This window comes from Nelumbo nucifera, chromosome 6 (genome assembly GCF_055504915.1).
Source record: "Nelumbo nucifera cultivar China Antique chromosome 6, China Antique-T2T, whole genome shotgun sequence".
NCBI lineage: Eukaryota > Viridiplantae > Streptophyta > Magnoliopsida > Proteales > Nelumbonaceae > Nelumbo > Nelumbo nucifera.
In genome coordinates this window covers 21960299-22027771 of record NC_142654.1, presented here as the reverse complement: position 1 = coordinate 22027771, position 67473 = coordinate 21960299, and the positions used below count along the sequence as shown (strand labels likewise).

The window sequence follows — 67473 nt, the reverse complement described above, 5'->3', positions numbered from 1 at the left end:
CGATGGGTTTTGATCAATAGAGGCTTTGTTTTTGTGGAAACTTACTCTCACAAGTAAATATGGCGCATGTGTTCGGTTTTTAAAGGGAGGACATAGTGAGAATTAACTCTCCAAAGAATCTCATTTTCAGAATCTCAAAAATTTTCAGTCAGTGGAATCGCACTCTGGGATGAGTTTTCTCATTCCGTTTCCAATTATAAATGTATGCTTTGGGTGAGCCAAATACGATTCTCATTCTTAAAATCAAAAGAATCATCATCAATGATGCCAAACGGGACCTTAGATTAAGGGCATGGTTGAAATTCCAAACTGATGAAAAGGGTCAGATTGAAAGCTTGTGAGTTGTGAATGGTAGAGATTTCATCTTGCACATGTCATTTCAACTATACTTTCATTTACTAAAACTCTTCCTTCCTTCTCTCTTCCACTCCAAAAGTATTTTTATTTTCTCTCTCCAAAAGCTTCTCTTATTTTGTATTTTGTGTTTTATTATTCATATGCTTGTGTAGTGTGAATATGCATGTTCAAAGTACCAATACGCTGGATATGCAAAAATCACATATCTAGAGTTTTTTGGCTATCCAGTACTTAATTTTTTTCAATTTGATAAAATTATAAAAAGGCATATTAGGATGTGTTTGTGTTCTAGCGTGTGTTTAGCCTCCCACTAAGGTATTAAATAAAATTTGCATACTTTATTTTGGTAATCAATGTCAATATATACCGTAGACTAGTCTCATGTCCAATATCACTTATACTTTGTTTTATCAATGTTTTTGGTATTACAAATTATACATTACAGGAGATTAAGTGGTGGGAATAGAGCAAGGTGTATCTGAGCTCTAAAGTCTACTTGACTTTTCCACAAAGAGACTGGAATATGCGGGTTTGATCCCAGGTCTCCAATTTCAAAGAGACACCTACTAACCATCTCAACCACCAGAGTTATTGGCATTTGAGTTCCAACTTTTCTTTAAAATCATGTTATTTAAGGTTTTTATTTTGAATTTTGAGAGGGGGATGTTTTCATTGACCAAGAATCCCATGTTCTTTTTTCAGATTAATGTGAGGACCAGGGAAAGTTTATTTTCCTGGGCATCATGAGTAAATGATACCCATCTCTTAGGTGGATAAATAACTTTTCCACGAGGGAAAAAGTTTACAACATTTGAATGAGACAAAAATTCCCTTTTAATAATGGATTTTTATGGCTAAAATGGTTATTTCCTTTTTTACTTGAAAAATAAAAGAACATGGATAAATACACTTACTTGGATAAGTGTTTCCCAACAAAAACTTACCTAGGTAATTGCATTTATTTGGATAAATAACTTATTGAAGAGCGAACAAGGCCTTAATTTCTTCTTAGATAATTAACCCATATCCTCCTCTAATAATAAAATAAATAAATATCTAATTTAATTTCTTTTAACTCATATAAAATACCCAAAACCCCAACTTAAATTCTTTTAGTAAGACTTAAAAAGTCAATAGCAGATCCTGAAAAAAAAGGGTGAAATATATATATTTTCTTCTTTTTAAGCTATAAGCTAGGCAAATTCTAGTTCATAACAAAGTGTCAGATACAAATCATACAATAAAATGGGATAGAAGAAAAGATGGAGCAAAATGCCAAAAGTTATCTAAAGCCCTTTGGATGCCATGACAAGCTAAAACATGAACAACATTATTTTTAGCTATCTAAGAATTAGAGGCTGAAATAGAAGACAATTAGACAACAGCATGGTTTTGAAAACCAGACCGGGTCAGGACTGTTTAACCCAAAATCAGTGATCAAAGCAGTTTCATTTATGGACCAGTTTTTAAAACCATGGGTAAGAGAAAAGTCAAGCCTTTTACCTCTATCAGAAGACAAGAGTGGAAGATCTGGTACAACCAAGGTTTTTAAAACCAGACTGGACAGAAAACCATTCTAGGGAAATCAGATCGAACAGGGAAACATTCTAGGGACTAGTTCCTAGGTCAAACGGTCCAACTATTTAGTCTGAACAGCTGGCCCATTCTGACAAAAAAAATAAAAAAATAAAAAAAAAAAACAAAAAATGGCCAAAAACCCTTGTTCAGGTTGATGGTTCGACCACCTGGTTCAGTGAAATCAACGGTTTTTTGGCAAAAAAATGTAATTTTGGGATGAAACGGTCCGGCTTTTCCGATCCTGTCCAGTTTTGAAAATACTGGGTACAACCACCTATGACTGTCCCACAAGCATCACGTAGAAGAAGGCCAACTGACGCTTCGCCATTGGCTTATTGCTGCATGCAACATCCACACATTGATCTAGGATGGGGTCCATCTCATGGCACCAAAGTTTTTTTTTTCTTGATTTCAGTTAACCAATAAGGGGATTAACCAATAAAAACCAGTGTTTTTTGAACCATCATTGGATTGGGTGATCGCTCTAGAAGTTTGGGTGCTCGGTTAATAGGGATGTTGATCAAATCAATGGTCCAACCGTCCAGTTGAACCGCCAAATAAGCCATCTGGCCAGCTTCTGGGTCGACAAACAATCAATTTGTAGAACATTGGAGAAGAAGCTACTTTGAGCATCTCAAAAGCTACTTTACTAAGGTCATGAAATTTAAAATGACAATATCAAATCCTAAGCTCAGCTGCTTACTTGTTGAACAATTGCTACTTTACTTTTGGCTTGTTTCAATGGTTCAATCTATTGATCTTTCTGATCAGCACCCCTGGATTTTAGCTTTCTTGGGGAGACTATGAGGCCTGTACCCACCTAAAATTTCTTGAAATGAAATCCTTTTAACAATAAAAAATCATAACCTAAGCACACATAAAGCTAAGGCTTTCTTTTTCTTGTTTTTTAGAAATTCTAGGAATTGACGAGTTTATGCAACACTTACTATTGGGTTCCATGAAAAGACATTGCCCTGCAGCTGTGTCCTAGTGTGTTATTTCACAGGTTCCACACTCTATGGCGAAAAATAAAAGAGATGAATAGATTCTCTTTCATCAACATTTTTAATACGAATGATAGTGTTTGACTCTTAGTTTGTTCAGATCTGAGTCTGAATAGGATAAGATGTGATGGATACATATCTAGTTCATTTGTGCATTCAGGTTGGAGCATGGGTTATTTTTTTTGTTAGTAAACATAGAGAATTATATTAAACCAGAGAAACAAACAGAAGACTACTTAATTACAGAAAAAAGAGTCTAGGAGAGTCTCGCCTAGCTGTGTCAGTGTGTCCTCAATCCAAGGAGGACAATTCCAAACAAACAAACAAAAAAAAAAAACTCTGCCAGACCCTGCCAGACCCTTCTTTTCTATCACTCAAACGATTGCAATCATCCAATCACAAACTTAACCATGGGGAAAAACTATTTAAGTTAAAGAATTTTTCTATCCTAATATTTAGGAAGTTGGCAAACCAAGATGCTTTGGCATGGGGACAGAAAAAACAAAGCATGTAACTCAGATTTGATGCTGAAATTGCAGATCGATATGACACACGGAGGTATCAGATATACCTTTCTTTGCAAGATTTTCCTTGATTGTTAGAGCATTCCAATAGCACTTTCAGAGGAAAGATTTTGCCTTATGTTCTATCTTTAGAACCCAAACCTGTTTCCTGTGCTTCTTCTCTAAGATTTTTCTAGTATAGGTTGGACCACGGGTCTGACCCTAAGAAAATGCATGGATAGCAAGATCCAAAGAGCTCCTTTATATTTATAAATCTCGATGAAAAGGATCAATATGTGACACATCCCTCCATTCAACTTGGAAATTGACTCTAATTCCATTTCTAGTCTTTCTAAGGAATTTCCAAACCTAATTTCCACTCCCAATTCCAATTCCATTGTCATCCAAACGCAGTTAAATTAATTGTTTAGTTCTCAAGCTTTGAGCCAGCATTGTGATGAACAAACCAAGCCTTATGGCAGCTTGTTCCATAAATGCACTCATGCATTTGTACTAAAAGCTCAGTTTGGATGGAGTACAAATACAAATATATAAAGTATAAATACATACAAAATAACAAACGGAGTCAAAGGCTCGGTTTGGAAGGAGTACAAATGCAAATTATTAATGCATATATATTATACATTGGGCCTACAACTTGGGCCCAAGCCCGAAGTATATAGATCATGCTTCTGATGAAGCAGCTGAATAGAGAAAGAGAGAAATTATAAAGAAAAAAAAAATAAAAAATGTATATATTAAATTATTAATGTATATATTATAATAAATATTATATATTTTATATTATATAAATGAGTTGGGCCGGGCTAGGCTTTTTTGACAAATCCCAAGCCCGGCCCGACACACAGTCGGGCTTGGTGTTTTGGGCCTGAGGTCAGACCCACAGACCTAATTACATGTCCAAGCCCAACCGAGGTGCGGGCCGGGCCGTCGGGCTACCTGACCCATGAATAGGTCTAGACCCAAGCAGTCGAATTGTCAACCGTTCAATGGTTTTTGGCAGTTTTTAATTTTAACTATTTTGCTAATTTTTTATTTTTTAATTGGAACTAGTTATCCATTTGAACCAGATGGTGGTGGATGGAGGCTTCACTTCCATCAAGAGATTTGGGTTCCCGGAACCTGATCTTCATTTTCTTGAGAAAGAAGATGATGAACAATGTGTTTGGGCTTTGTTTCATTTTCTTGAGAAATAAGATGACAAATAGTGTCCAAGGGTAATTTTGACATTTTTAAAAATCTTAAATCACACATGAGGTCACGTGATATACTTAACTGGCGGTCCATTAACGGTAGGTACTATTGTTGCATTTTAAAGATCGGGTACTAAATTGGCACTCGGCCTACTCGGCCTAAAGTATAGGGTACCTATCGGGAATTTTCCCTATTTATTAAAAAGACAAAAGATAATTACAATTGATTTAATAATATTCATATTATTAAATAATTATATATTTTTACAAAGTTCATCACGAAATTATGTACAAACAACATAAATTATGATTTTCTAGATTATTCAATGTAAATGTCATTCAAATAATAAATATCTAACATTAAAAATGAAATATTATTTAAATGTTTCAATAACTAAATATCTTAAATAACAAAAATGTTAAAATTAATATTTCAAATCAATTAATAATATATTTTAAATAGTTAATGAATAAATTTAAATTAGAATAAATAAATTAACATTTTAAATATTTAGTTCTAAATATTTTAAATAAAAAAATATTTAACATAACTAGATTTTAAATAGTTAAAATAAAAAACTATGTATTAATAATACTATAATTTTATGGATTATTAAATCCAACAGGTAATTAATATTTTAAAGTTTAGATAATGATATTATTTCAATAAATAGATAATACTGTAAATAAGTAATTTCATTTATACCAATTAATAATTCTAGAAAATAAATTTTAAAAAATTATTATTTATTAATAATAATTTTAGAAATTTAATCTTTATTTATTATATATTTATCTATACTAAAATTAATATTTATTATATTTAAACTACTGTTGTGTAGCTTTTTAAATTTAATTTATTGTGTGTTTTCGCTTTAAATTTTTAACAGTTATTAGAGATTAAAGTATTGTTCACAAATTGATTCATTTCAATTGTAGGTTGTTTGTCTCCCCATTTTGCAACAGTCAAAATCATAAAAGTTGGAATAAGCTGAAATTTTTTCACCATAAAAGTTGCAACAGTCAAATAGCTTGTATACTGCAACTCCCCATAAAATTTTCTAGGTGATATCCACTATAATTTTTCCCCACCTGCCCAAATAACTTGAATTTGTTCCAAATAACCTATAATTATTTTCAATTACTAAATAAGCTTATAATTTGCCAAATAACCTGTTTATATTCATTCATCCAAATTGAAACGAAATACAAAAATCAAAACATCAAGTACAAATAAAATTTAAAAGTCTATTCTCCATTCAAAATATAAATTCCATCCATTCATTCATTTTAAAGAGTTTACGTTTAAAAGATTTCATTTAAGAAAACTTCTTCTACTTCTTCCCAAATCCAACGAAGATGACTTCCCAAAGTAGTTGAACTATTTCTGTGCATAGGGAGTTGCAACAGTCAAAATCATAAAAGTTTAATATTTCTGTAGTCAACCATTCCTGCGACAGCTTTTATGATGAAGCCGATTACAGTGTGAAGAAATTAGGAGGGGTTGGAGCCAGTTTATTTACAGAAAATTTGTCCAATTCTATGGTTTTAAGTACAGCCAGTACTCAGTTCAAGAAATTTTGTTTGAAAAAACAGTCGAATAGGTCTTGTGCGTTCTAAGATAAACTATTTCTCACCTGTGTTCTTCCCACTTGCTTCTTTCTAAGCTTGCAGCATAGATAGTTTTCTTTTCTTTTTCTGATAGATATAGAAAGATTACAGATAGATAACCAGGCGCAGAAGACGTCGATCGACAAGGGATCAGATAAACATTAATTATCTCTATCTAGCTAAGTACGTAATTTGGTAAAGATTGGGTCATATATAATTGGACTCCGATTGGATGAGGTCAAATCCCATCCAATTCGATCGATTACCAAACGAATGCAAGTTTTAACATCCAGATCAGATATAACCGGGTCGGGTATAGTGCATTTTTGGAGAACGCTCACAGCTAGTTAATGACCCACCTGAGTCGCCACCTCATGATTCATGTATTGTAAAATAATAACAAACACAACCAAGTGTCTAACCTTTTAAACGTAGAGATAGATTACAGCTAGTTAAAAATTGCATCTTTATTTACGTCTCTCAAAATCTTTGATCACGTCACCAGTAGTTTAATAGATTTGGACTCCCAGGCTAAGCACTATATATAAGGATGGTTCGGTTCGGGTCTTAAGTTTCAGTCTGTGAATTGAAGCATCGCTGCTTACTCCCTCCTAACAATTCAGTGAGTAAGGATTGATATTTTCGTTTGCTATTTCGAGCAATTTTTTTTTTTTTTTTTGTATGTATTATGTTTCTGTCCTTTATATGTTTAACTCTTTTGATAAATATGTTCATTATCAACCTCGTTTAGTTTTTATTTATTAGATCCAAGGCTGTACGTGGACCAAGAATAGAATATTTTAAGAGATTTGGTCTTCATATTTAAATTTGCGAATAATGAAATATGTTTTGTAAAAATTAATTTTACCATACAGTTTAAACAAGGATCTTTACGTTTGTTGAAGTAAACTTAGATCAAATAATAATTTTGTTTATTTATTTGTTTACTCAGGCTGGTGTTTTGATCGAGCAAATATGGGCAACCAGAAAGTGATAATTCTTCTTGTTATTTGTCTTCTGCTACCCATTTTCATGGGTGTTTTTGCTGTTAATGAGGAGGATCAGAAGGTTCCCACTTCTTCTTTATTTCGTGGTTATGTTTGTCTTACTTTCTTGTGTAAAGTTGTACTCATTTTGTTGGATTTGTATTGAATTTATTGGCCAATAATTTTCATCATACGGAAAATTTCAGGATTTCTACATTGTTTACTTGGGAGATCTTCCGAGTAATAAAAATTCTCTGGCTGATATGCATTTGGAATATCTTGCAAGTGCAATTGAGAGGTTCTCTCTCTCTCTCTCTCTCTCTCTCTCTCTTGCTTATAATTAGTATAACTATATATTCATTTCATACAAAATTACACCTTAATTATTCTGGTGTATATATATGAAACAGTGAAGATGGTGCTAGGAGCTCAATCGTGCATAGCTATACGAAAAGCTTCAATGCATTTGCTGCCAAGCTTTCTGATGCTGAAGCAGAACGGCTGTCAAGTATGTAACAAGGAAAAAGCAACAAGCCAATTAACTTACTTTTACTGTGAATAACGTAACATAAATGAAACTCGATTATTCTGAAATTTGATTCATTTTGATCTGTATAATATAGACATGGATGGTGTGGTCTCAGTATTCAAAAATCGATACCATAAGCTGAAGACAACGAGATCATGGGACTATCTTGGGTTTACTCAAACAGTACCAAGAAGTTTGAGCATGGAGAGTGACTTGGTTGTGGGCATGCTGGATTCAGGTAACTCAATTGATATGTATTCATTAAGTACTGGGTCAGTTATCAGAATCTTAATTGCTATGTATATATATATTCAGCAATTAGAGATCGATGTAGCAGAATAATTAACATATATTAATTATATTAGATGTTATCTTGGTTTGAAATGTAAATATTGATGGATCAATTCATTGTTCAATTTCAGGGATCTATCCGGACTCCCCCAGTTTCAGTGACAAAGGATTTGGTCCTCCACCACAAAAATTCAAGGGTAGCTGTGGCCCCTTTTCAAATTTCTCCTGCAACAAGTAAGTCATATATATATATATATCCAAGCTCCCCTTTTAATTAATAGCTTACTTATTCTCTGCAACTGCAAGTGTGTTTGTTGTAATTAATGATGGATGGATATGATTTATATTAATTGTTGGTCGGTTACGTTGTAAATGAATTAATTTGATGCAGTAAAATAGTTGGAGCAAGGTATTTCAACCTGAGTGGTCCTATCAGCGATTCAGATATCTTATCTCCCATTGACTCGGAAGGCCATGGCACACACACATCCTCAACTGTGGCAGGAAATGTAGTAAAGGGAGCAAGCCTGTATGGGATTGGTAAGGGGACAGCGCGTGGAGCTGTACCATCTGCTAGGATTTCAGTGTACAAAGTGTGCTGGGCGGTTGGCTGTGCGGACATGGATATTCTTGCTGCCTTCGACGCTGCCATCCATGATGGCGTTGATATCATCTCTTTGTCTGTTGGTGGTTTCGCTGGTTCATACATTTCTGATTCTATAGCCATTGGTTCCTTCCATTCCATGAAGAATGGGATCCTCACCTCAGCAGCAGCTGGAAACTCTGGACCTTCAGCTGCTAGTGTAAGTAATTATGCTCCATGGATTCTCACCGTAGCTGCAAGCACTACTGATCGAGGCTTCAGGAACAAACTTGTTCTGGGGAATGGCAAGTCTTTATATGTAAGTCGTTTAATTCCATCCATCTCCCTTTGTTCATTATCAGCTGCAGCATTCATCAGCTATATGTCTTTGTTTACTTAATTTCATTAATAATTGTTTTCTCTCTACAATTAATGCATGTGTCATGTGCTTAGGGAGTTGCAATTGACACACTGTCTCCAAACAAAAGTTTCTATCCTCTTATAAAGGGTGCTGATGCTGTGCTTAATACATCTGAATACGCGGATTATGCAAGGCAAGGCAAGGCAACTAACTCCATCTTAACCCATGCATTAATTATATTACGTACTCCGACTCCTTTCTTTTGTTAATTACATGCAGATCTAAAACTTTCATTAATTACCATTACCTAGCTGCTAGCTTGCTCTGAATTCTGATTGGACAAATCTTAATTTTTTTGGTTTAATTCTTCATATATATATATATATTCCAATCCAACAACTTCAATGGCATTCACAACAATTAATTAATGCTTGTGTCTTGACTACAGTAACTGTTACGATCGGGCAATGGACCCCGAGAAGGTGAAAGGAAAGCTTGTATACTGCGAAGATTTTGTTGGTTCAGCCGATTACAGTGTGCAGAAAATGGGAGGGGTTGGAACCATACTAGAATCAGATAATGCCATTTTTGATGCTGCCTTCATTTTCATGCCACCATCGACCATGGTAAACCATAATCAAGGGAAAATAATAATGGACTACATAAATTCCACAAGGTACGTAAATTCATGAAACCAAGCTCTATATAATACATTGATACTGTGTGTACTACTGTTTTCCCTTTCTTGCTCTGTTCAATTAACAGAACAACAGTGCTGACTTGTGTCATTAATTTCAATCTTCTGTTAATTGGGTGCAATTGTTCTAGTTCCCCCAAAGCCGTGATATTCAAAACCCAGGCCTTCAAAGTTGCTGCTCCATCTGTGGCTTCCTTTTCATCTAGAGGACCTAATCCTGTATCAAACAAAGTTCTAAAGGTAAAAGAAATGGGGCGTACATCAGATCTCCTTTATTGTAGAAAACTCATCATTCACCATCATCATGCAAGAAATTTATTTCTAGCTTTTGCCATTAACAATGACATCATTCTCTTGCTAGATATTGTGTGTGGCAATTAAATGGGTCACTTCACTTATTATTTCTTTGATGAATGATGTATCGATATTCCTTCTGATCTCATATTTTCTCAATTCAAATTAAACAGCCTGATATTGCTGCTCCGGGTACCAACATCTTGGCTGCCTACACCGGAATCGTGTCAATTTCCGGCTGGCCAGACGATGATCGGTTTTCCAATTTCATAACGATGTCTGGTACATCCATGGCCACGCCACATATAAGTGGGGTGGCTGCCTATGTCAAATCAATGCACCCAACTTGGTCACCGGCAGCCATCAAATCAGCCATCATGACAACTGGTAAAACACTCTTACGCCTTCTTTCTCTCTCGCTGATCATCTTCAACGTAACTGTATTCTTCTAATGCAATTAAATATGCATGTTTTGTATTAATCAGCTACGCCAATGAGTTCTACTGTCAACCCAGAGGCCGAATTTGCGTATGGTGCTGGTCAGGTGAACCCACTGAAGGCAGTCTCACCTGGGTTGGTCTATGACATGGATGAAATGCAATACATTGAGTTCTTATGCACAGAAGGTTACAGCGGAACAGCCCTAGGCATGATAATTGGCTCAAACCCTCTCGACTGCTCTTCACCTCCATCATCAGAAGCTGGACAAGATGCCCTCAACTACCCCACCATGCAGCTAACTGTGGATGGAGCCACTGAGCCGGTAACTGGTGTGTTCCGAAGGACTGTCACTAATGTTGGGTTGGCAGACTCCATATACACTGCCACCATAAATGCAGCACCTGGTGTGGAGATCACAGTCGAGCCCATGACTCTATCATTTTCTAGCATCGGTGAGACGCAGAGCTTCATTGTGTCGGTCAAGGCGAAACCCAAGAATGATGAGAGCATTCTTTCAGGGAGTTCGTTAGTGTGGAGTGACTCTGTCCACACTGTTAGAAGCCCAATTGTCATTTACTATCCTTAGCTTTCTCCCTTTGTTTTTAGTTTTGTAAAGGTGAATAGGGGTCTTTTCTTTTTAGTTAGGTGGTTGATGGCTGGGTTCATTGGATTTTTCTTTTTTCATTGAATTTTATACACATATATAAAGGAGATTGAAATTAAAGTATATGTTAAGTTTAAAATAAAAGGATTATTTATCATTTTTTTAATTCTTTTTTGTTATTGTGATTACAAACATGTTTTGATGGAGATTAACAAAATATGTCTAGTACAATGTATAGAGGTGGTTGTTCTCTCTGATAAAAGCTTTTAGATGAGATAGTCCATTATATATGTGAGGCTTGCACTTGAACCCATTTAATCCAATTCATCCATTGTAGAGATACTCTAGACTGGAAATCAGATCAATTGATGTTCCAAACCATTCGTTCTATTTACAATGGCCAAAAAATTGCAAAAGTGGATGGGAACAAATCTATTCACAAAGATCATCATCATCATCAAGAAGAGTAGGTTAATCTTTGTCGTCCAATTTATACTACTTGCGCCATTTGTTCCTCAAGTCCGAAAATCGGAAAGGCTCAACGATTACTGATTCTAAATTTAACAAAAGTTGACCGAACTGGATTTATGATTGATCCTATTGGCTAGAGCCGTAGCCATATAAACTATAGAAGTTCTAAGGGCCTGGATCTGCTCACAGCAAAAATTGTTTGTTTACCAATTTTCTTCTCTCCTGAGCCTTACATGTAGTAGAGATTTCTTTGACTTTTAATTCATTTTATTTTATTTTTTGTTAATGCTGTGTCTTTGGTTTGAAATAAAAGGTGCGGAAAGGAAGGGAAAAGTAAAAAAAACCTTTACAAAAGGCTTCAAACCAAACACAACCTAACTGAAAGGTAAAGCTTTGGGCCTGGTTGAATGAATATATAGGCTGAGCTAAGGAATCTTCTATTTTTGCCCGTCATGGGGCAAATTAGGTTTTCACCAAAAAAACCCACAGATGGGCCTTAGATTACTACGTGGGTCCATGCCAATTATATGTCACCTTCTCTCTTCCATCCCCAAGGGTCCTAAACTCTATACACCATTAACTATTCTCTCCCGATAAAAGTCGTATATAATTCGAAATATATTATGGGTAAATTTTTTAAACTATCCTTATCGTTTAGCTAATTAACTAAGTATATCCTTATTGTTTAAAAATTGATTAATGCTATTTTTACGATTTTTGACAATTGATTAATACTTCCCTTAATGTTCTGTCATAAACTATTCAAATGTACATCATGTGACTGTTATAATTTTAAAAAATACTCAATTTACCCTTGTTATAACTTCGGCACCTGCACCTACATCAATGTTTTGTTTCATGTCCTCCCGTGACTCTCCCTCCCCTTCTTCCTCCTAGGACACCTTCTCCATGCTATCTTTACAACCTACATTAACTTTCCCCGTTTTTTCCTAAACCCTACCTCTAGTCTCTCTCTCGTTCTCTCTCCTATTTTTCTCTTTCTTCTCTTCTTTCACAGTTTTCATCCCCCTATCACTGACTTCAGTCGGCCCTGTTCAGTTTCTTCAAGGTCGCAACACCGAATAGAACTGGTGACAAACCTTGTTCTACTCTCCCATCTTTCTCTCTCTCTTGCGAACCTCTGAGCTATGGGTGGTGGGTGGTTGTAACAGAGTGAGCACACACCTCGAAGCTTTCCATTGTCCCTCTAACTCTAAGCAGTGAAGCCGCCTCATGAGATGCTGACCAGATATCATCAGCATTTGAGCTCATAGGACGAGGAAGCCTACTCGCCAACTCAGGGAAATGAGCCTTGTTGACCGCCCTCTAAGCTTTAACGCTGCAACGCCATAGGTGGTGGCTGCCATCTCTGGCGTTTCGAAGCTGCCCAACCAAATTGTCATGTTCTTCCCCCGTTCACATATCTCCAACACCCTTGGTTCAATTCACCGAAGCCTTGATTAGAATTCAATTCTCCAACACCCTTGGTTGGAGTTCAGTACGTACAGGTCGAGAGAGGGCGGTGGAATAGGGGAGAGCGGAGGTAGGGAGGTTTACTATCGCTGGCGACGATAGGGAGAGATATGGATTGTGCACCAGGTCGAGAGAGAGAGATATGGGAGCTATCGCCGCTGCGTGTAATCCCAACACCGATTGTGCACCAGGTTGGGTAGTTAGGAGTGTGATTCTTTTTCATTTTGCATTTTTTTTTTTTTTGTTTCTGATTAGAATGGGAGCATATAAATAGTGTAAATTCATTTAATTGGGGTGTTGATGTTCTTATTCTCGAGTAATTCCTAATATCTCTCTCATCCTGTCACTGTACAGGTGGTGCTTCCGCTGAACACATGGATTCTCATCTCCAATTTCAAGGTGGCCTACAATCTCCTCTGCCGACCGGACGGTACATTCAACCGCCACCAGACGGAGTTCCTCGATCGGAAAGTCACTGCCAACACAACCCCGTCGATGGAGTGTTCTCTTTCGGTGTCATAGTGGACCGTGCAACTAGCCTCTTCAGCCGGATATACCGGCCAGCCCCGGCCAATGAAGCTCAAACACAGCCAGGTATCATGGAGCTCGAGCGGCCTTGAGTACAGAGGTCGTCCCATCATAATTTTCTTCCACGGAGGTAGCTTCGCACACTCGTCGATCAACAGTGCCATCTACGACACACTTGGCCGCCGGCTTGTGGGATTTTCCGAGAGAGATTTCAGTATAGAGATAAGCCTCGCAATCTGTGAAAAGTGTCAAAAATTTTATTTTGAAAATTTAAAAAAGGAAGATGGGCAAAATAGTCTTTTTATAAGGAAGTAGTTTAAGAAATTTACCCATATATTATATATTAATATATATTCCCACCATTGGGCCTAAACACAAAACCTAGGCCCTAGACCAGAAAAATTAGAGCAGAATAGAGATTAGGGCTGTTCAATGCCCAACCCGACCAAACCGACCAACCCGGACTGACCCAACCTGAGTCGGCCGGGTTTTCATCAGTACCGGTCGGTTTCGGGTTGGGCAAATATATAAACCGATATATCGGGTTAGTTTTCTTGTGTGAAAACCGAAACCAACCCGACCCGAACCGAACTAGTCTTCTATTAGTTCGGTAGTTCCTAGTTTGAGTAGTTTCCTACTTAGCTATAACTAGTCTTTTACTAGAACTAGAAGGCCCATTAGGCAATTACAATTAGCATAGGCAATCTATCCTAGTTTCTAACTTTCTATAATCTTTTACACCAAATAGGCAATCCATTAGGCAATTACAAATTAGAATTCAATTAGGTGTCCTTTTGTACAGGAGCAAAACCGAAATCGACCCAAACCGACCCAACCCGACTCAAACAGACCAGGTCGGTTTGGCCTATTAGTGGGTCGGTTTCGGTTTCCACCTCAGGTAACCCGACCAGGTCGGGTTGGTTGGGAAAACCCCAATAAACCGACCCAACCTGACCCGTGAACACCCCTAATAGAGATGGTGCATCTACATGTATTTTAGCCCTGCATTATGTTTTTTTTTAATTTTTAATTTTTTTAATTTCATGTCATTTTTGAAACTACCAATTAGAAACTCTATTTTCCAAAAGAAAATCTTCTTAAAATCTCTATCTCCTCCTCTCTATCTAATATCCTAAAATTTCTCTTAAACAACCTCTCCCACTATCCCCAACTTTTTCCTAAGTTATTTTTAATTTAGTGGAGAGTTTCTCTCCTAATTATGAGTGTTTATGAGTGGATTCGGTTCGGTCGTAGGCTGTTTGGCCAACCAAATTGACCTGGTCAGGTTGAGGAGTTGGTTAACTAAAACCGACTAACCATTTATGAAAATCGTCCCACTTAGGTTGTATCGATTTAGGTTGAGTTTTCGGTTTGGTCAGTCGGTTCAAAAGATTTAAACTTAAAAATTAAATTTAAATGTTAAAAATTATAGTGCAATTATTAAAAAATTAAATTTATGATATAAAACATTTTAGACTAAGAAATATGGAAAATTTCCCACTTTTCTATATTAAAAATATAAAATATATATATATATATATATCAATGGTCACGTCATTCAATTTTGGTCAGTTTATAAATGGCCAAAGTGAAACTGATCCAACTTGGTCGAGTTAGGACTAAAATACTAGAAAACTGACCAATTCGGGTCGAGCTGATTGGGTTGGTTGGTTTCATCAATTTGATGAATAAATCTAATTGAAATTAATTATTGTTATTTTTGTATTATAAAAAATTTATTAAAAGTAGTATATAAAATATGAATAGTTATTAATTATTTAAAAAATTGAAAATGTAAAATAATTGCGTACTCTTATGTGTTTCTATTAGGGCCATTTACTAGAACACACCTTATAGTTTTACATATTTACTTAAACCTACCTTATAGTTTTCATTTTATTAAAATATCCCATATAATTTACAACTTATTTACTTAATCAACCATTCATTAAGGAGTGTTTGTTTTGCCATTAGGCCCATAATTTTTTATTCCAAAAATACCCTTAACACTTTTTTGTACAAAAAACAAAATTGACAAAATATAGCCAATAAAGTGGTAGTGGGCAAAAATGGTATTTTTATTTTCATTTTCTTTTGATTAAATTTATTTAAATGAACATTAGTGTCAACATTGCTATCTTCCACTGTCATCTAATGGAAGATTGATTAAATCCATTGCAAATTATAAGTGGTGTTTTAGTAAAATATAAATTATATGATAGATTTTAGTAAATCCATAAAACTATATGGGGTGTTTTAGTAAATGACAATTTTTATTATTTATCTTTCACTTAACAAATCCTGTGCATTGTACAGGTCTCCGCTAGTATATATGTTAAAACAAGGAAGCATATAAACTTTCTCCTTTTTTTAAATTTTTTAATTTTTTTAATCCATGTCATTTCTGAAACTACCCATTAGAAACTCTACTTTCCCCAAAAAATCTTCTTAAAATCTCTCTTTTTCTCCCTCTCTCTATCCAATATCCTAAAATTTCTCCTAAACAATCTCTCCCACTATCCCCAACTTTCTCCTAAGTTATCTCTAATTTAGTAGAGAGTTTCTCTCACAAATTATCTGTAATTCTTTTTTTATCTTCTCCCCCACTTTTTATCTACATATGTCTAAAGAAAGTTTGAATTAAAAAATTTAAGAATTATTTAAATATTCTAACAGAATGATATAATATCATTAAAATATTTATTAAAAAGACAAAAACTAATTATAATTGATTTACTAATATTCATATTATTAAATAATTATATATTTTTAGAAAGTTCATCACGAAATTATGTACGAACAACATAAATTATGATTTTCTGGATTATTCAATCTAAATGTTATTCAAATAATAAAAATCTAACATTAAAAATGAAATGTTATTTAAATGTTTCAATAACTAAATATCTTAAATAAAAAAATATTAAAATTAATATTTTAAATCAATTAATAATATATTTTAAATAGTTACTGAATAACTTTCAATTTTAATAAATAGATTAAGATTTTAAATATTTTGTTAAATAACAAAATATTTAACATAACTAGATTTTAAATAGTTAAAATAAAAAAACTATGTATTAATACTACTATAATTTTATGGATTATTAAATTCAACAAGTAATTAATATTTTAAAATTTAAATAATGATATTATTTCAATAAATAAATATAGTGTAAATAACTAATTTCAATTATACCAATTAATAATTTTAGAAAATAAATTTAAAAAAATTACCGTTTATTAATAATAATTTTAAAATTTTAATATTTATTTATTATATATTTATCTATACTAAATTAATATTTGTTGTATTTAAATAATTATTTATTGTTTTTTTGATAAATATATTTCCAATAATTATGTATAAATCTATTTTTGTTTTGTTATTTAATAGAAAATTTTCAATAATTATTGGAGTTTAAACAATTATTATGTAACTTTTTAAATTTAATTTATTGTGTATTTTTGCTATAAATTTTTAATAATTATTAGAGATTAAACTATTGTTCACAGGTTGGTTCATTTCAATTGTAGGTTGTTTGGCCAACTAAATCAACCTAGTCAGGTTGGGGGATTGGTTACTCAAGTTATACTGGTTTGGGTCAACTTTCGGTTTGGTCGGTCGGGTCAAATGATTTAAACTTAAAAATTAAGTTTAAATTTAGAAAAATATAATGGCATTATTAAAAATGGCCAAAGTGAAACTAATCCAACCTAGTCGTGTTGGGAAATTGTTGAGCCATAGGTGACTAGAAATACTAGAAATCGGGTTGGTCAATTTCATTAGTTTGATTTAGAATGGCAATGGGGTGGGGCGGGGACGAGGAGCCTCTTTCCATCCCCGTCCCCGCAAAAATCACTGTCCACGTCCCTGTCCCCATCTCTGCTAACAGGGACAAAGTTATCCCCATCCCTATCTCCCCGGGGATCCCCACTTACTACGATTCTTTATAATGTTATTTTACTTAAAAAGTAAAAAGAAAAAAATTAAAATTTAGAATCCGATTAGAAAAGATTCAAACATATTCATCCATATTTTTAAAAATATTTACATATTGATATATGTGTACATATATACATATATAAACTATGCATAGATACATATGTTAGCGGGGATCGGGGCCCACATGGGGTAGGGAGTGCTCTCCCTGTCCCTACACCATCCCTGCCAACGGGTATGAAAGTTTCCCCATCTTCCTCCTTGCGGGGCGGGGCGGGGCGGGGGGGGGGGGGGGGAATCATTGCCATCCTTTCCCCATTTGGGGTAGATCCCCACAAGGATCAAGGAAATGGGGAAAATAGCCATCCCTAAGTTTGATAAACAACCCTATCTAAAATTAATTAATGTTTTGTAGTGTAAAAAAGTTATTAAAAGTAGTATATAAAATATAATTATTATACAAAATAATTGTTTATAGGGATGTCAATGGGTCAAGTTAAATGGTAAACCCGACGTGACCCGACCCTTTAGGGTCAAGTATATTTGGTTTAGGGTCGGGTTAGAGTTTTGATTCTTTGACCCGAGTTGGGTTGGGTTGGGTTTGGGTTTTGGTTGACCCGCCCCCGTTGGGTCATACCTTGCATATATATCAAGTATTATCGCAATTCTTTTTGACTTCTAACGTTATAGGCTTAAAGTTTATAGTTTATTTATATGTTGATTTGATTTTCTTCTTTTTTAAATGGATAAAATAACACCTTAGGATCTATAAAACAATTTCCTTATTTAAACTAAAGTATTTAGGGTCTTCAAAATGTGTTAAAAAAATACATTTTAAAACTATACAAGTTAAGTTGGGTCGGAACTGGGTTAAACCCTATAGGGTCGGGTCAAGTTTGGGAATCATGTATTTTTAAGTTAGGTCTGGTCAGGTTCAGGTTGGAGTGCTGGAGGGACGGGTTAGGATTGAGGCAAACCCATGCCGTACCCGAGCCTAGATTTCCTACTCACTCTCTACTCGTCGTGAATTGCAGCCACACATCTCTCGATTCATAATAGAAATGTGTTGCTCCAATTCACAATGGGTAGAGAATGGGTAGCAAAAGTGAGTAGGAAATCCCAAGTGTGTCATACCCAACCCGTTGACATCCCTATGTATACTCTTACATGTTTTATATTGTTTATCTTTAACTTAACAAATCACATGCATCGCACGGGTCTCCGCTAGTTTTCCATAAAACTAGACAGCCTAACCAATCTTTCATTACAAATTAAGAACTTTTCCTCAACTTTCTATTTTCTCTTATTTTCTAGATGATAGCAAATAAGAGAGAAATAGAAAGTTGAGGAAAATTTCTTAGTCTATTCATCATTACAAGTTAAGAACTTTCCCTCTTTCTATTCTCTATTTCTATAAAACCAAACATAGCCTAAACAAAATGCTAAGTGAATTGATTATGAAGGGAACTTTGTCAACAAACATAAAAATGATAAAAGTACCAAAAAGTTTTTAACTAGTCACATAACCCACTATTTAATTTAGGGCAAATATCTTAAATTACCCCTATTGTTTAGTTAATTGACAAACTGTACCCTTAATGTTTATATATTGTCTTAAAGTATTATAGTTGACATAGTCCTTAAGTGCTAACCAATAACAAAATGTTTAATTTACCCTCCACTATTTCTCAAATTTTCAAAATAAAACGATAAAAAATTTGAAGAACTGTAATGAAGCCGTTCTTGAGGATATTTTGGATCTCCTAGGATCTTTGTTCGATGTCAAAGCCCAGAGCGATTTCACCTCTACGATGCTCACCAGGATTCAAGAGCGTGGTTTCCCGCCCCATTCATTCTATCCTCTCGCACAAGAATGATTTGCGTAGCTGTGTGCAGCATGCCGTGTTGGTATTGGTGATCGGAGTCGAGCTATTGTGTGGCAAGTGAGGGAGATGATACTTTGAGTTGCATCTTCTCCTGGCCCATTGTTTATCACATCATCAACAATCACTTAAAAAGGTTTTGGTATGTGAGAAGTTGGATGATTTCCATGGCGTGCTTCACAATTCGGACAGCCATAAGTTAGATTGGTGGTTCCTAGGTAGAATGAACATCAAGTCAGTGCTTCTTTGCTCCCCAAAGACACGAACACACTCCTTCAATTCTTCTCTCAGACCGAAACCCGTTCTCCCCATGTCCTAATGTTATTTTGAATGATCCTTATTTCATGGTTTCTGGTTTTTACGGACCATACCTTTGGTTATTGACTATGTTGCTTTGTAGATTTGAATTTTTTACAGACCATATCTTTGGTTATTGGCTAAGTAGTGGCCAAAGAGAATATTAGCAAAATGCTGCCTTGTAAAGCTGGAAAGAGGAGTAATCATGTAAATTAATGGATGAAGAAAGAAGGAATTTTTGGATGCAGATAAATGTAATAAGACCATTATTTGTTGAACTTGTTAAGTTTTGAATTGTAAGTTTGGTTAAGAATTCAAAGGGTCAAGACTTCATCGCTAATTCGGTTGTGGTTTAAAAATTTTGTCAGATTTTTTATAGGTTGAAAATGTTTCGATTCGGAATTGGGGAATACCAAGGTTTTTAAAATTGGACTGGACAAGGAAGTGATCTGGGTTCGGTTTCCAGGTTGAACAGTACGACTGTCTGGTCTGAATGAACAGCCCACTCTAACAGAAAAAGTTAAAAAAAAAAAAATTCCCAGATCGAATAGTTTGATGGTCCAACCATCCAAGTCAACAGTTTACCGACCAAATCAATAGTTTTTGGCCGGAAAAGCGATTTGGGGTTAAACAGAACCAGTCAACTCCCGTTTTTTTCAGTCTAACCATCTGGTCCAGTTTTGTAAACATTGGGGAATACATTGTTTGGGATTTTCAGGAATAACAGGAAATAATTTGTAGAGCACAGAGCAGTTGCAGTGAACTGAAGTTATGGAGTGTGGTACTACTTTTATTGGAATTCAAGAAGATTGAAGGCATCGGGTAGCAAAGAGAAGATGGGCGGTAATATAGGGGTTTGGGTTTGTCAGCAAAGAGCAGACGAGCCATGAGATACAGTAGCGGCATTACCCATTGTTTTCGTTCCCTTTAGGTTGGGTTTGGGGGGCAAGACGAGCCATGAGATATATAGAAGAGATTACCTAGCTTGCAGGAGAGGGATGAAAGGTAATAAATTTTATATGTCACGTATATATGGATACATTAACGGACGCAACAAGAGTAGAATTACTCAATTGTTAGAAACAATAATCTTTTATTAACGACGTGCTCACGTTGTTTCCTCAATTTCTTTGGTGCCGTGGCCAAAGTCATCTCCAATGAATTGATTGATCAAAGCTCTCATGCTGTCATACCTTTCGGCATCATAGATTTATCCCATTGTTAATTATTGCATTGAAGTTCAATGGGCTTTGACTATGATGCCGTATAAACTTATGATGTGGTTATTTATCAAATTCGAGGGGTTGAATGATCAAAAAGCCCATTTTGGTACCCGCCCAAGTTCAATATATGAAATTCTACATTTTTCCTCTAGAGAGGGGACGTTACATCATCACTTGGATGCTTGATGTTGAGCAAATTCTGTGCCAAAGAAATCCATATCAGGGGACTAGCTGTTGATCATCCAATCAATTATTTTAACATCAAGAAAAGCCTTTGATTGGAAACTTGGCAATTATCTTACCTTCCGCCACAAGATTAATTGATGTTAATTAGTAACTCTATGAATCCATCTTTTAATTTAATTTGAGGAAGATAAGCTAAGCTATTATTGTTCAAAGTCTTAAAGCTCCTTTTGTTTGAGCAAAAGGGGTGGAAATTCTTTCCTTGGTCATATAGTTTTGTCACTTTTTATGGCACAAACTCTGGGATAGGCCTCTTTATCCGACGTCTGTTTTCTTCTCTGAGAGAGTACTAATACACCCTTTGGACAAATCAAATGGTGTATCATCAGTATCAACCCCAATCTTTGTGATCACTAGCTAGGGTGGTAGACAGTAGAACCATATACAGATCCCGGATGGGTGGTCGCCGGCCGGTCGGTTCATTATTATGTATTTTAATCTCTGTTTTCATTATTTTTCAAAAACTATGTATTTCGTCATTTGGAAAGATAGGTATGCCAAATCAAATTGATCATGAAATCATAATAATTATAAAATAGTAAACCATAAAGACGAAGAAAGAGATAATAAAAATTAAATGGTAATGGTAATGCATATGTTTATTAGGTATTTTTTACATAAAAAAAAAAGCCAATAAAGGAAGAGGAATGAAAAAGCAAAGTAGAGCTACCGGTGCAACACAACAGCCACCGGGCCCAAGGTAATTATTTGTTAAGATTTCAGGATGCATGATTAAGCAAAAGTATACAAAGTAACACACATCACATCAACAACAAGTGAAACAATCAAGTTATAGAGAAGACCGGAAAATGAATTCTCTAACGACCGTCGTTAAGGCCGGAGACTTCATGGGCTCCATGAGTTCCACTCCATGATAACCTCCCTCCTGAAACCAACTCACCACGGTGACACCCTCTTCTTCTAGCATCTTCACAAACTCCATCTGTTGGCTGATCAGCAGGTCTCCACTGCAACCCGTCACCAAGCATCGCCCAAGCAATCCAATCTGATGGGTAAGGCTGCCGGTCGTCATGGGGTTGGAATAAACATGATCACGATCAGATCCGACCGGCAACGACAATTCCCACATCACATCCGTCACTGACAACGGCAAGAATGGATTATTGGCCAAATTCGATTCTGATTCCGTCCTCTGTGACCCACCAAAGAAAGGCTGATGCAAAATTAGCCCAGTGATCTTGAGGGGCTCAAGATCATGCGCCATCGCTTGCGCACGTAATCCTGCATGGTAGGCAATATTACCTCCTGCGCTGCTGCCCATGAGGAAACACTGCGAACAATCACCCAACTCTCTCAACCACTCCTCTTGCTCACTTTTCTCGTTCAATAACTCTAGCTGGTTCTTGATAAAGTGCAACACTTCAACGGCATCTTCGTAGGCCGCAGGGAGGCGGTGCTCCGGAGCCAAACGGTATTCAACCGAGATAACCAAGGCAGGCAGTTCGGCAGCCAAATTTGAGCAGAAGTCGTGAAATATATTCCAGGCTGCAGCGCCGATGATGAAGCCACCTCCATGGTAGTAAACTATAAGAGGGAGCTTGCCGGAGGAAGAGGAGAAGGATGGAGGTAATCGACGAGGCCGGTATATGCGGAGCCAAGTTTTATTGGTAGTATTGAGGGGGATGTCTTTGGTGAGGACTGCAGAATCGGATTGGTGGTCAGCTGCTGCAGAGACGGTGGGGAAGGAGATGAGTCTGGTGAGGCTACCGTCGGAGTTGGGGACGATCTGGAGAAAGTCATAAGGGCTGACGTTGGGGACTGTAAATAGAGGTTGATCTGCCATTAGTTTCTGGTTATGGGAGCAGAAATGAGATCACAGAATTGAGACTTTTGTAGTAGGTGTTTGATGACAAATTGATTACGGAACAATAATGACCAAGAACAGGAAGAAGTTGGCCATATATATACGCAAATGTTTATTAGGTGGATGTCTTACTTTCAATCACATGGCTAACCGTCTAAAGGAAATGTTAAATATTGGCAAGCGACTTAATAAATATAAGTAGCTCGGTGACTAGTGATCGAGGAAAGAAAAAAGATTAGTTAAGTTGATAAAATAGCTGAACCATTAAAATAGCGGAGGGGCGCAGGGGCTGGAATGGAATTGCAATATAGCTATTTGTTACATTAAACAACACAATGGTTTTTTTAATAAGAATTGTAATTATAGGTACCTAAGTCTGTGAAATTCATATGAAGAATTAAAAAAAAATAATCATGTGATTGTTTTTTAAATGTTAAAGCATTTCATATAAAATAATATGGTCATACAAGGATATGATAGTTCTAAGTTTTCTACTTCATATTTGTACTTTGTTTTACATCAAGTAATTCCCGGTTGATTCGAATAATAGGATCATTCGGCCTGAGAATCGTCTAGGAAATCGGTTCTATTTTATCCCAAATCCGATCCTTGGCCAAAAATTGTTGAATTAGTCAATGATCCATTGACCCGGGCGGTTGATCCATTCAACGGTTTTTTGCCATTTTTTATTTTTTAATTTTTATTGTCAGAACGGGCCATCCATTCGAAGCAAAAGGTCAAACCGTCAACCTAAAAACTGGTGGTCAGAACAATTCCATTTTCGGGCTATTTTTTGTAGATGTTAATAATTAGACGAAATAACTTTGTGGTCATAATCATGGGAAGGGTGAACATTTCAAGGGATTCCAAAACATTGAAAGATAAATCCAAAGTGACCTTAAACATAGAAAAAATTGGCAGGTAAATCCACCAAACTGGAAAAACCAAGGAAAGAAAATCAGAAAATCGAGTCCAAAGTTCTGCTTTAAGACGGAGCTAAACATACATTCAATCAAAGAAAAACCAAACACAAAAAAGGGAAGAAAAAGACCCTAGACCGTTTTGGAAATAAAATGGTGATAAACCCTAGACCATTTTGGAGGATCTTGAAGAAGAAGACCAAACACACAAACACACACAAAAAAAAAACAGAAAATGAAAATAGAGGAACATACCGCACATGCTTGAATAAAGCCAACATTAGAAGAAACCTTTGAATAGTGAAAATCCAAAAGCACAAAAAACCATGGTTTTCGAACCACCGTTGACCCAGATGAACGGAAATTTTAGCCCAGGAACCGTCCAAGCAACCGGTTCCGCTTAACCCCAATCCCGGTCCCTAGCCAAAAACCGTTGAATCGATTAACGATCGAATAAAGTCAACATTAGAAGAAACCTTTGAATAGTGAAAATCAAAAAGCACAAAAAACATGGTTTTCGAACCACCGTTGACCCAAATGGACGGACATTTTAGCCCAGGAACCGTCTAGGCAACCGGTTCCGTTTAACCCCAATCCCGATCCCTGGCAATAAACCGTTGAATCAATCAACGACCCATTGACCTGGGTGGTCGAAATGTCGACCCATTGACTCCTTCAATGGTTTTGACCATTTTTTTAATTTTTTTTAATTGGGAACCGTCTAGGCAATCTGTTCCATTTTATCCCAATCCCGGACCCTAGCCAAAAACCATTGAATTGGTTAACGACCCATTGACCCGGGCAGCCGAACCATCGACACGTTTAATGGTTTTTGGCTGATTTTTTTTTTTAATTTTTGTTGTCAGAACGGGCCGTCCGTTTGAATCGGACTATCGAACCATCGACCTAAAAACTAGTGGATAGAATGGTTCTATTTTTGGATTGTTATGAGTCACTTTTGAATGACATAACACGTATGATACTACTTAATGGACCTCACACACTCAATTTTTTGCCTATAACTTTTGTTGTTAGAACGTGTCATCTGTTCTAACTGGATGGTCGAACTGCCATTTTTTTATTTTTTTAATTAGGAACTGTCTAGGCAAAAATTGTTGAATTGGTCAACGACCCATTGACCTGAGCGGTCGAACCGTCGACCCGTTGACCTGTTCAATGATTTTTGGCCTTTTTTTTTAATTTTTGTTGTTTGAATGGGCTGTCCGTTTGAACCAGACGGTCGAACCGTTGACCAAAAAACTGATGGCCATAACGGTTCCGTTTTCAGGTCATATGAGTAACACACTCGAATGACATAACACATATAATATTGCTTAATGGACCTCACACATGTATGATACTGCTTAACAGGCCGTCCCTTTGAACTAGACGGCCGAACTATTGACCCCAAAAATCGGTGGTCAAAACGGTTTCATAATTTTTGTTGTCAAAACGAGCCATTCGTTCAAACCGAACAATCGAACCGTTGACTTTAAACCGGTGGCATATATATATATATATTAAATTCTTTTATATATATTAAATTGTTGATTGAGAATTTTCATATATATATATATATATATATATATATTAAAGGGTTGCCATTTAACGAAAGGGGAGACCACCCCTATCCCTTTAATAGATATACTAGTGGAGTGGCCCTGTCTCGCAGGGGATGGAATGGAACCGTCAACCTGTTGACCCGGTCCTTGGCAAAAAACCATTGAATCGATCAACGATCCATTGACCTAAGTGGTTGAACCGTTGACCCATTGACCTGTTCAATGGTTTTTGGCCATTGTTTTTTTTTTTATTTTTTTTAATTAGGAAACATCCAGGCAACTGGTTCTGTTTTATCCTAATCTTAGTCCCTGGCCAAAAATCGTTGAATCAGTCAACGACCCATTGACCCAGGCTGTTGAACCGTTGACCTGTTTAATGGTTTTTGGTCATTTTTTATTTTTTTTTAATTCTTATTGTCAAAATGGGCCATCCGTTCGAATTGAACAATCGAATGGGTCGTTGACTGATTCAACGATTTTTGGGCAGGAACTGAGATTAGGATAAAACGGAACCGGTTGCCTGTATGTTTCCCAATTAAAAAAAATAAAAAATGGCCAAAACCATTAAACGGGTTAATGGTTCAACCGCTCAAATCAATGAATCATTGACCGATCCAACAGTTTTTGTCAAGAACCGGATCAACAGGTCAACGATTCCATTCCGTCTGTACAAAATAGGGCTCCTCCACTAATATATCTATTAAAGAGATAGGGGTGGTCTCCCCTTTCGTCAAATGGCAGCCCTTAATATATATATATATATATATATATAAGATGCTATATATATATATATATAAGGCTAATCATCTAATGCCCAATCTCCGGAAATGCCCTAAAGAAATTGGAAGAAAAGAAAAATTTAAGGAAATGCTTTGTCGGTGGGAATTGAAAATCAAGGATAAACATAAACAAATAGTGGAAGATACATGTGGTGGCAAGGTATTTTAGAGATTGAAAATGGTCCATTTTTTATAAAGGGTGACACACCCCAGATCATTAGCCACTTAAAGGGATGTTTGGTTTGGAGGAATCAATTTGTTGCTTCCAAGGTTGAAATAATGTATCGCATGAACCGAGTTTTTAAATCGTGTGAAAAATCCCATTTATAAAAGTCAATTCCTCAAAAATTAATAGAGGAATCAATTATTCTGATTCCTGGGTTTGGAGTGAAGAGTTATGAATTATGAATCAAAGGGTATTTTTTATTTGATATTTGACATGGCGGTAGGGTGCAACTTAAGGCAGGTTCCTTACATGGCAGCAGTGACGTGTCTTTGCGAATACTGTACAAAACAATAATATATATTACCACAGTTTCATTTTTTTTATTAATTTCATGTGAGAAATCGCTTTATCAGCATTATTTCCGCCAAACACAATTTCTTGAAAAAAAAACAAATGATTTTTCAAATTCCTCAAAATTATCATTCGTTTGTTAAGACGATATTGATAAATCCATTCCTCCAATTAAACACCCACTAAAATAAGTAAATAGATATCGTAAAGGACAAATGGTGTCTCTGCCAATAAATGGCTGATTGGTGAATTGTCCAAGTGTCCAGGGTTGGGGAGAGGGTTTATGGGGTTTGGGAGATGGCTACCTCATTGTCAGTTGCTTGTAGTAAGGACTTGGGATGAAATCTCACCTGTATTAGGAATGGGGGTTAAGGATTTGGGGGATGGGATTTGAGTTGTCAGTGGGTCAGTTCTGTCCGATTGCCCAAACCAAACTGACCAATTATGTCAGTGGGTTGGTTCCAATTCTTGTCTGTCCCGAATTGGTTTAGACCAAAACTGATTGGGCAAATTTTTTAAATTACTCTTGTGGTTTAACTAATTAACTAATTCTACCCTTAATTATTATTTACATATTGTTCTAAAATATTCCTGCACTATTTCTGACAATTGACATTATTGATAAATACTAATGATTTGGGAATTCATCAAACTCTGCTCTCACAATGACTTTCCCGAGAGACTCTTTTGCAAACCCAATGATGCATTCATGGCTTCACCCAAGCTGGAAAGTTTAGATTGAGTTTGTATCTTCTTTACGATGTCCGACAGGCATTTTGCTACACTTGTTGCTTAGATTTCCACTAGTTTCTAAGCCAAAATAATTGAATGAACCCATTGTCAGTTGAGTTTGGTAACTAGTAAGATAGAGGATGCGAGTTCTAATGCAGCGCAATCTAGGCACTCCTATCTGATGGACATTTAGCTTCTAATTGGCGACGGATGGTATCTGAGAAAAGGGAGGTGAAGGATTCCCGGTGAGCTCGCCCGGTGGGAATACTCCGATGCTTAAGTTAGAGCACTTGGGAAAGCTGTGAGGGATGCAAAGAGAGCTAAGAGTGAAGATAGCGCTAGATCAGTAAAATTCAAGATACCTTCGCCCCTTCGACCCTGGGGCCAGTAAATGTAGATGTTCTTGTCAAATCGGGCATAACTGCCACTGGCCCTCTGTCGCAGTTGTTATTTTCCAGGGCTGCGCAGGTAACTGTTGTAGAGTACTGTCCAATCGGATGAGAGACACGACCCAGAAAGGACAGACACACCACCACCTGTCAAGAGACGTGGGTGCAGTTTGCTGGACTGGCAGGGACTGCGCCGTCAGTCAAGAGACGTGATGCAGTCTGACGGGTACGGTCTCGCCAGATAAGAAGCTTCTTGAGAACGCCGCGTCGCTTAACAGCGAGTTGCTTTGTAGCGAGCTATCCCATAGCGAGCTGACCTGTAGCGAGCTATCCCATAGCGAGCTCCTGGATGTGTCCTGAGGTGATTCCGCCTGAGGTTGCCTTTAGGGCAGTCTTCTTGCCTAAGTACTGGAGCGAGCTGATTATCTCAGCTTGTGAGCTAGGATAGACTTGAATTGGAGTATTCCCTTTCCACATACCGGGGTCCTTGAGCTCGCGCTGTAGCGAGCTCATTCCGTGGCGAGCTGTAATGTAGCGAGCTGTCCTGCGAGGACCTTAACGAGCTCGTTACTCAGTTGTAGCCAGACTGTCATGCTGAGCTGTTGCTCACGTTGAATCACGTCCACGTGTCACCTTCTTAGGAGGTCGGGTCAAATCACCCTCCATCAAGTTCTTTTTATGGGTTTTTGACTTTTTTTATTGTTGGGATTTAACTGATCTTTGGAGCTTTTTTTTTGGGTAATAGCATATACGGGCAACTTTTGGGGTTTAATATTAATAAAAGTAATATATTTAAAAAAATTTCAAAAATAGGTTAACTTTTTAAAAATATTATCAACAAAGGGCAAAAACACTGTTCATCATCTTCTTCTTGCTCTTTGTTCACCAAAGCCGCCGTCTGCCACCACCCGCCACCGCCGCCCACCTCCGCCTTCGCCTCCGGCAACATTGCCGAAGGTGGTCGGAGGCAGAGGTGGCAGCGGTGGCGCTAGTGATTTCTCTGTCCAACGCTGCCACCTCCGCCTCCGGCAACGTTGCCAGAGATGGGTGGAGACAAAGGTGGTAGGGGCGGCAGGCAGAGGAATGACCAGCGCCGCCGCCACCGCCATCTCTGCCTCCAGCCACCTCTGGCAACGTTGCTAGAGGCGGAAGCGGCGGCAGGCGACAGCGGACAGCGGCAGCAGATGGCGGCGAATGACGGATCTGGTGAACAAATGGCAAGAAGAAGAAATAAATAAAAAAGAAATAAATTGCCTTACTAGTCTCTCTTTGCCATGCATGAATTGCCTTACTAGTCTTAAAAAGAAATAAAAATAAAAAATATCTATTTTAATTATACGCAAATTCTCCATTCTCTCTTTGCCACTTATAATGTTCATTGAAACTCTATCATTGTTCTATTCAATGAAAGCTTGTTTTCGATTTCTCCAAGGATCAATAAATAATTGTTAATTGGCTCAACCTTCAAGTTGTGGGTTTAAAACATATAAAGATGACACTGTATACATTCAATTTCCTCCTATACATTGGATTTTTTTTTTCTTAGTTGTTGTCGTTGAAGATATTGGGAGGAGTATAACTTTTATGTTTTTATGAACAATATTAAGAAGGTTTTTGGATTGTGGGAAAATTTTGAATTACTTGTGATAAAATAAAAAACCTTCAGTTCCAAGCAAATAGTTTCTAGAGGCAGGGCAAACAATTGAGATAGAAGATTTAAATATTGATAGGTAGCACAAGAGAATTTGTTCAACTCTTTCTATCTATTGGTGTGGAGTGTGGCTAGAGCCTATAGAGAATTTTTTCTTGATCCTTGAAGAAATCTAAAAGGGGCTTTTTGTATATTAACGATCAAGCCCAAAACGAAAGATTCCTGAGAAGAGACGAAGAGGAAAGAGAATGGGGAAGAAGAATTTGGGCTTAAATGAAGTATCTATTTTTTTAAAAAAGGTTTAATTAATGTTTGAAGGATTGACATATTTTAAAAAGAGTATTTAACGGAAGGGTTAAGCTCTTGGTTTAGTTGTTACACTAAAGTTGAACTCCTCTAACATGATTAAAAATAGCTGGAGCCATTTTTTATGAGGGATAATTTGGTCCTCCAAATTATATCAAGGCACGTAGCCTTCAAGCGACACCTCGGCTTTGAGTAAGCGAACCTGCTTGGCAAGTTGACCTAAAACACCTGCCCAGGCCAACCTCTACCACCTCGACCGGGCTGACCTAACGGGTTTCTCAATTTATAGTGACTTGCCAGGTGAGTCCGCTGACTTGTCTTGCAAATACGTTACCAGCCTGAGATCTCTGGAGCATTAATGCATCGACCGTTAGATCGGCCTACCGCACCACACACATCAAAGTTATTTGGACTGACTGTAACCCCGATGCAGATTTCGTAACTGATGTAATAACTCACCCAACCAAACAGGAACGACTTTACGAGAACATTAGACCCGTTATAAGAAGGCTCAAACCACTCACACCTATATAAAGTCTTCATTCCTACCAGAGAAGGTACGTGCGAGTACAAGCTCTCAAACTCTCTCATTTTCTAAAGAATTCTCAAAGACATTCTTTGACTTAAGCATCGGAGTGCCCACCCTGGGTAAAGACAGCCCGGGCATTCTAACCCTCTCTCTCTTGTAGAACAGAACATTTTGGCCATCTACGGCTCAGCCTAGCACAACTTGGCCCTAACAAGGTATCATCTGAATCAGAGTTTGAGTCATTTAACACGTGAGAGCAACCAGATTGCACTACATCAATTTTATTTGGTTAGTAGAGAGGGGCACCCCCTTTGTCCTCCGACCTCTCTCTCTCCTTCCACCTTTGGTGAGCCTTGTTCACCTTCTTCAAGCTCGTGACACCAAATAGAGCTGGTGGTGAGCTTGCTCTGATCTCCCATCTCTTTCTTCCTCTCTCTCTCTCTCTCTCTCTCTCTCTCTCTCTCTCTCTCTCTCTCTCTCTTCCCTTTCTTCCCTTCCTTCCCTCTTCTTCCTCCTCTTTCTCACTTCTTCCTCTCCTTTCCCTCATCATCGGTGGTGCTTTTCAGTGAACAAAGCCCCAAAGCACCATTGTTTTCTGATTGATTCGCAGACCTGTTCATGATCAATTCTTAATGCGTCAACACAATTGACAAGAGGACTCTAGCTGTGTTCACTAAGGGGGTTTTTTTTCTTGGATTTTGAGAGGGGGGAAAGTTGGTCAATGGGATTTTGATTCCCATTGACCAAGAAACCCATGTTAATTTTTCATATTTATGTGGGGAGCAGTGGAAGTTTATTTCCTCGGATATCACTTACCTGGTTAAGTGATACCCATCTCTTAGGTAGGTACATTAATTTTCCCATGTAGGGGAAAGTTACCAATACATGGATGGGAGTTTTACTTTGTGAGTCAATGTAAAACCTCATCAAGCATAAAGTTTTATATCGATAATCAATGTTAATACTACTACATCAATTTTATCGATATAAAACTTTACACTTTTTTATCACAGTTTTCAAAATGTAATGGTCACATATATATACGGTTTAGTGTAAACCGTCATCAGTGTACTTTTACACTAATGATGTTTTACACCGGATCCAAACAAAGCCTAAAAGATTTCTTTGTTGCTTGCTGGCCACTCCCATTTTTCCGCCGTGGGGTTTTTGGGGTTTCTTTTCAATAGGGATTTAAATCCTTGTCCGGAGCAAGAGAAGGCAACGTGGTGAACCATTATCTCTTGGTAGAAAATGATGTGGTTTCGCTCCAGTCTCAGTGCCCTGAGTTCTCTGTAGAAAAAGGGTATTTTGAGAATTTTCAAAAAAATATATCAGTCATGTGATGTCACATGTGAATGGTTTAATGACAGAGAGTTAATGGTAGAGGAGGTTTTAGATAATTGTTAGAAACAGTAGGGGTGTTTTAAGACTATGTAAACAGTAGGAGTGAGTTAATCAATTAGATAAACCATAAGGGTAGTTTAAAGAAATTTTTCGAACTGATTACTTTATTATATATATATATATATATAAGATTTTCTTAAATTAGTATTTTTCTATCATTTTTGTTAAGGTTATTTTATCAAAATTTATCGTTTGAGTTATTATTTAAATAAATAAATATAATTTTCAATATAATTGTGTATAAACCCGACTATTAACTAGGATGGTTCCAAGCCTATAGTTTTGTCCTAATTAATAATTGGTTCAGGACTGGGACCACCCTATCCCGACCCAGATCTGACCCGTTGACAGTCCAAGATGGCCCTCTATCCCACCCCCATTGTGTAGCCCAATGGAGCCAAAGGAAAAGAGAGAACCTTTAGTTGTTGGAGCAACAACCTATTCTGTTGAAAACATTCTTGCGCATGACAGTTGTTGTACCTCACTCCAAAAGCTTTTCCAAGAAAAGGTGCCTCAATGTAATCACTTTAATTATTCCTTGAAAGGACACGCGCAGGACCCCAAGTGAAAGGGTTGGAGTAGAGGGAGAGAAAAACTTAGTGGAAGGGGTGAGAAAAGAGATTGTGTGTGCTTTAATTTTAATTTTAATGGTTAATAATTATAAGAGTTCATCTATTGTGCATTCATTGATATTGGCTACACATTAAATCCAATATCAACCAAACACATTAAAATTAGTTTACTCTTCACTACACTTTGATTCACATTTTATAAGGTATATTTTTGTGTTTAATCAGTTATGTTTATCATCACCTTCAACCAATCAAATCTTTTGCTACACAGTGCAGCGGATACATCATAATTTTTTACACGTGACATTAATTTGGAGGGCCCGACCCAAGAGATCAAAAGGCCACTGCCCAATATTGGTCCCATCCATTTGTGTATTGGGATATTCTTCTCCACTTAGAGTGCCAATGGTATTCGAAAATATAAATTTAAATTTGAGATTCAACATAATTAAATCCATTTTCAATAATTCAAATATTATAATGGGTCGAATTCAGATATCTTATTCATATTGTTTAAGTAATCAAATCAAATTCAGATATTTAATCGAATTTGAATTCGAATATTGGTTTTCAATATTTGTCAAATATCAAATTTTTATTCGAATTTGAATACTCCCTGATTTGGTTTGAATTCAATCCATTTATACCCCTATTCTCCACAGACTGTTCATGGTTATGGATAATTTGCCATCCTATTGCTTCCCACCACCTAGACGATAAATGAAAGGATACAGAAACATTTATCTTGTCATTTTTTTGACTTATATTGTTGATTGTACTCTCATGGATTGTATTTGAGATTCTGAGCATTTTTAATGAAATTAGCCATTGCCTTAAAAAAAAGGGGGGGGGGGGGGTGGGTGGGAATTCCTGATAGGTATTCAAGCTTTGGAAATGTGACAATCTACTATCTACCGTCAGTTATGTATATCAAGTGACCTTATGTGCAATTTAAAACTTTTAAAAATATCAAAATTACCCTTGAAAATAAAACACACTATTCATCATCTTCTTTCTCAAGAAAATGAAACAGAATCTGGGTCCACCCATGAAGAGGGTGCAGAGGGACTTTAATCCGACTTGGTTTTCAAGATTCCTCTCGTTGTTTTGTCGCGAAAAACCAGAACATTGTGTGGCCTTCTCTGGGAATATACGCCATTTTGTTATTTCCCCCTTTCGGAGAGATTTTGTTAAAAGGCAAGCAACCAAGCAGCAACAGAACTTGCAAGAAGACACTTCCATAGTTAACTAATCTTGGCCTAATATAAAATTTTTCTAATTTTTGTTTGTATATATGTATGTAATCGTCAAAGTGATGATGGGAATTTTTAATTGAACAACTTTCGAATTGGGATCAGCTGATGGTTTAAACTGTTCTAGTCAAGTGTGGGGTGTCTGGTTTCTAGGGCCAAGCTTGTGCAGCACATTCATGGAGATTGGGGTTTTGGGTCTGTTCTCGATGATCAGGATTCTGCAGTGTGTATACGGGAGGGCTTAATGCTGTCTGTAGGTGCTCGGCCTCCCTCTCTATGGTTGTTGTAGACTTGCAGGCTTGCAGATTGCAGCACCTGCTCAGCTCTCTAGGAATTGAGAATTTGGGTGGTAGAATTCAGTAGTTTGAACTCCAGAAACTGAAATCTCCTCATTCCTTTGCAATCCCAAAAGCATTACAGAGCCATGATTAGAATGATTAGAGAGAGAGAGGAAGCAGGAGCATCGATCCAACCTGATGTAAATTTCACATATAATCATGTATGTATGAAATTAAGGATTTACCAAAGATGGAAAGATTTATGATTATTAGGGGTATTGAGAGAAAAGGAATGGAAATCATTTCAAAATTTGTTTTTTTTTTTTTTTCCCTTCACTACAAGAAATAGAAATTGCTATTCAGAATAGAACCTGAGGGCCTCGCTGTCGAGTCTTTCCGCCGGACTTGGACAATTGTGCAGGCAGCTCAAACCTGGAGTATCGGAAGGGGAGAGGAAGGCAGAAGGGCGAACAGCAAAGCCATTGCTCATTGGGCACATCCACCGTCAAATATCAGCGTTGATGCTACGGACAGTTGAACCAGCTTGGACGGCTTCCGGCCTCCGAGTCAATGATGAGTGCTGAGATGGAGAACCCCCGGTTTTACCTTGAAGATTAATGAGTGTTAAGATGCATTTAACTTGAAGGGCATTTGTTACTTGTTGCTTTATCAATTAGTAATGTAACACCGGGGATCACCTATTAATAGATGGTTGATAAAGAAAATTAGATTACACATGAAGGGCATTTGTGTCTTTTCCTATGACACTTAACGGCTGGTTAACAACAGGTAATAGATTGTCGCATTTCAAAAGTTCGGGTGTTAGATTATCGTATTTTAAAGTTCAAGTACAAAATTGACACTCGGCCTAAATTACAGGGTACCTATCTAGAATTTTCCCAACAAAAAAAAATACTTAGCCAAAATTAAAGTTCCAGTGTATTGCATACATCATATCAACTCTCCATAAACCATGGTTTTCAAAATCGGACTGGACTGGATGATCGGACCGGAAAAACCGGGAACCGATCACCTAACCAGTTCTGTTTTCCTCAAAAACCGCTTTTTCCCCCAAAACCATTGATTTTGGTCAGCAAACCGCTGAACCGGCCGATTAACCGTTCAAACCGTTTTCCAATTTTTTAAAATTTTTTATTTTTTGTCAGAACAGACCAGCTGTTCAAGTCGAATGATCAGACCATTCGAACCAATAACCGGACCCTGACCGATTCGATCACGGGTTCGTTTTTAAAAACCATGCCATAAACTAAAGTAGGATAGAGTACTAGTTAGACATATATTGAAATTTCGATATTTGGCAGTGGAGTGCAACAAGGGTTGGTTTTGGTTGAGAGGTTGTCAATTTTTTAATGGGCCCAGGCCCAAACCTAAACACGTTGTAGTTGAAATTCTTCAAATCCAACAACCGCATTTGACAGGCAGCCTTAGCTGTATCAATCCTCTTTCTTGTAATGTGGAGGGCCCCCTTAAAAGAACTAGTATCTTTGGAATGCTTTCTTGACAATTGATAGATCAGAAAAGTTGTTCTGACCGGATTAATAATTTTATCTGCTTCTCCACTGTAAACTATATTCAACTCATACACCAGGCTGTGGAGTCTTGGCTCTACGCCGAAAGTGATTCTCAAACTAATGGTTTCACTAATGGTTTCTGAGTTGATAGGTGCATATAAAACTTAAGATCGATAATATTTCATTTCGAGGGCTTATTCTACCTGACTTTAAATCCTCTATGGGTTCTTGGCTGATGACCTGAAATTATTTCAAGCGTCTCATCGGCAGACCGCCGATACTTGAAATCATGGTTTTTAAAACTGATTTGGAGACTGAACCGGTGAGGGGTTTGGTTATCGGGTCAAATGGTTCGAATGATTAGCCCGTTCTAATAAAAAAATAAAAATTAATCAAAACCATTCGGATGATTTAATTGTCTGAATCAGTGATTTGTTGATCAAAATCAACGGTTTTTATGAAAAATTCAATTTTGGGGAAAATTGAAACCGATCACCTGACCTATTCCTGATTTTTCCGGTCTGACCATCTACTCTGGTCCGATTTTGAAAACCATACTTGAAGTAAAAGGAGTTTGGGGTTTGATCAGTTTTAGCTTTTCAGGACGTAGGCAGGCCTAACACCGACCCTTTGATCTATTTTTGAAAACAAAATTAAGCAAAAATGGGAGGTGTAGGATCAGAATACTCGATACGGCACCTTTTTAATATATCACCGTGTATCCATATTTTGAATCTTGACAATGATTGGGAGTAATTGTGCTTAATTGATTTTATTTAATATCTTTTTAAAAAATAAGTAAAAAACTAAAAAAAAGAAAAAAAAAGATACCGATCTTGTTGGTAAAGTGGCCTATTTTGTTTGTATACCACCATCGTCGTTCTTAAACTAAATCTTGTGAAGTTGAAGTGGGGGCAGAGCCAAGTAGAGCATCTATCAAATATTTGAAAACCTTACAAACTTTATATTGGAATTTGGATTAGTTGAGCCGGCTTTAGTTGTTAAGCCGGCTGTAGAACCAATAATAAGGTTTTTATATCAGTATTTAAATACATGGGGCCCCATCTTTATTACCGGCATGAAACCACATCATTGGTAACACATCCTGCTTAAAGCGTTAAGTTAAATCTTACTCTTTATATTGCACGTCAAATCCACTTCTGAACTTAGAACCGGCAACAAGCTGACCCAACCTGACCTGAAAAAAGAGGGTTAAGGTTCCCTATATAGACACATGAATTAGAATAGGTCATCGCCAAACGTTTTCAAACCGGCAGTGAAGCAAAAGGTTGAATTGTTAAAACAAGACGTTCAACCCTTATTTTTGGTAAAAAAAAAAAAAAAAAACATTGACCAAGGTTTAAAATTTTGATATTGTATGTAATGATAGTCCGATGAAATCCCACCAAATAATGGGTGTTTTGAACTTTGACCAGTTTCAAGGGGTAGGTAGGCTTAAAACCGACCTCTGAAACAATTTTGAAAAAAAAAAAGTTATTAGGTAGTTAAACACCTGATATGCCTGTGAATTAACCCTAATATGAACCCATTTGAATTGTCAATTAACCCTAATATGAACATTTAGGATTATGGTCTTGCCTTTGCCATCATGACCTGAAACACCCGATGCACATGTTTATGTATATGTTTAGCATTGATGCTGCATATATAGCACCGTTTGTTGATGTGTAGGTTGGAAGTAGCGTTTTCTCAGAAAACAGTGTCTTTTTTTTGTTTGGAAACATTGTTGTCAGGTAGGATGTTTCCTGAAGAAACAATACTTTTTGTTTGGTAGCAGTGCACCATATCTGTTTTCAGCACTGATACCCATTATAGGAAGTCCACATCACTGCCACATCACGTTTTTATTGGCAGCAACGAGCTCTAATCTGAGAAAATGTCAAATTCAGCATTTCTCCAAACCACACCTTATCGATTTCCAAAACGTGGTTTGGAGCACCAGTTTTTATAGAAAATCCAAACAAACAGGCATTTCCTGATGCACTGTTTTTTTCCAATGTGGTGCTGATGTATCATCGTTTTTTGGAACAACAACATTGATGCCAAACAAACGCTATATGTATGGGGTATCAATACTTTGAACCATTCCATTGACTTCATCAAAGAGCAGCTGGCCTGGACTGTTCAACCATTGACCTGCCTGACTTATGGGTTAACCCTCACCTAAACATTTAGGATTACGGGTTTTGCCTTTGGCATCTTAACCCGAACCAACCCAATTGTAAGGTCTATTTGAAATTATAAGCTTCCCCCTCCTGCATTTTCTTTTTTCTTGACTGTGCATTTGACTTGAAGTATAGAGTCAGTTGAGGAGGAAAAATACCAATGTTGTGGATCGGGAAGAAAACTTTATCAGATCGAATCTAATATAGCTAGTAGGGATTCAAGATGGTTGGGCTAGGCTGGGTTTAGGCCCAACCCTAACCATTGGGCTTAATGCCAGAGCCTCGGCTAAGCCTGAGGCGAAGCCCAATCTATTTAACCTGGGCCCAGCTTAAACTGAATTTTGACATACTTGGGTTGGACAATTGGCTTAGGCAGGCATATTAGGTCCAATGTATTAAAAAGTTCCATTAACCTATTCAATACCAACACCTAAACTTGATACCTTTTGCACATATGCATGTGTCCATGTATGTTTATATACACAAACAGTTGGTTTGGGCCTAGACTAGGAATAGGCCCAAGAGCTTGAGGATAAAAAATTGAAGCTCAGCCCGTGTAAAATTTCATGGATTCAGGTTGGGCTGCCAAATTGCATTCCTAATAAGTAGATTCAAATTTGATTTTTTTATATTCACATCTTACCTGTTGGATGCAAGTAATTATTGGCTATTGGATAGCATTTATAAAGTAAACTACAAGTGACCAAAATATTATATTATTAATAAAATGAACTAAAAATCACTTGATTCACAAAACAAACTGAAATGAAAATAAGTTCTTCCACAATCCATGTTTAGTCTTTGGCTGTCCTATACAACCTTCATTCCTTCACATTAGCCAACCGCAATCTTATTGAATCTGTTGGGAACTTGGTAGAATAGCAAAATTTTTTGCAGTAAAGGCTCTCTACGTCTTCCCTTACAATGCTTCCTTATCACTACCACACATTTAGGGTCTGTTTGGTTTGCAGTCGGAATGAGAATTGGGATCAAAATCATTTGGAATCAGAAAGGTCTATTCCCATAATCTATTTGGTTTAGATAAGAATGGAACCAGTAGGAATGGGATTTCATTCCGAAGGAAGAGGGAGAAAATGACCATCCCCTATAAATGTCATTCCACCAGGAATGAGAATGGGATTCCAATTCTATCCAACCAAACAGTTGGAATATTCTTATTCCCATTCCAGACCCTTATTCCCACAAAACAAACGGTTGGGTTCCCTTAGTTTTTTATTGCAACAATACTACACTTTGAAATCCAGCAAATCTGCAACTTTTTTTGTTGACTCGCCTCATTCACCAGGTTAATTGGGCCAAATAGATATATCATAAATGTTATGCCAATTGCCCAAGTACTATATCAATTTTAACACTTGATTTTAATTAACCCCAGGAAGCTTTTATACCTCTACTTATTACAAATGGAACTTCGGAAAACCTTGAAGCAGTGACTATTGTGTCAAAAATTGAATTACTTTAGTGTGTGGGTGAGAAGAAACCATATATGATAACCATACTTCATTTGTGGTCCTAAAATTAATAAGTTGTATGTCATGTGGTCCTAAAATTAATAAATTAATTGTTGACTCGCCTCATTCACCAGCTTCTCTCTTTTTTCTTTCTCTCTCTCGTCTCCTTAATAAGTTGTATGTCATGTGGTCCTAAAATTAATTTTTAAATTAAAATAATAATAATTAATTTTTGACTTAATCATTTAATTAAGCAGTTCATGTAGAACGGATTCGGAGCATAGATCATATTCTCTGTTCCTGACCTGAAATTAATTCCCATCTCCGTCTTTGATACCCACTGTGGATAAAAGTTGTCATCAATCCCTGATCCCCGATGGGGATAGGTTCCCCGTGGGGACCCGAATCCTCAAATTTTTTTAGATAATAGTATTTTTTTGAAAAATAAATTTACTTAAACTAAATAAAAATTTTTAAATATAAATAATGTTTTAAATATATTTTAATATATATAAATAATATCATATATATATATATATATATATATATATATATATATATATCCCTAACTCCAATCTCTCTCCCTGTCTTCGGCCTCCAAATAAATCTGTTCATAGACCGGGCTCAAATTTAACTTTTATCAAATTTTGAATGGACCCGACCTGAAACCTGAACCCGACATAATGTAAAGTCAGGCCCGAAGCCTAACCCGTAAACAGATGTACCTCAAAGCAATCCCATCGCCAACCCCATCCGATCGGGGAAGTCGATCCCCGTGGGGGAAGGGGAAAATTCCCATCCATAAGTTCGTGCATTGCAAACGACTAAGAAAAATTAATATTCAAGTAAGTAACAAAAAGTAAAAAACATTCGAAATGATAATAAGAATAAATACTGATTGTCCATACTTGTAAAAGAGTAAATAAGTCTGACAGATGAGAGAATGAGAAACTAAGCGTTGGGAGAACCCAGTATAAATTGTTTGAAGATAGCCATGGTCTCTATAGCCCTGCTGCGATCAATGTGATCGATTCCATGGAACCCAACTTCCTCGAATCGTGCCTCCACTCGCACTCCATGTTTCACTAGCATCTGAACCAACTCCATCTGCCGATCGATGGTTATGTCCCCGCCGTACCCTCTCACTATAACTCTTCCTATAGATCCAATCTTTGCACTGTGACTCCCTCTAACCATGGGATTGCAGTATTCATGGTCTCGATCGGCGTCCAATGGCAATGCCAACTCCCATATTAGATCCGTCACCGATAACGGTAGAATCTGATCGTCGGCAAATTCCACTTCAGAATCTGTTCGTTCGATCCCACCAAAGAAGGGCTGATCCAAAATCGTCCCCTGGATTTTCACCGGCGCGAGGTCCATGTCCAAGGAGCGCAGCCTCACATTGTACGCAATGTTGCCTCCGCTGTTCCACCCGGTAAGGAAACAGCGAGAGAAGTCGGCGTAATTCTTCAACCAGGGCTGACCATCGGGGCTCAATGCCTGATTCTTCAACCACAGAAGTGCATCTTCCCCATCTTCGTAAGCAGCCGGGAGTCTGTGCTCCGGAGCGAGACGGTAAGCAACAGACACAACGATTGCAGGTCCAAAGCGAACGAAATTCTCGCAGAATTCGTGGCAGAATATGGTGTCTGGACCGTTGTGTATCATTCCACCGCCGTGGAAGTAAATCGAAACAGGAAGGCGCACGGTCACCCGATCATTGGAAGGTAGTTTGGAAGGACGGAAGATACGGACCCAGGTCCGCTTTTGGGTATTGAGGGTTATGTCTTTTGAGATCACGGTTCGTTCCTTGATGTTTTCCGATGCCGCCACCGTCTGCAGGGGCTGCAGTCGGGTGAGCGTTCCGTCTCGGTTGAGTACCACCTTTAGTTGCTCGTAGGGATCAAGGGATCTCATCTGCTCGCATGCCATTAATCCTTTTTTTTTTTTTTTTAATAATCTTGACCTACTTTAGGGTTTACAGAGGTTTACAGATAAACACAGCGCACCTGGCAGCAGAGAGAGGCCAACCTTCATGTGTGTAATGAAAACAGTCGAACTCGGACAACCATGACCATGAGCGTCGTAGAAATGAAAAGCATATATAATGGCCAAACTTGTATCTCAATGGTCAAACAAAGAAAGAATGCTCGTCCGGCATACAAGGATCGAACCATTATGTGAAGCCATTAATCAACAGAATTGTGCGCTGAGAGTGCCAGCTAGGAATCCGGATCGCTGCTATAGTCTCCGGCAGGTCCTGCTTGGCGCCGGCCCAAATTAAGGTGAGTGCCCACTAGAAAATTGCTACAAATAGTTGGTCAGTTCATTTCCAAGACAAAGACGTTATGATATGCTTAGGGGTTTGGACTTGGACCTTTGGGCTTAATTCGTTGTTCTAAAACCTTTAGGCAGAAAAGATTGGGAAAAGTAGGGAAAGAATGGGGACTGCTTCATTGTAGACTTAAATCCAAATTCTTTGTTCTTTGTTTTGCCACAAATAGCCCCCTGTACTATGATCGTGAGATAAATATCCCTTTTCGTTAGCCTTCCGTCTATAAAAACCGTTATAATATTTTTTAATCTTTATATTACCCTCGGACGAGAAAAACACTGTTGATCTTGTCTGACCTCACGATACACTAACAGTAGCGGCGCTAATCTCATATATCTCAGGTTTCTTCACATTTCTCTCTCCCTCTCTCTCCCTCTTTCTCCTCTCTCTCTCTCTCCCTTTCGCCCTATCTCTTTTCTTACCTTTCCCAGTGAGAGGTGATACAAAGCTACCGCGGATCTGGTGTTTTTCTCGTCAAGCGCCCGGTTGACATCACCGTAGACGAAAAACGGTGACACCGACTGGTGTTTTTCTTGTAGCCGACATGCAGTATGGTGGGTCGATAATATCATCGTAGCCGACATTCTCGACCCACCATACAAAGATCTGGTGTTTTTCTCGTCCGTAGCCGATGACACCGACTTCACCGTAGCCGACATCCACAGACTGCAATGGAGGATAGAAGAGAATTCTTAGGGTTTTTAGTGAGAACAGAGAAACAGATCTGGAGGTGGAGCCAAAATTCTGAGTGGTTCTTGCTGAGTTTGTTGTGTCTCAGACAAATTGCTATTCTGTCGGGAATTTCGAGTGGTTCTTGCAGTCATTCACGCCAGTGCACTCTTAATTTTTATCCTCCAGATCTGTTAGCGTATAGATTTCTATCGGGAAGATGAAGTCTTTGTCTCGTTCAAAGGTAATATGGGGATTAAAAAATATTATAACGGTTTTTTAAGACGGAAGACTAAAGGAAAGAGATCTTTGTCTCACGGTCATAGTATAAGGGGATATTTGTTGCAAGGGGTCTTTGTCACAGACCCCATAATACAAGAAGGTCTTTTTAATTTATTAAAAAAAAAGAAAAAGACATATTCATCCCTGTGTAACTTGACAAGGGACTAAAATTGATGCTCGATCCCACCAAACAAGTGAATCCGGCCAGCTGATGAATAAACAAGAAAATCAAATAGCTTATTCCGATTCTACGGATTCTGCACTATAAAGAGATAACTATGATTCCAATCAGTTGGTATAGGAATACCAATAGCTACTGTAGAAACGGTGGACCTATTCCCATTTCATTGACGAGTGTATGACTTGATTCTCAAGCAGGGGTGATCGTTCTGTTGGTAAGTGGGCAGAGGCCCTCGATGGTTAATAAGCTTTAGCCATGTCAGTAGAGAATATTCTTGGCATGGTCAAAGGTTTGGCTAGGTAATTGAGAAATTATGGCTTAAAATCCTACCTAGTTGGACACTTGTTCATTGATCCTGCGGGCTGAACAGGTCCAAGTGATAGTTTACTAACGACTACTCTCCATAATCTGAGGGAACTCTCTAACTTAAAAACCTAAATGGGTATATATAAGCCCCTCCTCAGAATGGCATAGTGCGATATGGGAGAGCCAGCAAAGACACTATCACTTGGACTTATATTACAAGTTGGGTCTCATCCACAGTTCTCTAGTCTTGTACTAGGAACAGGCCAAATGTATTAGCCCCAAGATCAGAATACAGTATTGTTTGCAGGGCCAACAGTCTTTACGGGCATCCTTTGCAGGGTCTATCACGTTCATGGCCCGGCCTGATCCAGCCCGGCTAACAATATATAATAAATGAAATATATATTATATCAATATTATAGATATGAAAATATATTTTATTTTAGGGGTTATATCAGATAAGGGCAACTTTTTGCCCTGAATATTAATAAAAAGTAATATTTTTATAAAATAATTAAAACAGGATAACTTTTTTAGAAAAATATAAAAAAAGAGCAGTAATACTGTTCAACGTCTTCTTCTCCTGCTCTTTGAAGAGCAAGACGGTGGAATGATATTTTTGCCCTGAATAAGGGCAAAAAGTTGCCCTTATCAGATAAAAACCCCTTACATTATTCATGAGACCATAACTATGAGTGAATAAGTGATGGACGGAACGACTCTATCCGCCTCTGCAAGAGGAGAGCAAGACCGGATGGATGGATGCCCTTTTAGTTGCAGAGTTCTGGTTGTAACCAAAAACAAAAAAAAAAATTTCATGTCTGTCGCTGATGGAACATGGCCGATCCATATTCCGATTACATGATTGTTGTAACTACGCTAAAAGTGCAATTTCTCCGGACATCGTCAGTATTAGACTACCACACACCTAATAAATAGCATTTCCTCCTGACTCCTGAGTCCTGCTTATATGGAGCTTTTACTACTTTACTAACTATAGATTTGCAGTGGATAATCCAACACGTCGGATTTATTCACGTCTAATTAAAGAAGACGATGAATCCGGCGGTGTTGAGATTCAGAAAATTTTTGACGAGCACAACGCTAATCCCGCCACACCCGCTACAGATATATTTTTTACGGGAGTAGCAGTTCATCAGAGCACCGCCACTCCCGCCACACCCTTCAGCACAATCCATCGTCATATATATCTGTGGCAGAGAATTTTTGACGAGCACAAGGAGTCCTCATTAGAGGACAACACCACGCTACTCCCATCCCCGGCACACCCGCCAAGGAGACCGTTCAAGGTTGCTCCGCCTCCGCCGTGGAAGAAATAATTCACGTTGTCTTGATCAGGAATGTCTTTCTCTTGTAAGAGATTTTCTGGGTGTAATGGAAAAAAGGTTGAGTTGAGGATGGCTCATTTCGCAGGATTCCGGTTATTATTCCAGTAAAATTTCACTTTCAAGACTGAGGAACTTGGATTTTCTAACTGGTTTTGGAGAGAGCAGTTTCCTCTTGAGAGAGCAGTAAAAGAAGACGATGAACGTATTATCGTCCTGAAAAATTATCCTGTTTTAATTATTTTATAAAAATATTATTTTTTATTGATATTCGGGGCAAAAAGTTGCCCTCATCTGATATAACCATAACCCTCTTTATTTTATAAGAAATATAAAAATTTTATCTTATACATGACACATGTCAACACATGTCAATGTAGGAGTGAACACACGAGTCGATTCAAACATGAGACTTCTCTCCATATGCAATGACTTGTACAGAGGAAGGCAAAGTAAATACTGTTGCAAGTCGTATATTGCTTGGGAAAGAGAATACTAGCTAATAGTGGGTCTTAAACAATGCCAAATAGTGGGTCTTGGCTTCTGAAATTTTTATTAGATAGCCTTAACCCTATATTTTAAGGTCTCTGGAAGGCATACATGTAATTATAATTTGATAAAATTCTTCACATTAATTGATACAATTTAAGAATGAACATACTTGCTTTCGGTTTGAGCTAGAAAATAGCATAGTCCAAATTTCCTACTAACCAAACTCTACTATTTTTTCTACTAACCCAATGAAACAAATCCACCCATCCATAGTGGTGATAAGGGTCCTATTTCTTTGCAACAATTGACCAGGTGTTATGCTAAATCCTCACTACATTCATAAAAATAAAAATATCAACCTCTTTGCATAAACCTTTTCTAAAAATAATATCTATTTTCTTTTTAAGCACCAAAGAATGAAGTTCGGTGTTCCACCTATCACACCCCCTCCTCTAATCTTGTTTTCTTTAGGAGGTGCTGCAACTCCAATGCTCCTTTTGTAGTTCGACTCTCTCTCCAGCCTACTATCCTCTCAACAACTTCCCGACCAATTCACCTCTCCTTCAATGGTGACTTTGATCTTAAACACTAAACCTTGGAAAAATCTTTTTTTTTTTTTCATATAAAATTTTGTCAACCATAATTGTATTTTATTGATCATCATAGAATAATGAAGATTTTTTTTTGAAACGCATAGGATAATGAAGATAATTTTTATTCGTATAATACTTTTATTTGAAATAAATATAGAATAGAAGAAGTGTTCTTCACTGTCCACGTAGAAGAAACATATAAAACATAGATATTTTTAATTATTTTAAAATTTTAGAATGAATAATTTCAAAAAAAAGTATTAACAAATGAATTAACAGCCGTCACCTTTAACATCCCTTCCTTCATCCCTGTTGCTTCTCCGGAGAGAAAAGGGGAAGAAGAGTCTTTTTCGTGGATAACTAAAAATTAGGGGATACTAGCAGCCCCCGTGCAATGCATAGGAAAAAGATGTTAATGTTTGTTGGGCCTAAAACTTATTGATCTATGGGGCTACACAACCCGAGGGTAGGGATGACAAATTTCCCCATCTCCATAGAATATCCGGCCTCCCTGACCAAGCGGGGATGGGGATAGAGACTACCTTAGCGGGGACTGGGTGGGGATAGGATTAATAGGAATTAATTTTAAACTCAAGATCGAGACAGGGAGTATGATCCCCACTCCGAGCTCGTCCATTGTCATTCCTATCCGAGGGGTCGTCCCCCAAACCCATAAGTATAATTCCAATAATTATGGTAATGTAGTAACCAATACATATGGAAATTATTAAAATTTTCCAATTAGTTATTTGAATAATCGGAAGTTTTATAATTTTACTTTCACTAAATTAAATTACCAAAATCACTAATTATTGCTCAAAAATTATGGTAAAGATTAAAAGTACTAAAAATATGAAAAATAGATTTATATTTATTGAAATTAATTTTCCAATAAAAAATTACTGAAAGTTTTTAATTATTATCTGATCATTAAACATTAACAAATTGACCAGAATTACTGAAAATATCAATAAGTTCTTATTTCTAAATTACTAGTAATATAAAATTTACTGAAAATGTAAAATATAAATTTATATTTATTGAAATAAAATTTTCAATGAAAAATTACCAATAATTTTTAATTAATAAATTTGTATTTATTAATATTTTAATTAACTATCAATTTTTTTCAGTATTTATTCATTTCAATAATTAATTATAAAATTTTCTGAAATTAAATTACCAAAATCAGTAATTTTCATCACGTAATTTTTAGCATTTATTTTTTCCAATTTACAGAAATTATGAAAATTTATAGTTTAGGTGTTGATATTTATTTACTAAAAAATATTCAATAATATCAGTAATTATTGAAAATATCAAAAATATTTCACAAATTAAATTTAACCACATTTTTTGTTTTTTATATGGTTTATTGAGCATGTAATATAGATTTAGAGGTGTTTTAGGAGGAATTTTAGGTGGGAGAGAAAGTTAAGGAGAAATTTTAGGAGGGGGATTGGCTAGGTGTTTAGGTACATGAGAGAGAGAGAGAGAGAGAGAGAGAAATTATATGAAAAGATTTCCTAAGTTAATGGGTTTTCTTCCTAAATTAATGCTGCAAAAAAGGAGGGATTGCCATGCCAGGTCACAACTCCATGGGCTTCTAGGGAGAATCTTGCACTCCTCTATAATTGCTCCCTTGGGTTAATGAAGCCCAAAGATGTCGATGACGTGATCTCATGTGTAATATTGGTTATAAAAGAATTTTAAACAATACGTGATCTCATGTGTATACAGGTTTTGATGGAATTATAACGGATGTTAAAGATAAGGGTAGTGTCAGTCAATTTTCGCACACTTAATCAATTAACTAAACCATAAGGGTAGTTTAAAAAATTTACCTTAAAACTAAAGGATTAATTAAAATTGTATGAAGTTGCCCAAAACAGAGAAGAAATATAGAAAAATATGGGAGATTCACATACCGGGAACGTTAGCTCCGCCTAGGTTCCCTGTTGCCACCGCTGCTGAAAGGTCTATCTGCGCAAATGGAAATCCTATCGTCTTCTCTATAACATGGGCATTTGGTGGAAATTTGACAAGATTATGGGGATGGAAATTTGAAAAGATTATGGGGCAGTTTTGTCCCACGAAATTTGAATAAGAACTCATTCAATAATCGCTTAAAATAAATTGGCCTACAATTGTCTTTTTAATGGACTTATTTTCAAAATAAGCACTTATATTGGTATTTTTACCAAACATGAATAAATGCTTATTTTCCACTTATGATGTAATCCCACTACTTATTTTAAGTACTTCTTTGAATCTTTTCCCCTCTTTTAAGTATCACTCTTTATATAATAAAAAATTCTGGCGCCACAAAACTGATTCACTCTCCAAACCTTTTCTCTTCTCTTCTCTTCTCTTCTCCCTTCTCTCTTCTCTCTCTTCTCTTCTCCCTTCTCTCTTCTCTCTCTTCTCTCTTCTTCTTCTTCTTCCCTATTTCTTCTATTTTTGCTCTGTTAATATGGTATCAATAAGTGATCCCAAACACCAAACTGAAAACCAATTAAGGCCGAACCCAACTCTAACCTGACAGGTTTGGGTGAATGTGAACTATACTTTTAACCTGTAGTTTGACAATAAACCCACCACAGCTATTACCCATTAAATGTTTATCCATGGGTGTTGTTGTCTTTTGATTCAACTGCTTGTTTTAATTGTCTAATAATCTTAGATTGCAATATTTGGTGGTTGAAGTGTCAATTGGTACCAACTTTTACCTATAATTGTGTCTTTGTGATTAAGAGGTAGGAAATACGCTCATTTTATCTTGGCTCCTTTACAGGTTTTCTGTACCAATAGATCCTGAGGATTTGTGATTTTAATTGGGGTATATAACCAGTTGTGCCATGAAAGCACCACATCAGAGAGAGCGGTGCTTCAAACAATGCCATTTTATTTGGTACTGTTTTTCAAAAAAAAAAATAAATAAATAAACGTTGCTCCAGACAATGCTTTGGAAATCGAGAAAGTGTGGTCTGGAGAAATGCTAAATTTAATGTTTTCTGAGAAAACGACACATTGGTGCCAGCAGTGCAATGATGTGGCATCGATGTGGCATCATCTTGGACAGTGGATAATATAGATCAATGTTGAAAATGTTGCTGTCAGTACTCGTACCAAACAAAACTAGTGTTGTTTTTCTCAGAAAATGTCTATGTGGCAACACCGGTTTCAAACAAAAAATAAGTGCTTACAATTCCACATGCCCAATACCGTTTTTTCCGAGAAAATAGTGCGACGTTCCCAGCACCGATGCCAAACACCTACTAATCTTTTCTTGCTTTCTAAAATGGCTTCCACATATGACAGTGTATAAACTATGTTTAGTGAAAATTCCAGATAGCCCAAATCAATTATCCATCGGTCATTTAAAGGGCTGTCCACGTCAAACTCTTTGAATAACTTCATCTAGAATGCTTCGATCCCTCAAAGCAGTTGAACCAACTAGTTTGAATGTTTAGGAAAGCCTTCCCAAATGGTTATGGTTCCTAAACTGGGACCTACTAGGATAACCTCTCCTCCATAAATTCCAGGCCTAGACCCACATTAAACCTAAAAATTTGTGGCTCAGAACCAAGCCCGACCAATAATCACCCCTACCTACAATTAGCTACTAGGGCCCCATTTGGCATCAATTCTTACGATTTTCGTTCTCAGAATCCTTTCAAAAAAGGATGGATTCTGAGATTTTCATCTTGTGAATCACCAGTCCTATTTGGCACAATCATTGTCATCCGATTCCTATTTCTCAAAAATAGAATCATGATTGGTAGCAATTAATTTCTTTGAATCAATTCTTTGATCGTTTCAAAAACAAAACCATGCCAATTCTAATAAATAAAAGTTCAAATGCATATATAAAAGGAGAGAGGTTCACGTATTGACACATTTCATTTTAAAATTAGAGTGAAAATTCGATCTCTCCTGAAAGGCTGGTTTTGTTGCACTTCATCATGTATGATGATTTCTTATTTGGGCATATATTGATCAACCCAAATGAAATCATTTCTATGTGCCTACAAGTGAAATATGGTATAATGAATACCATTGATTGAACGTAAGCATAACATACCACTCCAGATGGGCATTTGTAAAACCAGCAGCCATAGTTTCTTTCAGTCTTGGCCATCAATAACAACATTCTTCCTCTCCCATATGAACAAATTGGTCCTTGTATTTTTCCTTGCATGTCTTCAAAAGAACATATTTATACCTAAACATGTGCATATAGTTTGCAAAAAAAAAAATAAAATCGTGTGTATATATATATATATATATATATAATAAATACAAAATTCAAACAAGAGTTTTAAACTTCATGACGAACTTAACACTGAACCTAGAAAACATGTCATACCCATGATCTAGAGCTAATTAGATAGTAATGTTATGTATAACTATCATCATATCTTCTAATCCATTATTTGGTTCGTTGCCTCCACCATTATTATTATCCTCATCACTATCATCATCTACTTTAGCATTTTCATCCCTAAATGTATCAAACAAATCGTCCGAGTGTTTTGTCGTTAATGATTTCGCTTTTTATAAAGTTGTGTGTAATACAACTTGCAATCACAATCCGATGTTGTGTATTGATAGAGAATGATGGAATTTGTTTTAGAATCGGGAACCTTGCCTTCAAAACTCTAAAACATCGATCAATTACATTATGAAGGGAGGAATGCACTCGGTTAATTTTTTTCTTACACATCCCTTGGTCGCTTGAAATTAGATAGATGGTATCGCTCATTGTGAAAAGGTAACAAGAATCCTAGAAAACTAGCATATCTAGTAGTATTTATCTGTATTCCAATATTTAACAACATTAACACTTACCAATTTAAGACATAGTGTAAGATATGAAATTATTTGGAACTTACCAGGAGGTGGGTGGGGAAAGCCGACCCTTGACTTATTTATTGCCTCAAGGAATACCCTAAAATCATTAGCACATCCTTCCCATCCGACATAAACAAACGTGAAAAGCATATCAAAATTATATGCACACATCACATTTTGAATGGTTGCAATTTTTCTACCATGATATGGTATTTGCTTATTTGTAGGAATAGAGGCATTGATATAGGTGCCATCAAGGGCATCGTCGCAATTCTAACAAAACATAAACACAAGAGTTAGGTTGCACCTTAATGACAATACAAATACACCTATTCACGGGTCGGGCTTCGGGTCTAACTTTACATTATGTCGGGCTCAATTTTCGAGCCGATTCATTCAAAATTTGGCAAAATTCAAGCCCGAACCTAACTCATGAACAGGTCTTACTACAAATACCTTGCAATATAGGTGTTATGGCAATACAAGTACCTTGAAATTTGGATAATAATCTGGGCTTAAGGCAATTTCCATAGGAGTGTCCCATATAGGTGGAGGGCAATTTTCACAGGAGTGTCCCATATGGTCTCAAGTGTGTTAGCTGTGGGAGCCATAAAACAAAGACCTTTCATCATTTATTAAAGGTTAGAGTATAAGGCTAAAACAATTGGAACTACTTTTCATCATTCCATCACAACATATTGTTGATGGAGTTAGAAATTGAGTTTTTTTTTTTTTAGTAGATCGAGTTAGAAATGATTCTCAAGCTGGAAGGGTTATAAGAGGGTGAAGTTATGGATTTAGGGTAAGGCGGGATATGTCCTCCCCTATTTTTCTTCTGAGTTTGTGGCTTGTTTTGGGTTGGGTTGGGATAATGTGGGAGAGATTTGTATTGCTTGGCTATGGGGCACGGTGGGTTGTATCCTCTTCTGTTGATATTTATTTTTTATTCTTTTCATAATAGATAATAAAATTTCAAGAGGTGCCACTCCACCGGGAGTAAAGATTAGGGCTAGAAAAATAAGTATATATTGCCACATAATAGGCTCCAAGGTGCATCTTATTTAAGGATTAAGGTATTATATCCGTATCCATGATCATGGATACAAGATACATTACAACTTGATACGTATCCTATGAGTCATGTGTATTAGTACGATATGCCTCCGTATATATCACATAGTGTAGATGGATACTGTCTGATATACACCAATATGGAGGTGTATCCATGTCTACTTTGACAAATTTGTACATTGAGTACTTTTGGATTATTTTTCATTTTTAATACAAGTTAAAAAAATAGTATTATGAAAACTGAAATAAATAATTTAAGATTTATTTTTTCCAAAAAATTTAATAAAAACTAAAAATTATAAAAATAATGTATTTCATCTACTTTAGATGATTTATATATTTTATTTTACACATAATTTTATGTTAAAATGAAAACATAGTTATTATTTGAAAAATAGAGTTATTATATAAAAATACTAAATAAATAAATTTTCCCAACAAAGTTAATGGAAAACATAAAATTATAATTATAACAATTGAAACGAACAATTTAAGATTTAATTTTCCCAAAACATTTAATAAAAAACTGAAAATTAAATATAATTTATTTTTTCTACCTTAAATGATTTATTTGTTTTATTTTACAATTATGTGTAAAATAAAAACATTATATGTTAAAAATGAAAATATATTTTTTAATTTAAAATTAGTTGCTATTTAAATAAAGGGAAAATTCTCGATAGGTACCCTATACTTTAAGCCGAGTGCTAATTTAGTACCCGTACTTTAAATCGTGACAATCTAGTACCCGAATTTTCAGTTTGGGACAATTTGGTACCCGACGTTAAATTTCTGTTGGTTAGAGGATAAAAAGTCTTAAATACCCCTAGTGCTATTTTGATCGAATAAAATAATTAAAATAACCCATCGAGCAATGCAAGTAGGAACCACTGCTCATATTTGCACTTACAAAGACGTCGAGAACCAGCTCCCTCACGCCGGTGGTGTCAGGTGAATCCGCCATCGGAAAACGACCTAAAGTACACGATTTAAAGTATGGGTATTAGTTTCTTGACAAAGAAACTAATTGAATTTCGATAAACTGATACATCTCTTCCTGTTTTTCTTCTTCCTCCTCTGCAAAAATATCTGCTTTGAATTGGAGTTCAATTAATTTTACGTTTTAATTACCTAGTCTACCTTTTTCCCCTTGAAGCCTTTCATGTAGGAGGAGCTCTGTAACCGAAGAAGAAGAGAGCATGGTGTTTTCCAAGATTTTCTTCATCTTGATTATCATTTGCTTCAGTGTCATTGTCGTCATTTCTAACCAACATGGATTTAAGTCCAATGGTTCTTCTATTCTTGCTGGTATTGAACTCCTCGATTACATAAGCTTCAATTCAGTCACAGCTTCGGAAAATATAGGGTATCATCTCACAAAGATGAAGACTTCTTCGCATAAACCAACAGAAGCAACCATTCTAGAGGAAGAGATGGTGATGACGACGGAGATAAGATAGTAGGAGCTCCATCCAGTAAACTAACAGTGAAGCTCCACCTCAAACACAGATCGATGACTCATGGAGATGAAGCTAGGAAAAAGGAATCAGTACGTCAATCCACCCATAGAGACTTGACCAGAATCCAAACCCTTTTCAGAAGGATTACAGAGAGGATGAACCAGAACATGGTTTCGAGGTTAACAGAGAAGAAGCTGGTAGGGCTGAAGCCTATGGTTGCACCAGCAGCGGCATCGGAATCTGACACAAGTGAGTCAGCCAGAAGACTTGTGGAAACTCTGGAATCTGGTTTCAACCTTGGGTCAGGCGAGCAATTCATGGACGTTTTTGTGGGTACTCCTCCTAAGCATTTCTCTCTAATTCTTGATATTGGTAGTGATCTCAACTGGATATAATGTCTTCCCTACCATGACTGCTTCAAGCGGAATGGCCCCCCATACAATCCGTAGGAATCATCGTCCTTCCAGAATGTCACCTGTCGTGATCCTCGTTGTCAATTGGTCTCCTCCCCTGATCTCTCACAACCTTGCAAAGCCAATAACCAGTCCTACCCCTACTTCTACTAGTACGGTGATCGGTCGAACACGATCGGAGATTTTGCCTTGGTGACCTTCATAGTGAACCTGACATCACTGACCGAAAAATCAGAATTCCAAAAAGTTGAGAATGTCATGTTCGGATGTTGACACAAGAATAGAGGCCTCTTCCATGGGCCTGCCGGATTGCTTGGACTAGGGAAGGGCCTCCTTTGTCGTTTCTCCAACCTTTCTTCGCCGGCCTCTCTATCGTTTCTCCAACTGATTTTGAAGAGAAGGGTAGAATGGAAGTGCTAGGAATGAAGAGGAAGGTCGGCTCTCTTCTCCTCTTTCGTTCGTTCAACCCAGAACGAAGACAAAAGGAGATTAGGGAAAGGGAATAAGAAGGGTTTTTCGTAAAGGGTATTTTTGGTATTTTTGAAAATTTTAACCCGCATGTGAATTTCTAACTAACGGAAATCTAATGTCGGGTACCAAATTGTCCCAAATTGAAAGTTTGGGTACTAGATTGTCACAATTTAAAGTACGGGTACTAAATTGGCACTCGACCTAAAGTATAGGGTACCTATCGGGAATTTTCCCTTAAATAAAATACTAAATTAATAAATATACCTAAAAATTAATGAAATTTGAATATTATAATTATTAAATTGAAAGGGTGATAATTATTGTACAATGTTTGAATGTTCTTATTGTAATATTTCTCTTCATATAACCTAGAAGTATGAATTTCTCATGTGTTTATATCTTATTCATAGATAATTCAACTTTTGGTTTAGTATGATTAATGTATTTATGTGATTTGTATGCATTTCACTAGCGTATCCGAGTGTTTCTATATCTTTCATTCATATCCATGCGTTTCCAAAGTGTATCCGCATCCGTATCCGTATCCATATCTGACTTATCTGATTCGATATCCGATATCGATATTGTGATCCCTGATCCTATTGGGAATCCACTGTTATTAAGTTACCAACAAATCCTTATGCCTTTTTTATAGGGAGCACTTGCTTGCCTTGTAGACATGTAGTAGTTCATGTCTTGTATCATTTTCCTTGAGTATTCAAACATATTTTAAGATGATGAATAAGAGTGTATTCTATAACCTAGTGTTTTCAAATTGTCGTTGACCTGGATGGTTAGATCATTCGGCTTGGGAACCGTTCAGACAACTGGTTCCGTTTCACCCCAAACCTGGTCATGTAGTAGTTCATGTCTTGTATCCTTTTCCTTGAGTATTCAAACATATTTTAAGATGATGAATAAGAGTGTATTCTATAACCTAGTGTTTTCAAATTGTCGTTGACCTAGATGGTTAGATCATTCGGCTTGGGAACCGTTCAGACAACTAGTTCCGTTTCACCCCAAACCTGGTCCTTGGCAAAAAACCATTGATTTGGTCAGCGACCTGTTGACCTAAGCAGTTGAGCCGTCAACCTATTCTACCTGTTCAATGGTTTTTGGCCATTTTCATTTTAATTTTTTTTTTTTAAGTTGGAATGAATTGTCCATTCGAACCAAATAGTCGAATCGTCGACTAGAAACTAGTGAACAGAAAGGTTCCAATTTTAGACTATCATGCTTAATGGAGATGTATTTGACATTTGATGTCGTGCTCAAGAACTCACCACACCCTTCGCAGTGTTGTATATCATAATGATATGGTGTGTTTCAAAATATTGGGATTTGAAACATACTAGTTCTGAAATGAAATATCCTAAATAGATGGCATTTGAAGGCAAAAGTGTGATATGTTCTAAAATAGAGATATTGTTCACGGAGGTGCTTTGATTGGTCTAGTCTCTTCTAGTACTATGTCTTTCCTGTATCATAGATTTTCCCTTCATAAAAAGGCTAGGTATTTTATGCTCTAGAACCCTTAATTATTGGTTTTAGAACACCACACTCCAAAAGAGTAGTTGTTCAATGCATTGTTTTAATAACCGAACCAGATTGGATGGTTGAACCGTTTGACCCAAGGACCAGTTAAATATCAGGGTCTGTTTTTAGGCTGGACCATTTTCTTTTGAAAAAAAAAGAAAAAAAAACCAATGAGTTGGTTAGAAAAACATTGACTCAAATGGTCAAACCGCTAAACTGTTTAACCCGAATAGTAGTTTGTGGATGGGAAGATTGAAACATGATCTTGGATCTAAAACCACTGAGATCTGAGAGAGAGAGAGAGAGAGAGAGGGAGAGAGAGAGAGAGATTTGAGATCAAAGAAAGAGAAATGAGTACTCAGATCTTAGATTTGAGAAAGTGCCATCATTGTTGCCTGTTCTTGTCATTGTTGTTGCTCTAGCGCTATCTTTTCTCATAAAACCCTAATATACTAAGGGCTTATTCGTTTGCTCTGAACTCTAACATCTGAAAGTGTAATAATTAAATTAAGAGGTATATTGGTATTGGTGAACTTTTCTTTCCTCTGAATTCTGAATTCTGAAAACTATCAAATATCCATTTTGACCCTATATATGAGAGTTTTTGTTTGTCTTTTTGGGGGTATCATTGGAAAATAAAAAGTTATATGATTGAACTTTAAGAGATAAGAGATAAGAGATAAGAGATAAGAAGAAACAAACAACCAATTTTCTCTTAAAGTTAAAAGATTCCTCTTAAGAGATAAGAGTTAAGAGGAAATGAATAGGCCTTAAGCCTAAAAATCCAATCTATAGATCAAACCGTCCAAACCGTTCGACCCGGATAGTCAAATCACTGACTCAGAAACTAGTGATTAAAGCAGTTCCATTTCCGAGTCAATTTTTAAAACCTTGGTTCAATGTGGTGCATTTTGGAACTAGTTCAAGTCCCCACATCTCTTCCTAACAAAAACTGTCCCATCTCCATTCCAACATGATGTGTGTGCACACATGACACATCTCACCATAAGATTGGGACCCTCCATGTATACATGAGATGTATGGATACAATTATATTGAAATATATTATAATGTGTTTTTATTGGGAGGAGATTAGGGCTCTTTGTTTGGATAGACTTTTTTCATACTTTTGAAAGTATGAAAGTACGAAAAACACCACATTGTGTTTGGATGGCATATTTTCTACTTTGGCTTTCATACTTTTTAAAAGCATGAATTTGACTTTTATTACTTTGTGCTTTTGGGGAAGTTTTGCTTCCATTTTATGTGAAGGGTGGTCCATTTCGTGTGACCACCCTTCAGGTAAAACTCCTTGATTGAGACCCCCCAATTTGCCTGTTGTCTTCAAGCCTTAACCTCTATGCCACCACGGGTTCTTGTTCTGCCGTCGCCCATCTCTGACCACCATTGTCACTGGAAATCACTGTTGGAAGCACAGTCCTCACTAGAATCATAGATATGAATCCCAGTTTCATATTTTCCCCTTTCTTTTAATGTTTTTTTATTTTATTTTATGCAATATCTTCAAGCATAATGGTATATCTATTGCATGTTTACTACCACCGGAATCATTGTTGTCGATTTCTTCATTTCTTAAACTATTCTTGAAGCTTAATGGAATGTTTTTATAACTTGTTTATTGTAATGCTATATATAGCATTATATTCGTACAGAACCATTTCGTTTCCTAAACCAAGTGTCAATTATAAGTGGTTGCCACGTGTATATGGTGTATACATGTGGCATGTGTATCTTCAATGCATACAGATGGCAAATTATGAGTAATATTGCTTTTGTCACGTATAAATTCAGATGATTGATAGAGTGATTTTGATATTTACTACCCCACCTGAGCTCTGACATTTGACATCACCTCAGCTACTATTTTCCACAAAAAATCGCTGGACATGATGCCCATTTGGGAGGACTTTTAGGTAACGGCTTTTGGCATTGTAAAGCCTTATTTCATAAAAATAAGGAATTCAAAAAATAAATAGACTTTTCAATGAAACTATCATAATTGAAAGTGGCTCTATCAACACAATTCAAATCCCTCCCAAACGGGTTCATGACAGAGCTCAAACTTCATTGACTCACACACAGTGACTCAGTGAGTAAGCAAAGCAAACGTTTCAGATTAACTGTTGATTATTAATTAATTAAGTGCACTGCGTATGATTACTTGCAAATATTATTTCTTTGACAGGGAAGGAATATTTTACGACTACAACAGCTCACTTTTAATTCTCAAATAATTAATCATAATCTACCCCTAAAATCACGGCCTTTAAAATGCATTGTTGTGGTCCCATTCACGTTGATTCATCTACTTCAATGTGGGGCCACATCAATAAATCGAGGGCCGTGATTCACGGTTTAGGAAATATTAAATCATTACATCTTGGGTGCAGAGGACGAGTAGACGAAGGCCTTGATGTCCACCAACAGTGCCTCTGCCTTGGCGGGTTCGAAGAGCTCCACCCCGTGGCAACCGTCGTCATAGAACCGAGCATCCACGTGGACCCCACATCCCTCCAACATCTTCACGATCTCCTTCTGACGGTCGATTAAGGGGTCCCCACCGTGTCCCCTCACCAAACATCGCGGTAGCGGTAGCGGTTGGGACCCAATCCCAATCTCGGCATTCTTCACCCTATGCTGCAAGTGGGACCCATTCGGGTTGGAGTACTCGTGATCTCGATCCGCACCGTTGGGCAACGCCAGTTCCCACATCAGGTCGTTCACTGGCAGAGGGATTATACGGTCCTCGCTCAGTCTCAACTCCGATTCCGTCCTTCTCGTCCCACCGAAGTACGGCTGGTTCAGAATCAGCCCATTGATCTTGACGGACCCGAGATCCAGACCCAACGCCCGCAACCCGGCATGGTAGACGATGTTGCCACCGGCGCTACTGCCCATGAGGAAGCACATGGAAACATCAGCGTAGTCCTTCACCCAACTCTCCCCCTCCCCCGACTCAGCCATGGCCTGCTTCTTCACCCACAGAAGGGAGCCGACGGCATCATGGTAGGCTGCGGGAAGGCGATGTTCTGGAGCGAGACGATAATCCACGGACATGACCACGGCGGGGAGTTGAGAGGCCATGCGAGCACATGAGAGGTGGAATGGCTGGGTTGCAGCACTGAAGAGGATGAAACCTCCGCCGTGGAAGTAGATTACGAGAGGGAGACGGGAATTGGGAGCCGAATCGCGTGGGCGGAAGATGCGGGCCCAGGTCTTATTAGTGGGGTTGAGAATAACGTCTTTGGTGAGAACGGATTGAAGCAAGTCAGAATCGCCGGTGGATGGGAGGTCGGGAATTTCAGTGAGTCGGGTGAGAGTGCCGTCGGGGTTGGGGACGATCTTGAGGTAATCGTAGGGGTTGATGGAGCTTGTTGCACTTGAAGAGGGAACCGCCATGGCAATGGTGTTTGGGAGCTGGGGAATTTCGATCCTGTGGTTGGTGAACGGTGAGTGTTGATGTTCTCTTCTCTTCTCTTCTTTATCTTTGGAGATTTCCAGATTCCTAAGGTTTGGTAGGTGCTACATTAATTGTAGCATCATGCGGAAAATAAAGGGTTGGATTGTTGGAGAACCGAGAAATTATTTATGTTTCGGATAACTTTTTTCTTTTTCCTACTGTGTTTTATTTGAAGGAAAATTTATGAACCAATCAAAATCCATCCATAATAAATTACACTTTATTTGTTATCACGTTTGGTGATTTCAAATTTATTATTCAGTTGATTTTTCAATATCATATCTTTTCCATTTGGATAAGACTTATTACATGGTCGTAAGCTTTTCTCATGAGTCATGACGCTGACATTCAACAACCCACTGTGATGCCGGAAAGATATGATACCGGATTGAATTTGAACATTCATAATCCCCTGTGAAATTGACGAAAACAGAGTTTACATCGTCTGCGTCTAAAAGAAAACTTTCTGCATCTCGAATGCGAGAACAACACGTTACGTAGAGGTATAAATCAGCTCGCGGCCTGAAACCATGAAGGCCCATGGGTCACGCCAAGCTTGGCATAGAGGTCTGTGTCATGTTGGGTCGGGGTTTGAGGCCTATGGGCTGGCACAGCGAATACATGTGCCATGCCGCCTGAGGCCCATGGGTCACGCCAACCATGAAGGGTTTTTTTACAGAAATACCCCAATAGTTATAAACACCCATATTAGGGGGTATTTATGTATTTTGTTTATGGGGGTTGAAAAAATGATATAAATGCCCCCCAACAGCTATATAATAACTAATTTAGGGGGGCATTTTCGATAAAATTATAAGTAACTTTACAATGACCAAAATACTCCTCCCAACAACTAAACAATATATAGTTTTTTGGGTATTTTGGGCAATTGAATTATGTTCAATTCCTATAAATAGCCCATTAGCCCTATCTAGCTATCCTTCACCATTCTCATCACACCGATTCAACAATTCTCCTATTAAGTTATTACTTGTTCTCTTAATCTCTTCAGTCTTTCCTCTCTCAGTCTCTCATACATTCTTTACAATCTAAGTGAACTCTGATAGTCTTATAGTCTGATTGGTTGATTGTCTGATTCTCCAAATTAATAATTTGGGAGGCTTGGAGCCTTGGATGTTGTCACGTTGAAAGACTTCAACCATTGAAACCAAGTTGGGAATATGGGATTTTGAACCGGCAATCTGGGATTCTAGGGTAAGTCTAATTAAATTAATTTATTTATTTTTAGAATTTGAAAAAAAATGGTCAGCTCTTCCCAAACCCCAAGTTTAGTAGCCCAATTTGGAGAATATTTAAAATAGAAGATGGTAAGGGGAAGGAGAAAAGAGCAGTTTGCCAAAAATGTAAAAAAGACTTTAGCCATTGTAGCAAGGGTGGTACTGGCCATTTGACTAGACATTTTGTCACACATGAGAAGGAAGAAGAAATAACCCACAATTTAAATGAATTTTTTAAATAATATTAATAGAAAATAAATTTTAAAAATATTGGGAGAAGTTGGAGTCTCGAAGAACATTTCTTGCCGCCAATCCCACCATGGCACATGATCCGTGATCTTTAACCCCTTCGGTGTCTACAAGCTATAGTTCTATCAGAGTCTTGTTTAATTGTTTTAGTGCAAGACTTGCAGGTACCACACTACGGCACTACCACTGTACCAGCCTACCAGGGTTGGTTAGATGTAGTCATGAATCATGATGCAGAATATAGATTACAACTTTACAATTACAAGATAAAGGAGGGCATGATACTACATACTACTACAGTACTACATACATTGGATATTTGGTTTTTCACCCGAAGCAGATGATGAAAGTGTGTGTGAGTGCTTTCATCATATTGTATATGTAAATTTTCTTTAAATTGTAAATTATAACAAATAACCCACAATTTTTTATTCTATCAAATTATTGTAAAATTTGTTTTAATTTTATTTAATTTATTCGCTATTAATGTAATTTTGTATTTTCAATTGTAACTATATAGTCTATAATTCTATATTATATTTTTTATATTTTATTAATTTATTCCATCTTCATATTTCATTCATCCAAGTATGAAGTTTATGAAGTATCCAACCATTGTATATTTCATAATTCAATATTTGTATAATTGTATACTTTGTAATTTGTATCATTATTCATTCAAATTTAAATGAAATTAAATTCTTAAATTTCTATTTGAATTGTTTTATAATTCTATTTATTTATTCTTTAGGTAATCGTAAATTCGTTATTAATTTATTATTTGTATCCTATCTTGAATCCTGACCCAGAGATACTAATATGACAATAATCCATTCAGTGAGTCTAGCCCGATTTGTCCCAGGCCCAAGGCCTGCCCTATGGCCCAACCCAGCACAGCCCAAGCCCATGGCATGGCCTGCAGCTTGGCCCGGCCTAGGCCCGTAGCACGGCACGGGCCCGCTTGGGCCTGGGCCGTGGGCTGTGTCAGGCTGACCCCCAAAATTTCCACCAGGGAGGGTAGCACGGCCCGTGACTGCCCGCTGGGTAGCACGCACGGCCCGCCTTTAGCATGGGCCATGCTGTGCCGGTTCGGCATGACCCACTTTACATCTCTAACATCACGTATGGATTTCTAATGGAGTCAGTCTGGGCTCCGATGTCTTTTAAATTTTGTTAAAATGTAAAACCCGCCGAGTTTCCCTATCCCTTTTAATAGTTTTGTATGTAAAATTACTGAGATGATTGTTAAGGGAGGTTTTTGTTGAATTAAGGCGGAGTTGTTTTAGTAATTTTGTATCTAAAATAATTTATAAAAGGATAAATGAGTTTTTGGAAAAAACGGATGCAGCAGTCTAATGTTTTCCATTTGAAACAACGACCAAAGAGAGGATTTTGTTGAAATTCTCAAAAGTTTAGAAAAAGTATTTGTAAAAATAAAACTATAGAAGGGGTTTTTATGATTGTCAAAAATTTCAGGAAGCTAAAGGAATAGGTTTTTTGTATTTTAACCTTATTTAATACAATTAATTATTTTAATCGGTTTTAGACTGATGCACCCTATTCCAAACCACACCCGACTCGTTGACAACTCTATAAATAATGAATCTCATTGGATTTCTAAAATCACTCTAATGTTTTAATCGCTACTCGGTTTTTTTCATTATTACGTTCATTGAAATTTGGGAGAATGACGGTTCAGCTGAAGGTTAGAAATTTTTTGCGTACTAGCTTGAAATTGATGCCTATTCATGGATGGGTATTGGTGTATAGAGTGGGGGTTTTGACATTTTAAATATCTATAGATCTACAGTGAAATTTTGAAACTTGCATTGGGTCTGTTCGTACTTTTTCGTTGAAAGTTTAGCATTTAAGGGGATATTCTTTAGTGTGGATGACAAATTGGTGGGTATGGACTGGTTCATACTATACCCTGCGGCAGGGATTAATTCACACCACACCACAATCCACAGCTGTTCTGAACTATGGACAAATTATGTGGATTGGACAGATCCGCACCCACAGTGGCATTCTGTAGGCGTGGTGTGAACTAGTCTATACCACATTTTTTTATTCCATGTATCTCATACACATTTATGAATGATCTACATCAATGTTTTAAAAAACGACTTGGAAACATAGTCGTTCTGGCCACCAGTTTCCAAGTCGATGGTTCAACCATCCGGTTCGAACGGAGAACTCGTTTTGACAAACAAATTAAAAATAAAAAACGGTTAAAATAGTTGAACGGGTCGACGGTTTGACTGCTCGGGTCAACAGGTTGTTGACCTTTTCAACGATTTTTGGCCAAAAACCGGGTTTGGGGTAAAACGGAACTGCTTGCCTAGACGGTTCCCAGGCCGAATGGTCCGACCATTTGGGTCAACAGTGGTTCGAAAACCTCGATCTACACATTTAATCGTAAATATCTAATTTTTTCATTTTATATGATAAATATTTTAAAAAATGTATCAATGAATTAATATGAACCAATAAATATTAATTTATTATGAAACAATAGTAAAAAAATTAAAATTTTAAAAAATATATTTTAAATATTTAAAAATATTATTTTATTGATAAAAAATATTAAAATTTAAAAAAAACTAAAAAATTAAGTAAAATAGTTAATATTTTATTAAAAAAATATTAAAATGTGAAACAAACAATAAGATTTCAACCTTTCCAAGAATGTGAAACAGGGAATAAAAAATAGAGTATGGACGGATCCTAACCATGAGTTTTGACCATAAATGAAAAGTTGGAGTATAAACAAAACCAATCCACAATATAACATGGACCGGTCCCGTCCACAATTACCAGAACGGATATTCATCCCATTTACAGACAGTGCCGAACACTGCCTAAGCCAATTGACTCTCTGCGGATTTGTTAAAAACGCGCATCTTACCAGGGTGACTTCATCAATCCCAACAATAAACTTCAAATTATGAAACCAAACATAATGTCTTCCTTCAACAATATTTTACCAAATTGGAGGACATTGTATTCTTTGTCTAAATTGGATTCTTAAATTTGTTCTAGTCGGTTAAAGCCTTTGTAGGTCCTATCTCCTAAGTTGGAGGTTGGATCATAAAACACTAAAAATCTTAATAAATAGCTCACTAGAATACAAATCCCTCTCTCTTAGGTTTTTTCAGAGTTAGCTGCTTGAAGAAGAATGTGTGAAAATCATTAAGACAAGAGGGGAGACTGAGTTCCTAGGATATGTTAGTTTTCGAATTAGTGAGAAATGGAATCTGACTAAGAAGGATTTGAAGAGGTAGAGAAAAGAGAGTTTTGATGAGACTATCGATAAAACTGGAACCAAAATCCTAGAATTTGGAGGAGCAAATTTTAGTTCTAAACCTTGAAAAACAGCAAATGAATTTGCTGTTCCAACAAGAGTTGAATTTGAGATAGAGTTTTAGACACTTTTAAAGGAGGGATATCAGAATATTAAGTTTTTCATAATTTTTTGAACTTTAGGAAACAAAGAAATCAAATTTCTTGGATTAAGGATGATAATGGGGAGTGGACTGATGATTAGAACCACAGCTTATATTTTTTTGAAATCCTTTGAAGAAAAATTCAGTCTCCAATGGAATATACTTTTGAAGGGATCCCTGGGTTATTTGAAGATTTCATTTCAGATCTGGATAATAAAGGATTGACTGCTATTCCTTCTCCAGAGGAGGTTAGGGGGTGGTCTTTTCTTTAGGGACTTTGAAAGCCCTTGGGCCTGATGGCATTTCAACATTAATTTATTAAAAATTCTGGGATCTGATGGGAGAAAACACATATGATTTTGTGGTTGAATTGTTTAGAAAGAAGAATTTATTAAAAACCCAAGTCAAGTCTCACATTTTAGGAGTCTGTAATGTTTATTTTTCTTTACAAAATTATTACCAAATTACTAGCCAATAAACTGAAGCCCTTGTTGCCATAGTGTATCTCCCCTTTTTAGGTTGCCTTCATCCCAGGTAGACAATTAGAGGATAATGTAATTGTAGCTCAGGAATTAAACTAGGTATATTTAGGGCCTATGATTCCTTGGAATGGGAATATCTAATGTTGGTTGTGAAATGTTTGGGGTTTTTCTAAGGAATGGTGACAATTGATTTGATTTTGCATTTCATTAGTTTCCTTTTCAATCCTTATTAGTGGTTTCCCATACCTCCTTGTGCTTGCCATGGAAGGCTTTTCTAAGCTATTTGCTAAAGCTAATGGACAAGAGAAATTAACGGGGATTCAAATAAGCAGGCAAGCCCTTGTTATCTCTTGCCTTCTATTTGCTGATGATGTTATTGTTTTTTCTTTTTTTTGGCAAAGCAAACATAGAAGAGGCCTGAGATTTCAAAGAGCTTCTGGTCTAATTTAAACAAGTGTCAAGATTACAAGTGAATTTTCAAAAATCAGGCATTTAATTTAATAAAAGAATGCATGTCAAAGGAGATAAGATGATTGAAAGGTAAAAATGAATGTCGGGACTAGATAATAAATCTAAGGGTCCACTTGGTTTACAGCCGGAATTGGAATGACCTATTTCCATAGTCTGTTTGGTTCAAACAGGAATATGAATGCGAATTAGAATAAGCAGAAATAGGATTTCATTCCCAAGGGAGAAGTAAGGAATGACCATTCCCTCATATGGGAGAATGCCATTCCAGCAGGAATGGAAATAGGATTCCAATTCTGTTCAACCAAATAGCTGGAATCAGAAATACTCCATTCCGACCCCAATTCCAGACCCTTATTCCCATGAACTAAACGGGGCCTAAATATCTTGGGGTGCCCCTTTTATGGAAAAAAAGGAAGAGAAAATCCTTAGACTTTATCTTGCAAAACTTTCAATCAAAATTAAATAGATGGAAAACTTTGTCTCTTTTATATGCTGGAAAGAAGATTATGATTCAATCTGGTCCTTAGGCTTTACCAACTTACTACACGAGTGTGGTTAGATTCTCTAAGAGGTTGTAGGAAATGGAGAGAATTCAGAGAAAGTTCTAGTGGAATGGAAAAGAAGGGGAGAAGAAATTGAAATGAGCATGCTAGAGAAACATCTGAAAACAAAAGAGGTTGGACTTTGGAGGTCCAGGGCTTAGACGTATGAACTTATTAAACATGGCATTATCTTATAAGATAGTTTGGAGATTCCTGAATGAAAGAGATAGCTTCTGGGTGGAGCTGCTGAAGAGTAAATACCTATCTAATAATGAACAGCTTGCAAGAAAGATCCTTTCATTGGCGCCCTTGTTTTGGAAGAATATTGCTATGGCTGAGTTTGGATGGAGGACAAATACAAATATATAGTGTAAAACCTTTTATTTTGTATGTATTTACTTTGTACATATTTGCATTTATACTCTTTTCAAACTGAGCCTAAAGAATTCCTTGATTTGGCCCATTTTCTTAGATTCCAAATCAAACAGTCATATCTGAGCATCTGGGATTGTCCCTAGATAAAAGAAGAGGAGGGTTTTACTTGTCGCATGGGTCCTCCCCTGTTTAAATTAAAGGACATAAAAGTGAATGATATAATTGTTCAGGATTCGAAAGAATTGAATACTCAATTAATGGTAATTATCTTCCAACAAGAGGGAATTAACTTGATCTGTATGATTCATATTTTTCATAGAATTAATGGAGGATAAAGTAATCTGTACTAGTTCTGCTAATTAGGGGTGTTCATTATACGGATCAAACTGTAAATTTGTGGTTTGGTTCGGTTTGTACTTATAAATGGTTTAATTTGATTTGAGAATTTTTAATTTGTGGTTTGTGATTTCAGTCTGGTTTATTGAATTTTATAAATCGAATCAAACTGTAAATCATAAGCCTAAATTATAATATATATATATATATATATATAAATAAAATGTGTAAAATTATAAATATATAATGAATTCTTTGTTTTGTAATAAATAATAAATAAAAGTTTTAACTTTTAGGGGAGCTATTTGGGCTTTCTAATTGGCTTAAGCTCAAAAGAACCATAGAATGGTCTAAAGTCCACAAACTGTATTAGAAATCGCACCAAACCGTAATAAACGGTTTGATTTGGTTTGATTTCCATACCAAAATGGTTTAATTCGGTTTAGAAATTTCTCAAATCATAATCTACTAATTTGGTCTGAGATCTTCTCCAAACCGCACCGAATCGGACCATGAACACCCTGACTGCTAATGGTAAACTATCTATAAACAAAGTTTATCAACTTGAGGTAGCCCGAGATTATGATCTACAAGAGCGCTGGTTCAATTAACGATTCAAAGAATTTTGGAAATTGAAAGTTCTCCCTAGATTTAAATTATTTCTTTGGAGAGCTGCAAAAATTTCATTTTAACTAAACACGATTTAGTTAGTAGAGGAATTAGCCAGGATTCCAATTGCACTTTTTTTGTCAAAGGGGAACCTAAATCTTTCTTTCATCTCTTAATTGTTTGTCCTTTTTCTGAGGGTTATTTCTTATGCTAGCAAATGGTCTGAAGTATTTCTTTTGCTAGCACAGTGATGGGTCGTTTGTCCTCAAACTTTTTGTTAAAACCATTATTTATATGATTATTAGGGTTAAAAATGTAAAAAAATGGGTCCCCCCTCCTCCCTCAAAAAAAAAAAAAAATCATTTTTCTTTAAAATATTCTGTAAATCCAAACCTTCTCAGGCTATTTTTCTCCAAACCCTACCTCTCATTATCCGTAAGATCAGGTGATTCTTCCCCTTAAGATCCATATTATTAGATCCTGACTCAATCCAGATTGAATTTGAATTTGAACCAATTGCCAAAGCAAAGGACATGTACATCTAGTTGGAAAGTAAAGCAGACCTCTAACTTAAAATTGAATATTCCCGGGACCATGAAAGACTAATCAACTGAATGACTGAAAGTTCCACTACTGCTACAACCAGAAAAGCAAATCCAGGGTACCTCTGATCTAACTGAAACTGAAAAGTAACACCAGAGAAGCTAAAGAACTAGAACCCAAAACTTGGAACCTGGTTACAGAGTGTGACAGTTGAAAGAAGGTCTGATTTAAAGTATAGTTTGGTTCTGGAGCTGGGTATTCGAGCACAGCACTCTACCCATTCTTCTTTAATGGCCAAAGGCTGGCAATTTGAGTAGTAACAGCCAAACCGTGCATTTCCATGTTCTGTCAATCTGTTGTGATTTGGATATTTGTACTACGTTTTCCTGTTAAGAATACTTGAATATTCTTTCTTTCACCTTTGTGCTCTCGTCAGTTTTTGTCGTCTCAGTGGCTTGTCGTAGCTCCACCAGGCATGAAATACCTACTTCCCTTCATACTTCATACCTCTGTAAAATCTTCACTTTCTATCTTCCCAAGATCATCAATTTCAAATATAAATTCTTTTTTAATGTCTTTCTCTCTTTATTTTTCTTGTGGTTTTTGTTTTTTGTCATCACACTGGGCTGTCCTGGGCCCAGAGCTATCCACTGGGCTCCATACAACCC

At 36.9% G+C, this 67473-nt stretch overlaps 3 protein-coding genes and 2 pseudogenes across 4 annotated transcripts; 2 read left to right on the top strand and 3 right to left on the bottom strand.

Annotated features, from left to right (window-relative positions):
- The first annotated feature begins 7220 nt into the window (after positions 1-7220).
- On the top strand, positions 7221-11039 carry LOC104591156 (subtilisin-like protease SBT4.14). The gene is made up of 11 exons (XM_088890680.1): positions 7221-7335; positions 7460-7551; positions 7664-7761; positions 7877-8020; positions 8205-8307; positions 8465-8975; positions 9110-9210; positions 9466-9693; positions 9846-9954; positions 10182-10395; positions 10494-11039. Exons 1-11 carry the CDS (start codon positions 7243-7245, stop codon positions 11033-11035), a joined length of 2235 nt encoding a protein of 744 aa, XP_088746806.1. The 5' UTR covers positions 7221-7242; the 3' UTR covers positions 11036-11039.
- Positions 11040-21678: 10639 nt separating this feature from the next.
- Positions 21679-23019, bottom strand: LOC104608359 (3-O-acetylpapaveroxine carboxylesterase CXE2). Its single transcript, XM_010274320.3, has one exon. It carries the CDS (start codon positions 22916-22918, stop codon positions 21905-21907), a length of 1014 nt encoding a protein of 337 aa, XP_010272622.1. The 5' UTR covers positions 22919-23019; the 3' UTR covers positions 21679-21904.
- A 16829-nt stretch (positions 23020-39848) lies between these two features.
- On the bottom strand, positions 39849-41440 carry LOC104608442 (putative carboxylesterase 9 pseudogene; annotated as a pseudogene). The gene has a single exon (XR_016077599.1). The product of XR_016077599.1 is annotated as a putative carboxylesterase 9 pseudogene (transcript).
- A 10912-nt stretch (positions 41441-52352) lies between these two features.
- On the top strand, positions 52353-53446 carry LOC148790656 (protein ASPARTIC PROTEASE IN GUARD CELL 2-like; annotated as a pseudogene).
- Positions 53447-57208: 3762 nt separating this feature from the next.
- Positions 57209-58645, bottom strand: LOC104608360 (putative carboxylesterase 8). Its single transcript, XM_010274321.3, has one exon. It carries the CDS (start codon positions 58451-58453, stop codon positions 57428-57430), a length of 1026 nt encoding a protein of 341 aa, XP_010272623.1. The 5' UTR covers positions 58454-58645; the 3' UTR covers positions 57209-57427.
- Positions 58646-67473: the final 8828 nt, after the last annotated feature.

Excerpts from the sequence above, each read along its gene's own strand:
- LOC104608360 (XM_010274321.3), bottom strand. The coding sequence starts at position 58,453 with ATGGCGGTTCCCTCTTCAAGTGCAACAAGCTCCATCAACCCCTACGAT.
- LOC104591156 (XM_088890680.1), top strand. The coding sequence starts at position 7,243 with ATGGGCAACCAGAAAGTGATAATTCTTCTTGTTATTTGTCTTCTGCTA. Across the intron at positions 8,308-8,464 it reads TCAAATTTCTCCTGCAACAA|TAAAATAGTTGGAGCAAGGT; the intron begins GTAAGTCATATA and ends AATTTGATGCAG. Across the intron at positions 8,976-9,109 it reads GGAATGGCAAGTCTTTATAT|GGAGTTGCAATTGACACACT; the intron begins GTAAGTCGTTTA and ends TCATGTGCTTAG.
- LOC104608359 (XM_010274320.3), bottom strand. The coding sequence starts at position 22,918 with ATGGCAGATCAACCTCTATTTACAGTCCCCAACGTCAGCCCTTATGAC.